The following is a 72,089-nucleotide window of genomic DNA, read 5'->3' as shown; positions in this document are numbered from 1 at the left end:
AATGACCTTTTCCTAACAATACCTAGTCCCCTCAAGGTCCTGGAAACCTTGCTTCCAAAATTTCTTAGAGACTAACACACTGTCCCTACCCCCCTCCCAACTTGAAAGTACATAATGGGCCACTCCTAATAACCCCAGTGCAGCTCCTTCTGCCCATAGGTCCCATCCTCATGCTTTAACAAAACCATCTTTTTGCACCAAAGCCATCTCAAAAATTCTTTCTTGGCGGTTGACTGTGAGCCCTAATAACTTTCCTACATCAATTTTCACTCACAATTTCCTCAAAGGCTTTCTGGATTCCGTCCCCTCCTACATTTGAGGGTCTGTTGATGGCAGTACACTGCCTCCAAGGATGTCTGCCAACTTTTGTCAGACACCAAATGGAAAAGTGGTGCATTTTGTCTGATGTGAATTATGCTGAAAGACAGTTCCTTGGCAGGGACAGAAGAGGTAGAGGCATAGATTCAATCACAGAAGAGAAATGCTCAGGCTGGACAGGAAATGCAATCCCTTTAGGAGTTTTTTAAAAATATATTTATCTATTTATTTGAGAGAAAGAGAGAACACACAAGCAGAGGGAACAGCAACGACAGAGGGAGAAGCAGGCTCCCCACTGAGCAGGGAGCCGATGTGGGCTCCATCCCAGGACCCTGAGATGACCTGAGCCGAAGGCAGACTTTTAACTGACTGAGCCATCCAGGATCCCCCCTTAGTAGGAGTTTAAAAACAAAACAAAAACTAAGAGAAAGGAAAAAAGAGTAAAGAAGAGGTATGTACACAACATACAATGAATGTAACCAAGGATCTGAGCAGAATTGTTGCAGAAGTAAAAGCGAACCCACTGAAATATAATACATGCACCCTACAGGAGGGGGAGAGAATAATGGGAAATACTGAGGAGCAAACATGAGCACAGAGAACAGAAAGATCAGGTTGGACACAGTAGAATTGAGATCTGGTGGTTGAGCCTTTGGCTCAGGGCATGATCCTGGAGTTCAAGGATGGAGTCCCACATCACCCTAGCATATGACCCACTGAGAAGCAGGGAGCCTGCTTCTCCCTCTGCCTCTGTCTCTGCCTCTCTCTGTGTGTCTCTCATGAATAAATAAATAAAATATTTTTTAAAAAGAAGAAGAAGAAGAAGAAGAAGAAGAAGAAGAAGAAGAAGAAGAAGAAGAAGAAGAAGAAGAAGAATTGGAATCTGGCAAGAGAAAGCAGAGCAAGAAAGTGTGAGCCTGAGGCAGTATTTGGAAACTGCAAAACTTGACAATGACCCCAAGCCATGCTTGGGCAGAAGAAGAAGCCTCAGAGGGCTCACAATCAAGGATATCATATCCAGAACCATAAGAAGAAAGGAGCTGGGTGCCAACTGTGAATCAGACCAGTTTGCAGAGGGTGAAAAAGAGAGAGAGAGAGCACTTTCCAAGTAACAACCTTCCTTTGGAAGACCTCCCACTTCCACTTCCACTCCCCCAAACCCAAATGGGGACTGGCTTCCCAGTGAAAAGAATGGAAACCAGGTGTACCTGGCTGGCTCAGTCAGTAGAGCAGGTGACTCTCCATCTCTCACCTGTTGCTCATCTCAGAGCTGTGAGTTCAAGCCCCATATTGGGCTTAGATTACTTTAAAATAAAATCTTAAAAAAAAAAAAAAGAGTGGAAACCAGGAGATGAAATCCTGGTAGGCCAAAACAGCTAAACTGGAAGGAATCAGGGGTAAATTTGCTGTGGAGTGGTAAAGTCAGCTATGGAGTTGATGATACCCTCCACAAGTGATTTCCTCTTGTGAATTCTGGTACTACAGTTAGGTAAGATATTTGCATCATGGGAAAGGGGGTGAGGTAGGTACTTAGAGTTAAGAGCACCTTCTCCGGTCTTTTTGGCACCTTTCCTTGAGTCTGAAAGGCATTTCTGATCAGGTTTTCTTGTGTTCTTATGTTTAGAGAGGTGCCTCTCAGGATGGAAAGGGCCTTCCTACAGTTGCTGGTCTGAAGCCATTGCCAAGTCAGGCACACCTTAAGAAAACTGAGAACAGGTCCAGGTCCCTGCTCTGCTGTGTCGGGAATACTTGGACCCAAGCTCGAGCTTGTAAATAAACCCTCGTGTGTTTGCTTCGGTGTCAGCTCCTTGGTGGTTCCTCAGATTCGCAATCTTGGGCACAACATTTGGGGGCTCTTCCGGGATCCGAGAAACCCCCAGGACCCCATCCGGAGGGTTTCACGCATGGTTAAGGCTGGGATCTTCAGGGACAAACCGGACGGCCACCCTGACCAGATGCCCAACATCCTGGCCTGGCAGGACATGATCGAGAATTCCCCTCCTTGGCTAAAACCCTTTTTACCCCCCAAAGCGCACAACTCGGCTGAAGGTAAGGAGAGACCCGGGGTCGACCGCCAGACTCTAGGGGCAGGTCTCCAGGCTGCCGTGTGCAAGCCTACCAATCTGGCCAAGGTCTAGGATGTGAGACAGGGTAAGGATGAGAGTCCAGCAGCCTTCTTAGAGCGAGTCATAGAGGCTTTTAGGCAGTACACCCCTATGAACCCAGAAGCCCCGGAAACAAAGGCCGCAATTATCATGGCTTTTGTTAACCAGGCCGCTCCAGACATTAAAAAGAAATTGCAAAGACTAGAGAGGCTGGGAGAGAAGAGCTTGCAGGACTTAGTGATAGTGGCAGAACGAGTCTATAATAATAGAGAAAGTCCGGAAGAACAACAAACGAAACTAAGTGACCGGCAGACCCGAAACCTGGCCAAGATCCTGCTGGCCACAACCATGAATGATCCACAGGAAAGACAGAGGCACCTCAAGAAGCTGGCTTCAGGGACAGGTAAGGAGGATGGCCCTGGTCCCCCTTGGGAGCGCCCTAAGCTGAACAAAAACCAATGTGCTTATTGAGAAGAAGAGGGCCACTGGGTAAAAAGCTGCCCTAACAAAAGATCTAAGGCCCCTGCCAAGATCTTGAAAATGGAGGACCTGGACGATTAGGGGAGTCGGGGTTCGGCACCCCTCCCCGAGCCCAGGGTAACTCTTAAAGTGGAGGGGCAACCTGTTGAATTCCTAGTGGACACTGGGGCACAACATTCAGTTTTATTACAACCCCAGGGGAAATTGGCAAACAAGACTTCATGGGTGCAAGGGGCCACGGGCACCAAACAGTACTCATGGACTACCCGAAGAACTGTGGATCTCGGCATGGGCCAGGTATCCCACTCCTTCATGGTCATCCCTGAGTGTCCCTACCCATTGTTAGGTCGGGATTTGCTCACCAAATGGGGGCACAAATTAGCTTCCATCGCGAAGGGGCAAAAATCCTAAACAAGGAAGGGCACCGATTCAGGTGCTTCTCTTGAGTTCAGAAGACAAATATTGTCTCCACCAAATGCCCTCAGCCCCAATGACTGACATTGACCATTGACTGCAGGAATTTCCCCAAGTGTGGGCAGAACCTGGGGGAATTGGGCTGGGCTGGCACTGACCGGCCATAACTAAAGCCGGGGGCCAACCATGTCAGGGTCCACCAATACCCCATGCCTCTCGTTTCCCTAACGCAGACTGGGAACCCCCTCTGCATGACTGTCAAGAAATTTTGGCACAGGTCCATGGAATCAGAGCTGATCTCCAGGACCAGCCACTGCAGAATGCGGATGCCACCTGGTACACGGATGGCAGCAGTTTCATGAGAAGGAATCGGATGCAGGGGCAGCTGTAACCATGGAAACGGAGACCCGATCTGGGGGCACCGACCCTGCCTGACAGCCCCAACTATACTGATGCTGATTTACACTGGATCAAACGCTTGCCCATGACCCAGCGCTTGCTTGGCTGGTGGAGGGCCGCAGACTCCAGCATCATCCTGCCAGAGGAACTAGGACGGCGAGTCCTATCCAGAATGCATCGGAGTACTCACATGGGAACAAGGAAGATGGAAGACCTCACACGACATGCAAAGATCACTATTAAAGACTCTGGAGCAAAGATGGAGCAGATTGTGGCGAGCTGCCACCCATGCCAGTTAACTAATGCCACCGCCCATGGATCTAACCCAGGCACCCGGCTCCTGGAGGGGGCCTACTGGGAAGTGGACTTCACTGAGGTAAAACCTGGAAAATACGGATACAGGTATTTACTAGTGTTTGTAGATACTTTTTCAGGATGGACAGAGGCATTTCCCACCAAACATGAAACAGCACAGACCGTGACCAAGAAACTGCTGGAAGACATCTTACCGAGGTATGGTTTTCCTGTTAAGATTGGGTCAGACAACGGCCCAGGATTCGTCTCTAAGGTAACATGGGGAGAGGCACTAGTACTTGGGGCAGATTGGAAATTACGTTGTGCACATAGGCCCCAGAGCCCAGGACAGGTAGAGAGGATGAACAGAACATTAAAGGAGACCTTAACTAAATTAGCCCTGGAGACTGGCGGGGACTGGGTGACTCCTCCCCTTCGCCCTATATAGGGTGAGGAACTCCCCATATAAGATGGGACTAACTCCCTACGAGATCATGTTCGGTCTTCCTCCACCTATTATCCCCAATTTAAAACCTGAGGTGCTTGCTGAATTTGATGATCACCAACTTCTTTTCTCCCTCCAAATGTTACAATGAACCCATGAGCAGGTGTGGCCTAAGCTGAGGGCCCTCTACGAGACTGGGCCACCCCCGGACCCCCATCGATATCGGCCAGGTGACTGGGTGTACGTGCGGAGATAGCAACACCAGACCCTTCAACCTAGTTGGAAGGGACCCTACATCATGATCCTGACCACTCCCACCGCTCTCAAGGTCGACGGGATTACTCCCTGGGTCCACTACACCCACGTGCGGCCAGCTGACCCACACGCTGTTCTCAAGGACTTTGTTCCAGAATGGAAAAGCCAACTGGACAAAGACAATCCCCTAAAGCTAAGACTGCGCCGTTCTCACTTATTTCCCACCTCCAAGACTCCCTAGTCTGAGATTGTCTTTCAAAATAGAAGGGGATTAGACTTAGTCTTCTTACAACAAAGGGTGTGTGTGTGGGGGGGGGTTATGTGCTGCCTTAACATAGGATGTTCCTTCTTCGCTGGAATGTAAATGAGAGCGAGAACAGCAACAAGGTTGGTTAGAATCCTGGTTTAATCATTCCCCCTGGCTCACTCTGAGAGCAACCTGGACCCATGATTGGGTCCTTCCTTAGGTTCCTCTGAGGGGGAAATGTGGAGGCCGAGAAAATTAAGGCCATTCCACTTTAAGTTCAGCGTTATCACAAGTACAGCCATTCCAGGCCCCTGTGAATAAGAGCTGAACTTTACCTTATTTCAGTTACAGGAAGAAAACAGCTTATAGCTTAACATCCTAGAAAGCCCCATATTAGAATAAAAACAGAGCCCAAGTCAAGGGCAGGAAGCCCCTATTAGAATGAGAACAGAGCTTAAAACTAGGCTGAAACCCACCTCGGGATCCAGGTCCCTGCTCTGCTGTGTCGGGTATACTTGGACCCAAGCTCGAGCTTGTAAATAAACCTTCCTGTGTTTGCATCGGTGTCAGCTCCTTGGTGGTTCCTCAGATTCTCGATCTTGGGTACAACACTATACTTCTTATGTATTGTAACACATCATTGCTGGGAGAATTAACTACTATCTATGTGACTCTACTTGGAGAAAATAGCTGGAATCTTGCTCCTGGTTTATATTGGACTCTTGCCTATGGACTTTGTCCTTTTGCTGATTTTAGTCTGTATCTTGTGCTGTAATAAACCATAATCACAAGCATAAAAAAAAAAAAGAAAACTGAGAACAAACAACAAGAAGGAAAATAATCACGCTCAACTACAGAGCCAAACACAGTAAAATAGTCATAAGATCCTTGGGAAGAATGGGGACTGCAGGCCCAGAAGGACTAGTCCCATCTCTCACCCACATTGGGCAGGCAGCTCCTTGGGCTTGGGCTGGCACTGACGCCTTTGAGGGCACAAATTCACCCAGAAGCACCTAGGGGCAGTTCCCCCTCGGGATCACTGGACAGACCCTTCCGGATCGCCCCAGGCACACTCACAAGGCTGACCTGAGGAAGGTATACCACTGCTACTGTTCTCATCCTGCTTGATCAATCTGGCTTGGCCCATCCTTCCACCTACCCTTCCTTCCTTCCTTCCTTCCTTCCTTCCTTCCTTCCTTCCTTCCTTTCTTCCTTCCTTCCTTCCACTCATCCATCCTTCCATCTTCAGGACTCACTAGAGGACACGGGTTGCAGCTCCCCCACTGGAGCTGCAGCCACAGCCCGTGCCTAAGCCTGTCCACTGCTCCCTCGAGAGGGCGCTCCCCACCCATTTCCGCACATCGCTTATCAGCACTGGTGGTCTGTGCAAAGCTGGCAGCACCTGTTGCCCACGCTTGCGCAGGTGGAGGGCCGGCCTCAACTCCCAAGTTGCTGGGGTCCTGGAGCATCGTGGGCTGTGAGGAGGCTGGGAGCCGAGGGAGGAGGGGGTAAGGTGGCCAGGGAGGTGGGATGAGCCGGCCTTGCTGTCCTTGATTCCGTCAGACTTCTGGGTCTCACGCGGGGCTGCCACTCCAGCGGTGGTGGCCAGATTTGATGACCAGATGCAGACACTGCAGAATGCATTGTGGACCTAAATCCAAATGGAATGGATAGAAATGAGGTCCGATTTGGGCCAGGTGGGATGGGGCGATAAAGCCTTGTCACCTGAAAATCCATTGACCCTGAGGCCTAGACATGGGTGGAGGAGGCCCATGCCCCAGCCCCACACATCAGAGTTTCTGTCTCTCCTAATGCCTTTCAGGAAACTGTTGAAGCCCCCACCCCCACCTCTCGCTAGTCCTGCAACCCCACTACCTCCACCATGAAAGACACCCTCTTCCTTAGTGTACTGCACCTTCCTCCTTGGACAGGGTCCATCATGCTTCCCAGAAACCTTCCAGGACCCAGGGCACTTTCCTCAGTGGCTGTCCTGCTGACAGACTCTTGACCCCCAAGTGGTAGGGACCACCAGCCTCCCCTTGACAAAGCTGACAAGTCCTGTGGTGCTCCTCTCTGCTCTGTATCTGTGGACTCAGGGGAGGGCTTGGTCGAATTACTGCTGGTCTTGGCGTCTAGTCTCCTGATGACTTTCTTGTGCTCTAGTCATGTCTTTTTTCAAGACCAGTGCCCTAGGAAGCAGGAAAGCACAGCTTGGCCCTACATGAAGGCTGAGGTCCTCAGAGGGGGTGGGATTTGCCTTCCCAGTGGGTTCTGGACTCTGCAAGTGGCCTACCTAGCATGGTCATATTCATTTGGCAAGTCTTTCATGGCTTTCTGTCTTTACAGGGATTTTTCCTTGCAAGTCATTACACATGCTGTTTTGTTTTCTTTTTTTTAAAAAATAAATTTATTTTTTATTGGTGTTCAATTCACCAACATACAGAATAACACCCAGTGCTCATCCCGTCAAATGCCCCCCTCAGTACCCGTCACCCAGTCACCCCTACCGCCCGCCCTCCTCCCCTTCCACCACCCCTAGTTCATTTCCCAGAGTTAGGAGTCTTTATGTTCTGTCTCCCTTTCTGATATTTCCCACACATTTCTTCTCCCTTCCCTTATATTCCCTTTCACTATTATTTATATTCCCCAAATGAATGAGAACATATAATGTTTGTCCTTCTCCGATTGACTTACTTCACTCAGCATAATACCCTCCAGTTCCATCCACGTTGAAGCAAATGGTGGGTATTTGTCATTTCTAATGGCTGAGTAATATTCCATTGTATACATAAACCACATCTTCTTTATCCATTCATCTTTCGATGGACACACTGTTTTGTTTTCATTTGACTTTTTTGTTCTTACATATGCTTTCCTTCTCCATGTGTGTTTTCCCTGATAGAGCTCATAGGCCTTTTATTTTGATTGATTGATGGGGGCACATGGCAGTGAAAGAGCATTGATGAATTCAGATCCCTTCCAATGTCCCTTTCCCTCCTACCTAGTATTTACATATTCATTTGGCAGGTCTTGATTTGTCCATATTTTTTTTAAAGATTTTTATTTATTTATTCATGAGACACACACACAGAGAGAGGCAGAGACACAGGCAGAGGGAGAAGCAGGTTCCATGCAGGGAGCCCAATGTGGGACTTGATCCCGGAACTCCAGGATCACGCCCTGGGCCAAAGGCAGGTGCCAAACCTCTGAGCCACCCAGGGATCCACTATTTGTCCATATTTTAGTGGAGTTTCTTTCTCTGTAGGAAATATTAATCCGTTTAAAAAATATTTTATTTGAAAAGAGGTAGAATGAGTACACATCACTTGTCAATGCCAGGATTAGTAACTTGTCTCTGCCTCCATGTGAAGGGGACTACTGGAAGTTCTACATTTAGAACTTTCCCAATATCTGCCTAATGCACTTCTTCTCTTGACTTAAAGTTTTACATTTTAACTATAATAAACTATACCTATGAGTATAGTAACTTTTTCTGAGTTCTATGAGTCCTTCTAGTGATCTATTGAATCTAAGGATGGTTCTGGGGACATAGGCAGAGGGAGAAGCAGGTTCCTTGCAGGGAGCCTGATGTGGGGCTTGATCCCAGAACCCTGGGATCACAATTTGAGCCAAAGGCAGACACTCAAACACTGAGTTACCCAGGCTCCTATGTTTCTTCCTACAAGTTTTATAGTTTCAGTGTTTAACTCGGTGATCCATTTTGAATTGATCTTCATAGAAGATGTGAGAATCAGGTCAAGGTTCATTTTTAAATTTCTGCTCTTTAATATTTTCTTCCTTCTGCTTGTTTTGTGTGTGTTCTTGATATGGGAGCTTATTAGATTATTAATTTGGGATTCTTTTTCTTTTCTAATGTATTCCTTTAGATTTTTAAAATTTTATTTAAATTCAATTTGCCCACATAGAGTATAACACCCAGTGCTCATCTCATCATGTCCCCTTCTTTTTTTTTTGTTTCTTGTTTTTTTTTGTTTTTGTTATCATGTCCCTTTCTTAATGCTCATGCAATGTCAAAAAGTGCTAAAGCATTGCACTGCTTTAGCTGTGTCCCATGAATTTTGATATTTTATATTTTCATCCAACTTAATGCAATTTTCTAATTTCCCTTAAGGTTTCCTCTCTGACCCACAGTTTATTTAGAAAAGTGTTATTGAGGGACATCTGGGTGGCTCAGCATTTGAGTGTCTGTCTGCCTTTGGTTCAGGGCGTGATCCCAGAGTACCGGGATCTAGTCCCACATTGGGCTCCCTGCATGGAACCTGCTTCTCCCTCTGCCTGTGTCTCTGCCTCTCTCTCCCTCTACCTGTGTCTCTCATGAATAAATAAATAAATCTTTTTTTTTAAATAAATAAATCTTTAAAAAAAAGTGTTGTTTAGTTTCTAAGTATTTGGAGATTTTCCTGTTTTATCAATTTCTCGTTTGATTCCACTGCAGTCAGAGAATATCTTCCACATGATTTCAATTCTTTAAAATATTTTGAGGGGGCAGCCCCGGTGGCTCAGTGGTTTAGCGCCGCCTTCAGCCCAGGGCATGATCCTGGAGACCTGGAGTCCCACGTTGGGCTTGCTGCCTGGAGCCTGCTTCTCCCTCTGCCTCTCTCTCTTTTAACTCTCTCTCTAACTCTGTGTGTGTGTGTGTGTGTGTGTGTGTCTCTGTGTGTGTCTCTCATGATTAAATAAATAAAATCTTTTTAAAAATAAAATAAAATATTTTGAGATTTATTTTATGGCCCTGCATTTGGTATATCTCATTATATGCTCCATGAATATTTGGAAAGAATGTGTTTTCTGCTGCAGTTGTGTCAAATGTTCTATAAAAGTCAATTAGATCCTGTTGGTTGCTGAGTTCTATATTCTCTAAAGATGATAAACTTGGAGAGGTATGGACCTGGAAACAGATTGGCTGAAAATTTGTGCACAAACTGGTTGTTCTCTCCTTTTACTTTTCCTTTCTTATATAATCAGGTACACTGCACAGAGGGTTTGATCTCTAATCAATAAACAGACCCAGGAAGGATGTGCAACTGCACAAATGAAGACTGTATTGAGGCACAGGGAGTCTGAGTGAAAAACCATACTCAGAACTGTGGGCCTCTCAGGACCTTCCCTATCCTAGTCCCAAATACCAGTAACTCAGGAGACTGGACTTATTTTCTGCTCTAAACTAAAAAGCAGAGAAGAGAACTCTCTGGCAGTCTTCCAGTGAAAAGGCTGGCTCTAATGTCTGGCAGTTGAGAAATTTTACTTCTTCACTGGAGGCAAGAATTAACACACATTTCAGGAAAGTATCCCATGTAAAAGGAAGAAAACAATTCAAGCTTTTTTGAAAAGAAATTTGATTTGGACATAAAAGACAAAAATGGACAAGAAAACTTTGAACAACTTTAATCACTCTGAGAGATCGAAAATTATATTGCATCCACAAATAAGAACAGAAAGCTGTGAAGAAGGAAAAATTAAGCATAACTCAGAATAGTCCTTCCAGCAAATACAAATTCCAGGAATAAAAAACCTGAAATACAGAAGAGTGCCAAAAGCCAAAAAATATAAGAAAAATTCTCAGATCTGGAGCCTACAGACTAAAAATCTCACCTATATCTAGCATAAAAAATGTTTAAATATCCATGCCATGAAGTCATGAAATTTCAGTACATTAGGGATATAAATAGCATTAAGTATTTGAATGGGAGACATAAGATTACACACAAAGGAACAAAAAACAATTGGTATTAGATTTGACAACATAAGCTACCAGAAAACTTGAAAGAGATGTTTCCAAATTTTGAATACCAGTAAAGTGTGAGAGTAGAATAAAGACATTTTCAAACATTAAAGAACTAAGAAACTTAACACATGCATCTAAAGGAAGATATTGGAAATAGGAGTTTAATGAAAAATTAACTTAATTCCGGGGAACAGTAATCCAATTCAGGAAAACAATGAAAGTAAGTTTCAGGACAACTGTAGGATCCAATTGGAGGCCCAGATGGGTGGACTGAGAGATTTTTAAATCTTTATTTAAATTAAATTTGCCAACATAGAGTATAACACCCAGTGCTCATCTCATCATGTCGCCTTTTTTTTTTAAGGTTTAATTTATTCATGAGAGAGAGAGAGAGAGAGAGAGAGAGAGAGGCAGGCAGAGACACAGGCAGAGGGAGAAGCAGGCTCCATGCAGGGAGCCCAATGTGGGACTTGAACCCCGGTCCCCAGGATCAGGCCCTGCGCTAAACCGCTGAGCCACCTGGGCTGCCCTCAGGTCCCCTTCTTTTTTTTTTTTTTAATTTTTATTTATTTATGATAGTCACAGAGAGAGAGAGAGAGGCAGAGACACAGCAGAGGGAGAAGCAGGCTCCATGCACGGAGCCTGACGTGAGATCGATCCCGTCCCCAGGATCCGCGCCTGGCAAAGGCAGCTCAAAAACCACTGAGCCACCCAGGGATCCCCGGTCCCCTTCTTTAATGCTCAACATCCCATTACCCATCCCCCACAAAAATAACACCCTCCCTTCTTAATCTTTTTTTTTCCCAATTAGGAGTCTCGAATGGTTTTGTCTTCCTCTAATTTTCAACCGCTCAGTTCCTCCGCTTCCCTATACTTTTCTTTCACTATTTCTATATTCCACCTATGAGTAAATCCATATGAATAATTTCTTTCTTTCTATCCGATTGACTTATTTCACTCAGCATAATACCCCACTTCCATCCATGTCAATGTAAATGATAGTTATTCATCTTTCTGACGCTGAGTAATATTCTATTGTATAGGGGATAGAGATCTCAAAAAAAAAAAAAAAGATAGAGATCTCCCTTATAAATGCTTCTTGCAAAAAGTTAACTTCTACTCCGTTTCAGAACTTCTCCTGTATTTGCAGTTTCTTAAAAATAATCAGCCTAAAATAATCCTTATGCTAAAGAGACATACTCTGAGCGGCAAATTCTGCCCCCCTAGGCCTAGTAACATAGTGTTCCTGGAAAGCAAGAACCAGAAGTACAGACCTATCAAAAACCATGCCAGAAAGAACACACAGTAAGGCTACAGAAGAGAAAAATTTTTTTACCGCTACCCATTTTAGGTTTGCAGCTGGGGCTCTGTAAACAAAAGGACAGATTAACTGGAGACAAACAATTTATTAACATGTGTGCACAAGTCATATGGGAGAAAACAAGAGTAACTCAAAAGTGGTGGCTTAGCATTCAAGAAATAATAGGTTTGTAGAGAAATGACAGGATAAAGAAAAGCAGTTTAGGCTCCCAAGGGTGGCAATCTGTGAAAGGAAACTAATGGAGTAAGGTTTATTTGCAGATTACTTTGGTGCCATCTATGGGCTAAGAGTCTGGAGTTGTCTTCAATAAAGGAGAATTTATACCCTGCCTTTAGGCAGAAATGGGGGAGGGCAGGGAGCTTTCCCAGACTTTCATGCTTATACACTGACTTCAGTTCAAAATAATTTTTATGTCAAAAACGTCTATGTTGAGGTGACATACTCTAGTTTCCTTCACAGCCACCTCCCATACCCACAATCTGAGGGCACTTCACAGTTATAAAAGAACAGGCCCTTGGGATCCCTGGGTGGCGCAGCGGTTTGGCGCCTGCCTTTGGCCCACGGCGCGATCCTGGAGACCCAGGATCGAATCCCACATCGGGCTCCCGGTGCATGGAGCCTGTTTCTCCCTCTGCCTGTGTCTCTGCCTCTCTCTCTCTCTGTGTGTGACTATCATAAATAAATAAAAATTAAAAAAAAAAAAAGAACAGGCCCCACATGGAGTCACTTACCCCCAGAGAGCAGACCAAGATCAACAATTTTAATTAATTAGCAATTGCAGTTTCAACCACAGAAATGGAACCTTTGAACCGTCCATCTGAAATTTCCCAGTCAGCTCTAAAAGGTAATCCGCAAAATAAGACTCCTGCCTCTTCCCTTCCCTCAAAAAGAAGAGTTGGCCGGAAACAACACTTTTCTTTTGCTAATCGTTTCCTTGCCCTACCACCCTGCCTGTAAAACCCTCCACTCTGTAAAACTCCTGGGAAGGTCTATTTATTAGTAGGCATGCTGCCCAACTCGCGAATAGTTAAATAAAGCCAATTAGATCTTCCGATTTACTCCGTTGACTTTCGTGTTTGTTTTTTTTTTAATGCCACAAACCACAGAGACATCAGAGACCCCTAAACCTGGCATCACAGGCATCATCACGCCCAGTGTTCTCGGTGGCGTCTTCTCAGTTCTGCATCCAAAGAATGGCACAGACGCGGGCAACAGCTCCAAGCAGGAAAAACCACAGCCCAGTCTGCGATCCCACACTCAGGGGCTTGGGGCACCACGCCAAGCCCCTCAGAAAACGCCACGTGAACCACGACCAGGGGGACTGGGTATCAGTCAGGGTCATCACTTCAAGCCTGAATAAAGTTCTAGACAGCCTGCAAGCTCCAATCTCTCTCACGGCGCCCCTTACCCTCTCCCCTACCCCAGTCTCCAGCGGTTGCGGCTCCACAGCTTCCCTCACCTCAGCGGACCCCAGGCTTCCCCCCTTTCGTCCCGCCCCCACCCGCGCCTGCGCACTCGGGACAGGGTAGGAGGAGGAAGGGGGCGAAGGAGGGAGGAAAGGGGCGGGGCCAAGAACCAAAAGAGGGAAGCCAGAATACACGGCTTTTGTGATTTTGGACTACGGTTCCAACAAGGGAGCAGGCTCGGATTATCCTCGGTAGCACCGACCACTCGCAGACACGCTTACAGGCCTGAGGAACCCTGGCCCTGCCGGAACTCGGCTTCTCCACGGGTCAGCCAGCCGAGGACCCTGCCCGTTTCTCCCCCACCACCCCCTTCCTGAGGAACCCAGACACTTGCTCCCGCCCCCTTTGCGCCTGCGCACTCGGGCCGCGGCAGGCCCTCAGGAAGCCCGCAGACTTGAGGGCTGGGCGGTCCTCACAGCCCGTCGCGGCCCGAGTGTGGGGGTCGCTGCTTGTGGCCGCTGCTTTTCTGAAGGGAACGAGTGCGGGAGGGCTGGATTCTGCGGTCCGGACCGGGGGCGGGTGGAGCCTGGGACCTCGCGCTACTTCGCGATTCCTCCCGGCTGAGGGCTGGCAGCTCGAGACCCGAAGCGGGTGAGTTTAAACTCGTGGGCTCTAACAGCGCGGGGCCCGGCTTGTGGGCGCCGCCTATTCGGCAACGCGAGACCCTGCGGTCCTACGCACCTTGGTCTTCTCCTTAACCACCCAGGTCCGCCCGTAGAGGGCAGTCGGAGGCGGAGCCCCAGGATAAAGGTCCCCTGCAAAACGCTGGAGCTAGATTCACGCATGGCTGGTCTCTGAGGGCCTGAGGACCCGCTAGACGCAAGAAGACGCCGTGGGCCGTCCCGCGGGGTGAGCAGTAACGGTGTCCGAACTACGGGGTCCCCAGAGCTGCGAACCCGGACCCGGGGGACTGCAGACCTCTCCCCGTTTGCCTTCGTTTCCACTTGTGCACACCTGTGATGGCTAGCGAGGGTCAGGGAGCGTGGAGGGTGGTGGGTTCTAACCGATCAAGAAAAGCCTGAGGTCCCGGTGCATGGAGCCTGCTTCTCCCTCTGCCTGTGTCTCTGCCTCTCTCTCTCGCGCTCTCTCTCTCTCTATCATAAATAAATAATAAAAAAAAAAAAGAAAAAAAGAAAAGCCTGAGGGTGTAATGAACACTCTTTGCTTCCCCAGCCCTGCCAGTCTCCAGAGAAGGCCTTTGAAGCGAAGCGAATCGCTGCTGCGCCTCGCAAAGCCAGGTTCTGTGTGAGTGTGTGTTGCTTCTTTGTTTCCGTGAAATGCATTTGATTTTCAGAACACTGGGCTTTTTGCTTTTCTTCCCTTGGAATGTGCTGCCTAAGAATGATCTATTCATTGGTTTGGGCCTTAAGATTTCCCTACCTAGTTAATGGCCGGGGACCTAATTAATAGGTAACACTCTCTAGTGTCCATTTAATGCAATTCTGCAGTTACTTAACCGTATGGTATATATTTAATTGCTTTTTGAGCAGTTTTTCTTAAGGATTCTGATGATGGAGATAACCCTATTTTGGGGGGGGGGGTCAACGTTCATGCTTTGTTTTCGACTGTGGTTTGTTAAGGAGCAGTTTAAGGGTTTGTTTAGATATCTTCAGTGATTCCAGAGTAGGGGTGGGGATTTTTTTCCAGGGGACTCTGTGATTGGTAATTTTTGGTACCAGCCAGATGTGGTTAGCGGTTTGGTAGCATGAGTTTTTTGGGTTTTTTTTTAAAATTTTTATTTATTTATGATAGTCACACACAGAGAGAGAGGCAGAGACACAGGCAGAGGGAGAAGCAGGCTCCATGCACCGGGAGTCCGACGTGGGATTCGATCCCGGGTCTCCAGGATCGCGCCCTGGGCCAAAGGCAGGCGCCAAACCGCTGTGCCACCCAGGGATCCCTTAAATTAATTTTAAATGTCAGAATTGAAATGTGGATATTTCCCCCCATTTTTGGATGTCTGTTTCACATTAATGATTTAAAATAACTAATAAAAAATAAAATAAAATAAAATAACTAATCATATATTGTTTTGTAAACTGATTTTTTTCTTTCAATGTATCTTGAATACTTTCTATTCCTTAACTGTTTTCTGGAACTAGTGTTTAGAATTTTTTTTTTTTTAAGATTTTATTTATTCAGAGAGAGAGAGAGAGAGAGAGAGAGGCAGAGACACAGGCAGAGGGAGAAGCAGGCTCCATGCAGGGAGCCTGATGCAGGACTCGATCCCAGGTCTCCAGGACCACATCCCGGGCTGCAGGCAGCGCCAAACCGCTGCGCCACCGGGGCTGCCCGGAACTAGTGTTTAATGATAACTTTAGGATTCCATTTTATGGATGTTTTATAAATCATTTAAGAAGTGTGCTGTTAGGTAGTAATGTTCAAATTATGTGAGCAATTTCTTTGACAGGCTTTCTGTGTGCTATTACTTACCCAACTTTTCACTTTATGGTCATGTAGGATTTCAGAGAGAGGAACACTTAGGAATATGACATTGACTTTTACCAGGTGGTTTACAGGTGACACTCTGAAGTGTTTGGCTGAATTTCTGAAGGATTTTTACAGTATAAAATAGACCTCTCTGCTCTTTTATGCCAAAAGTTTCATCCTCCTGATCCTTCATTTGGGTGAGAGTTTGAGAAATAAATTAATGATAATTTCCTAGAAAACTAAGATTACAAAAACCAAAGTTATTTTAATCTCAGTAAAGAGTGACTAACACTAAAAATTCAGAAGTAGTAATATCAGCATGTTAAATGTATGGAGTTTAAATATCAAAAGAAATAGCTAAGAAAGATAGGCCTCTAGATTTGGAAGCTAGGAGAAAGGATAGCAAGGATGGAATTTTGGAGGTTTTTTTTTTTTTTTTGTGGTATAATACTCCTTGTAGAGCTGTTTTAAATTTGTCCAGGTGTAAGTGATACAGACTTTTAGAGAACAAAATAAAGATCACCTGGGATATCATCAAGTAGAGGCAACACAAAATTTTATTCTACCTCCATTCACAGACTACATATACACGTATGTTTATGTGTGTGGTTTTCCTGTCAAATATACAATCACAGTACAAAACTATTTCCTTACCTACCTTCTCCTAGCAATTTCCATGACATTAAGTAAGAATTTTACCTTCCATTTTTAGTGTTTTTTTATTCTAAAAAAGTATTTTTTTCAAGTTTATTTATTTTTTTAGTAATCTCCTCACTCAACGCAGGGCTTGAACTCATGACCTGGAGATTAAGAGTCACATGCCAGCCACTGCGCCAGCCAGGCACCCCTATTTTTAGTTGGTTTTTCGTGCCTTTGTTGAAGGCCAATGATTTAACCTGCTAAAGGATATTTAGGTTCTTTCTAGCTTTTTTTCCCCCATCATAAACACTTTTCACACATTGTTTCATTCTTTCTATATCATACCATGAGTGTCCATTTCCCTATAACTTTAGTAATGAGAAGTATCATTAATTTTTCAAATCTGCCAATCCAATTCCTTTAATATGCATTTCCTTAGTTACTAGTGAGTTTTAACTAATGAGTTATTTCTACTTTCCAGAGAATTAACCATGCTTAGGTTTCACAAATTCACTTTTCCCCAGCCTGGGTACTAAGAGAGATGGGTTGATAAATGAAATTGTGCAGGTAGTATTGATGATTCTGAACAGGCAAACGATGACTGATGAGCTCTGAGTTCACCCTTCCTCCAGGTAGGGATCCCAGTGTTCAGGTATAGTTTTGTCATAATAAAGACTGCTAGCATGTTCTATGCAAGTAGTTCTCAAATTGTGACATTGTGACATTAGGACCAGCAACACCAAGTATCACTTGGGAACTTTTTAGAACTGCAAATTCTCAAGCCCAGCCCCAAACCTCTACTAAATGCCAAACTCTAGGAGTGAGGCTCTGCAAACTGTGTTTTACTAAGCCCTCCAGGTGATTCTGATGCACACAAAGCTTGATCACCAAACTTTGTTGCCTGTTGTGATTTTATAAAATCTGAAGGGAATTTAAAAATCCTTATTTCCAGGTCACACTCTGTACTGATTAAATAAAAATGTTTGGGGGATAGGAGCCAGGCATCAGTATATTTTACAGATCTGCAGGCAATTTGAGTGTCTAGCAAAGTTTGGGAAATTCTTGTCCATAGTATTTTTTATTTTCAGGTTTAGGGAGGCCAGCCACATTCCTGAGTCTTAGAAGTTCTGGGTCAGATGATGTAACAACCACCTCTCGGATGGAAAGATGGGAATGGAGGGGGATGGATCTGCTCCGGACAGACCTGGACAGCCCATGCTCGGGTCCATATCAGCCACCGTAGGGTAGGGGATTAACTGGAAACCCACCTGCTAAAGTGCCTAGACATGAGCTTCCATGCAAGTCTCTGTCTGTCCTTGTGCAATGGATTTTCCTGTGCTTTTGAGGAGGACTTATATTTTTCTAAACTACTTTCTACCCCTCATAACTTGTCTATGTGTTGGAGTGGGGAGGAGCGTAGGAAGGGAGAGTTAGTGTAACGTTTTAAAATTTGGGAGCTCCAAAAAATTAAAAATTAAAAAATTAAAAATTAAAAGTAAAATTTGGGAGCTCTGAGGCAATTTTGTTCTTATGGCTTCACCTTCCTCTTGCAGTTCTAGCTTCTATGGATTCTGCTTCTTCAGTAAATGAACTTTGAGGAAAACTGATCAGTTCTAATCTAAAATCATGGCTCATGTAAGTTGTTTCTGTTTGAAGTACTGTAATTTTTTTCAGATTATGTGAAAATTCTCAGTAGATATCCTGAAACTTCCTAACAAGAGCCCCATCCAACAGCTTCTCCCATTCTAGTATGGGATGGAACCAGGCAGCCCAGTCCCCGCCCCCCCCACCACGTGCCTGTCTCTTCTCCACCCATGTTTCTGTGCCTGTTGACCAAATTATTTAGTGTATTGACTGCGTGTTCAGTCTTTGTTTAGAGCAGTGATAAAATAGAAATAAAGGCCCTAGAGGGAATTGTTTGATCTGAGATTCTTAGTAGTAGAGAACACTAGAGTAGCAATGTACAAAAGATTATAATGTGAGCTACCTATGTAATTTAAAATTTCCTAGTAGTTGCATTTTTAAAATATAGAATTAGTGCCTTAAATGCAGTAGGCAGCATGTCAGTCTCATAAAAAGTACAGAATAATATGCAAGGCACTTAACATAATCTGGAACTTTTTTGTAGTCAGATTTTAAAAAGTAAAAAATAACACATGCAGTTAATTTTAATGTTTTATTTACCTCAGTATAGCCATATACACACACTTGCACATATATGTAGCCCAAATGTTAGCATTTCAGAGTGTGATCAACATGGAAATTACTGAGGTATCTTACATTGTTTTCTTTCTAAAGTTTTTTATATCTGGTATGTATTTTTTAATTACATCGCATCTAAGTTTGGACTAGCCACAATTTAAGTACTCAGTAATCACATGTGTCTAAGCCAACATATCGGACATTGCAGCTTCAGAGATTTTATGTAACCTAAATTCTAAATATAACTTAATATATTTAAAAATATAGAAATATCTAAATAAAATCATTTATTTATTCATGAGAGATCAGAGAGAGGCAGATGCAGAAGCAGGTGCCCTGTGGGGAGCCCAATGCAGGACTCAATCCCAGGACCCCGGGATAACGACCTGAGCCAAAGGCAGACGCTCAACCACTGAAGCACCCAGATACCCCCAAACTCCAGTTTTTAAAAATAGAGATTTTTATGGCTTATTTGGAGGAAAATAAATCCATCTTTTTTTTTTTTTTTTTCCTAATCGTTGAAGGAAAAGAGGTTAGAAAGAAGCACATTTATTGAGAAATTTTTTAGGCCCATTGCAAGCAGTGTTCTAATGAACACTATTTCAGTTAATTGTGGAAATTCTGATTAACTATGTAACTATATCTAGAAATAAGTAAAATTAGGTATGCCGTGGTACATAGGAAGTTTTTTCTTTAGTAGTAGTTGGCAAACTACAGCTTGTGAGCCATATTTGTCCCTTGGCCTGTTTTTATACAGCCTTTGAGTAATTTATGCTTTGGAAGAATTGTTTAAAAAAAGAAGGGAAAGGGGAAGGATATGAAACAGACCGTATGTGGCATGCAAAGCTTAAATATTGGCCCTTTAGAGAAATAAATAATTTTAGAAATAATACATGGGTTTGTCATTTCAGCATTTGGTGATGTTCAGAGATGTGGCTGTAGACTTTTCTCAAGAAGAATGGGAATGTCTGAACTCATATCAGAGGAATTTGTACAGAGATGTGATATTAGAGAACTATAGCAACTTGGTGTCTGTGGGTAAGCTTATCTGTGTCATATAATTTGGAAATTCACAGGACTGAATTTCACTACTGTCTTTCTAGAAACTAGCTGAATATCTGCTTTGTTGTTGAGAGTAGGCATCTTGAGCTATTAAGCAGTTAAATAGCACCTTTAACTTCTCCCATAATCCAGTGACCTTATGTCTTTCTGTGCCTTTTCTATAATTGCTCCCCTTTAATGACAGCTGGATATAAATCCTCAGACACTCACAGCAAAACCATTGTCAAAGAAATCTAGTTTCTTATTGCTAGAGATGGTCTATTATCTGTTAATTCACCTGCAATGTGAGTAGGAAGACTAGAGGTGTCCGCCTCCCCCCATGTATCTATTTAAAAAGCTTATACAATGAATGTATATGTAGCTGAGTTGAATCAACAGTTTGTTAAAAATCGGGGGGGGGGGTGGACACATTCAATTTACCACAGTAGACATACTACCTTTTAATTATTTTCCTTTTAGCAAAATAGCAAAAATACTTAATAAAAAGTACCTAATAAGTATAGAGTTTATTATGTACTAAGCACTCATTCAAGCACTTTACATTTATTAAATCAAATCTCACAACAGTTCAGTGGGTAGACATAATACCTCCTTTTCACAACTGAGAAAACTAAGGCCATAGAGACCTAGGTGGCAGAGGTGGGATTTGAAACCAGTGTTCTCAAATCATTACTTCCTCAAAAAAACTCTAAAATTCATTACTTCCTCCCAAGAGACAGACTCTGTATGAGTTTAAATTACAATAAGATAATGTTCCTACTTTTCCATTCTTGTTATGCCTTGTGATTGTGAAGTAACACTAATATGAATGTTTTTCAGTCCTGTTACTTATCTTTGTTCTGCAGGCTCCATCAAGCTCATTCTTTCTTTATTATGTACCATTATGTTTTTTCAAGCAGGATGCTCCATTTCTAAGCCAGATGTGATTACCCTACTAGAGCAAGGGAAAGAACCCTGGATGGTTGTGAGGGATGAGAGAAGAAGGAGCCTAGGTGAGTAAGTGCCAATTAGGCAGATATGTGGTTATGGCATGGCACAGCCTGCTGGTTGGGAAGGAAACACACCCCATAGATGTTGCTAATGAAGAGAAGACCTGAAACCTGGGAAGAAAACATAGATCTCAGCAGGAGCCAGCAAAGAAATTTTATCTGTACTTCCACTTACCACTTGTTTCTTCACTCTCAAATTTCCCTGTCATTTCAGTGGAGGAAAACTTTCTTCCATAATGACAGCTATTTTACTTGTATTGGATCTAATTCATTTCTGGTTCATGTTCAGTATATATATTTCTTCATTGCTCTCTTCTCATGAAGTTTACATTGTAGTAGAGAAGTCATACAATACACAAACAAATGGATTACCAAATACCATGAAGTGATTAACTTCCGAAGAAATGTAAGTAGAGTAAAAATATGGAGAGTTAGGGCAGCCCAGGTGGCTCAGCGGTTTAGCGCCACCTTCAGCCCGGGGTGTGATCCTGGAGACCTGGGATCGAGTCCCATGTTGGGCTCCCTGCATGGAGCCTGCTTCTCCCTCTACCTGTGTCTCTGTGTCTCTCATAAATAAATAAAATATTTTTTAAAAATATGGAGAATTATGGATGAATGGGGTAACTTTAGACAGGGTGATCAGAGGAACCAGTGGTAAGAGGTTTCATCTGGTCAAAGATGGAACCATTTGAATATCTATACACATAACTGCACACACACATTATAACATAAAATATGCTTAATTCCATAAATTCTTAGTGATACTAATAGCAAATTGTTCACCATTGGAAACTACTAGGGATTTAAGTTATTTGGGAAATATAAAGGGGAAGTATTCTCCTTTTTTTTTTTAAAGAACTGTACCAATATTAGATAGAGAGATGGTTTTCTTTTGTTTTGTTTTGGTTAAAGATTTTATTTATATGAGAGACATAGATAGTGACCAAGATAGCACAAGCAGGGAGAAGAGGGAAAAGCAGGCTTCCTGCCGGGTAGGAAGCCTGATGTGGGGGCTCCATCCCAGGACCCTGGGACCATGACCTGAGCCAAAGGCAGACACTCAACCGACTGAACCACCCAGATGCCCCTAGAGGTTTTCTTAATAAAAGTATTCAGTGAATAAATGAAAGATGACAGAATTAGAATATTACCATTTTGGAACCCATAATAAACAATTGGATCTGGGCATTAAACAACAGTACTGATAACATCACAGAAATAGAAACAATCAGACATCATTCTTCTAATGAGAGGATACAGTATCACCTATGAAGTGACTCTGAATAAAATTGGTCCAAAGACTGATGAGGTTTCTAAAGCCAACTACAATTTATGAGAAGAAGATGGAGGAACATGTTCTATTGCACCTTGGGAATTAGCAAAATTAAGAAATGGGCAATGCTATAGGGTCAAAAAACAGTTTCTTCAACAAATAACTTATAAGGGAAATCTAAAGAAAGCAGGAAAACCTAGAAATTAAAAGACTTGTAAAATACCCATCAACCAGTTGTACTCTATGTACTTTTTTTGGGATCAATTTGCTATTTTTAAATTATTTAAAATCTTACATTTGAGACATAAATGTAAAATGTGAACACTGATTTTTGATAATCTTAGAGAATTACTGTACATTTTTTTTAAGTTTGGATAAAAAAAATTAGTATATGGGATTTGCTTTAAATAATGTGAGAAGAGTAAATTGGGTTGTGCATAGGCCTTGATTGGGCACAAGTTGGTGATTGTTGAAGCTGGGTCATAGATGCATGGATATTCATTATCTAATTTTGTGTATTTTAGAGATACTCTGAAGTAAAGTTTTATTTTAAAGTTATTGAGAGATCAAAAGAAAATGAGAGGTGAGAGGGTGATGAAAATAAGTATATCCAAGTCTTTGGAGGAATTCTGTCATAAAATCAGACACATGAGATACAGGAAATGTCTTTTAAGATGTGATCTATTAGAATATATTTATATGTTGAAGAGGATGATTTCAAAGAGAGGAAAATTGATGGTATAGTGATATAGGATAATTTTGTAAGGAATGGCCTTCAGTAGATGGGAAGGAGTAGGAGCCAATTTATGGAGAAAACCCATGCATATGACAAGGATATGGACACAGGTTGGTTGAATACTGTGAAGGGGAGAATACATATATTTCTTTTAATTGCTTCTGATTTCTTGTTGAAATAAACAGTAAGATTATGAGCAGAATGTGAGGATTATTTAGTGTTTTCCTGGAACATGGATTATTCAGTATTTGATCTGTATTGATTCTCAGGAGTACAACTCTGTGGTCATAGGGTTTTAATATTTCCAGATTTCTTACTACATTAACTCTGGTGTTAATGTGATTAAAACTGCCTCTGTCATAAATCTATCCCATATCATCTTGTATCAACAAAAGAAAAAAGGTGGTTAAAGACATCTTGCCTTAGGAAACGAATCAATTTTATGACCAGGTAATATGCTCCTCATTGTCTTTTTAATTAAAGCTGATACTCTGCAAATGGAAATAATGTTTCTCCTTTTATATTGGTCTAATATTTTGCTTTCACACTAGCATTGTTTATCAAAGTTCTTGATTCAGTAGAATACAAACTAGTGTTTGGTTTATTAATTTTAAATGGTTAAACATTTTATAAATATTTTAAAAGTTGTGACATTAACATTTTTTTACTATAGGCTAATCTTTTGATATTTAGTTCAGCCTTTTGTTTCATTATAGGACTAGCTGATTGTTTCTTGATTAGATCACACAAATAATGCGAAGCCTGTTATTTCTAGTTTCAGTTTGTCTAAAGTAGAGCAGGAACCTAAAGTATTCAACTTTGTTTTTATAGAAATGATTGTCTTAGTTGCTTGCAGGGATAAAAACTGGCATAAACAAGTTTGGGAACAAATATGGCTGATGCTTTGTTTCCAGAAAGCATAAGATTACAGCTCAGGGTTCATGCTGTAGTCTTAGTGAGAATGTTCAACATGCAAAAGTTTTTTTTTTTTTTTTTTTTTTAAGATTTTATTTGATTATTTGAAGGAGGGAATGAGAAAGAGAGCGCAAGCAGGGGAGAGAGGGAGAGGGAGAAACAGTTTCCCCACAGAGCAGGTGGCCCTGATGTGGGACTTGATCTCAGGAACCTGAGGTCATGTTCTGAGCCAAAGGCAGATGCTTAACTGACTGAGCCACCCAGGTGCCCCGTCAACATGCCAAGGTCTTAATCTGGCATATCTTTTAAGGGATGGGGCATTATGACAGTTGCAGGTTCATTATATCCACATTAGGAATGCTTTGTTTTTTAATGAAAACCTTTAAGTTTTATAGGATGAGTTTTTTTATTTTTTAAAGATTTTATTTTTAAGTAATCTCTATACCCAATGTGGGGCTCAAACTTACAACCCTGAGGTTAAGAGTCACATGTTCCATGAACTGAGCCAGACAGGTGCTCTATAGGATGAGTTTTATAACTTGTTCTACTTTGTGGGATGTGTGTGTGTGTGTGTGTATGTATGAATATGGACGTTTTATCTTAATTTTTTGTATTTTTTGCGTTGTCTGCTCATCACCTTTATTACTGGTGATAATTTGTATGAGTGTTTATGCTATCAACACTTTCTCATTTTTCTTACAAGTGTTTCAACCTTATTTTTATTTTGACTATGACTTTCCTTTTTTGTGTTTTTTTTTAATGACTTTTTAGTTTACAAGTAAATCCTTTGAGAGCGCCGAATCCTAACCACTAGACCACCAGGGAACAAGTAAATCCTTTGAAATTACCATCTTCTATAACCTTTGTCATACCTTTATAGCTGCCTACTTATTTACTACCATTTACTATACTTTACTATAATTTAGCTAATTATAGGTCATTTGATATATCATTTCTATCTTATTTATCTTAAACCTTAAATTGACTTTTTTCCTAAAGGTCCTTACAAAGTTGCCAGTTTTTTATTGCTTTCTTGGGTTGGGAAATGGAGACAGAGAGAAAAGGGAAGAGAGAGGAAAAAAGAGAAAGTGGAAGGAAGGAGGGAAATAATGGGAGAAGGAGAAAGGAAGACACACAGATTTCATAGTGACATTTTCTATAATATACATTTATCTCTCTGCTCATATATTTTAATGTTTTTAGTATATACTTTCTATAAAATTAAAAAATTGTTTTTAGAGAGAGAGCAAATGCCTGTGAGTATGGTGGGGAGGTCCAGAGGGAGAGAATCCCTTTTTTTTTTTTTTAAGGATTTAATTTATTTATTCATAAGAGACACACAGAGAGAGGCAGAGACATAGGCAGAGGGAGAAGCAGGCTCCCTGTAGGACCCCAATGTGGGACTTGATCCCAGGATCTGGGATCATGCCCTGAGCCAAAGGCAGACACTCAACCACTGAGCCACCCATGTGTCCTGGAGAGAGAGAATCTCAAGCAAGCTCCATGTTCAGTGCAGAGCCCAATGCAGGGCTCAATCTCATGACCCTGAGCTTATGACCTAAGCTGAAATCAAGAGTTGAATGCTTAACTAACTGAACCACTCAGATACTCTAGTATATCCTTTTCTAAACAAATTTATTGGAACATAAATATATACCAAAAAACCTGAAGCCATAAGTAAACAGCTTACTGAATTTTCACAAAATAATCACATCCATCTGACTAGCACAGAAATAGAGGTTTGCTAGATTATTAGAAACTCCCTCCTAACTCTTCCTAGTCTTTCCTCCCTACCAAAATTAACCACTATCCTGACTTAACAACTCTATATTTACTTTTTTTTGAACTTTATAAAAATGGAACCACACAGTATATCTTCATTTATGTTTGCCTTTGTTTACTCACCATTATGTTTATGAGATTGATCTGTGCTGTTGCATGTACTTGTAGATTATTCATTGTCATTGCTATACAGTATTATATCATGTTAATATGTTTTAATTTTCATAGCAATTCAGATGAACATTTGGATTCTTTCCAGTTTGAACATATTCAAAATGATTTTCCTATATTATAGCCTCTTAAATTAGCATTTTATTTTTGAGAAGTAGTGAAGTCTTATTGCAAAACTTTTGAGAAAATATACATTTCTTTGCTCAGATTTTTATTAGCTTGTTACTATGGCATAAACTTGTTCTTATGCCTGAAAAATCACTAAAATACTCTCTAGGTAGAACCTAAATGGCATTCGCTTTGAGGACGTCAGGGAGAATATAGGAGAGAGTGTGAAGGAACAAAACAGGTTGAGTCTTTGTAATGTAGATGGGTATAGCTATATAAACTGAAATAGAGATAATATGTAGAACCTCTCATTACCTTGTGAAAACAGGGAGAGTTTACTCATGACTATGCAAAGTAGAAAATGAACTGTAGTGGAGATATCTAAGTGAAAGTAGACAATGGGAAAGATGATCAGATGTAAAGAAATCACCATTTTTCCCTTATATATTTGACTGAGATAGCTTAGAGGTGTTTTTGTTTCCCATCTCTATAGGAAATGATAAAAAAATACATAATCAGTGTAATAAGGTATAAGATTAGTGGCAAAAGAACATATGCAATAACTGTTAGCTAATTTTGAGAATTTAATAATTAGTAATTACTGTATGCTATGGGTTTGTTACTCAGTGATAAATGAAAGGTTGTTTCTGCCCTTGGAAAGGTTTGAGGTAAGAAAATACAATTTTTTAAATGGTAAAATTTATTAATATGTATGTAACAACAAAATTGAAAGTGTTAAGACACAAGGAACAAATTACTGGGCTAGGAAGTAAAGGATGTAAATTAGGTGAAGTCAACATGGATCTGATTTTTAACATGGCACCTAAAATATGAAAGGAACCCAACTATGTAGAGATTGCAAGTTGGCTGTTCTAGGAGATTTAATATCCAGTTAAAAGGTCAAAGAAGTGGAGAAATGATGACATATTCAAGGAACTGAAAGGAGACAAATGGGTAGGAATATAGGAAACAAAGGAGACAATGACTTGAGATGATATGGTAAACAAAGGTCATTTTATTCATGGTAAGGTGTTTGTACATTATTCTAATTAAAAGGAGTAATCCTTAAAAAATCTAAGTAAAAATTCTCAAACTTTGGTCTGCCTCCAAATACATGATTACTTTAGAGATTTTTTAGCTCATTTACTTCAACTGAGCTTTATTTTCTATTGTTTTTTTTTCTATTATAAAGCTTTTGCTTGTTTACTTTTTCAAGAATAAGAAATAGCATGTATTTATCTTGTTTTCTTTCAGATTTAGAGTCCAGATATGACACTAAAATGTTATTTCAAGAAAAGGATCTTTATGAAATGAATTTATCTCCATGGGAGATCATGAATCTCCATGGAATTAGAAGTTGTGGCCTTGAAGACTCCTTTATCAGAAGAGATTATAAGTATAAGAAGTTTGAGGGACAAGAAGGTCCTCAAGAGGGCTATTTCAGGCAAGTGAAAAAACTGCCCACTTATAGAAAACTCCCATCTCTTACTCTGTATCAGAGAATTCATAATAGAGAGAAACCCTATGAATGTGGGGACTGTGGGAAGGCCTTTAGAGTACGCCAACAACTTACTTTCCATCAGAGGATCCACACTGGTGAAAAACCCTATGAATGCAAAGAATGTGGAAAAGCCTTTAGACAGTGTGCCCACCTTAGTCGACATCAGAGAATTCATACTTCTGACAAACTCCTTGAATGTAAAAAGTGTGGAAAGATCTTTACATGTGGTGCAGATCTTCGAGTACATCAGAGAACGCATATTGGTGAGAAGCCCTATGAATGTAAGGAATGTGGGAAGGCCTTCAGAGTACGAGGACAACTTAATCTCCATCAAAGGATTCATACTGGTGAGAAACCCTATGAATGTAAAGAATGTGGGAAGACCTTTAGACAGTATGCACACCTTACACGACATCAGAGACTTAATATTGCTGAGAAGTGCTATGAATGTAAGGACTGTGGGCAGACTTTCTTGTGTAGTACAGGCCTTAGAGTACATCACAAGCTTCATACTGGTGAAAAGCCCTATGAATGTAAGGAATGTGGAAAGGCCTTCAGAGTGCGGCAACAGCTCACTCTCCATCAGAGAATTCATACTGGTGAGAAACCCTATGATTGTAAAGAATGTGGGAAGACCTTTAGTCGTGGCTATCACCTGACTCTTCATCAAAGAATTCACACTGGTGAGAAACCTTATGAATGTAAGGAATGTCAGAAGTTCTTTCGTCGTTACTCAGAACTTATTTCACATCAGGGTATTCATATTGGAGAGAAACCCTATGATTGTAAGGAATGTGGGAAGACCTTTAGACTGTTCTCACAACTTACTCAACATCAGAGTATTCATTTTGGTGAGAAACCTTATAAATGTAAGGAATGTGAGAAGACTTTTAGACTGCTGTCACAACTTACTCAGCATCAGAGTATTCATACTGGTGAGAAACCCTATGACTGTAAGGAATGTGGAAAAGCCTTTAGACTTCATTCATCACTTATTCAACATCAGAGGATTCATTCTGGTGAAAAGCCATACAAATGTAAGGAATGTAAAAAGGCTTTTAGACAACATTCCCATCTTACCTACCATCAGCGAATTCATAATGTTACTAAATAATTATGGAAAGCCTTCCACTTTGAATTTTGTGTTAAAGGACATTAGAAAATAAATTGTAGGGGAAGTTTTTAAATCAAGGAATCCCTTTTGTTTCATGCTTAAAACTAAGCTAAATAAGAGATCTTATTTGAAGGAAAGGATATATTAATTTCATGAATTTATAGAGACCTTTACTCAGCATTAAAAACCATGTTAAACTTAAGGAAATTTGTTCGAGAAAGAAACTCTTAAAGGAGTGAACATAGAAGAGCTTTTGATCTTATCTATTTTATCAATTCTATTCTTCCCATCTGTATAATATACCTATGGAGGTTGCGAGGGCACTGCCTCATTTCAAAAATTGATAATTGAAAAGAAAGTCATTTAGCCTCCATTTCTTCTTGAACTGTGTTTTAGGGCAACTAGAAGTTGATGAGCTGAAGTTTTTTATTACAGGGTTTTGCAGCCCATAATGAAATAATGGATCTAGGCACAATTCTCAGTAGAGGTTAAGATCAGTAGGTGCCCACTGATTGATTTTAATCTCATTAAAAATAGGATAAAACACTTTGTGCCGCTGTAATGAGTTACAATAAGACATACGCATCTTGCCAAAAAATATTGAACCTGAATCTCAGGATCAAGATCTAACTCCCACTCTAAAGAAAATTCGGGAAACAGAAGAACATGACACATGAAGAAGCAATTAAACTAATCTAAAATGTGGGTAATTCTGCAAGAGGAATGACCTGGCTTCTCAAACAATAAAAGGGCATTGAAAAAAGGGAGGTGGAACTCTAAGATACTGAGAGTCTGGAGAAATGTAGACCAATCAAATGCAATGCATTAGATCACAAGCTGAATAAACGTAAAAAGGACATTTTTATGACAATTGGGGAAATGGGAATATTGATGGCATTAGATAATATTAAAAATTATGTTTTTTGTTAGGTGTGATAATAGCATTGTGGTTATGTAAAAATGTTAGAGGTTAAGTTTATACACAAGATGATATGATGTCTGGAACTTTTTAAAAATGATACAAAAGAAAAGTAAGGATGGATAACTTGTTTGTCAAAGTGATAGTAAGATGAGTGTTGGGTACATGTTTTTTGTTTTTTTTTTATTTTTTTTATTTATTTATGATAGAGAGAGAGAGAGAGAGAGGCAGAGACACAGGCAGAGGGAGAAGTAGGCTCCATGCACCGGGAGCCTGACGTGGGATTCGATCCCGGGTCTCCAGGATCGCGCCCTGGGCCAAAGGCAGACGCCAAACCGCTGCGCCACCCAGGGATCCCTGTTTATTTTGTTTTTGTTATTTTCTCTACTTTTATATATTTTAGTTTTTCCATAATATTATTTTAAAGATAAAATTAGCTATGGAATTATAACCTTTGAAGTAAATGACTTTTTAAAATGATTACATATCAAAATTTGTGGATGTTGTCAAGGCTCTGCACACTGGGATAACAAATATGCTCTACCATATTTGGGAAATAAAAATCGAGTGTCTGTTTTATCTATATCCCCTCTTGCTACCTCTGTTATCATGCCTATCCCACAGTACTTCCTATGTTAGTTAAAGAATGAGTTTTAAAAGTAATTATTACAACCAAATGTGGAAATTAATGGAGTAGACCTTCATTGTCTAATAAGATAGTTGCCAGCACTATATTGAGTGCTCAAAATTGAACACTTGTTAGTTCGAGGTTAGTTTGAATTAAAAGGGTGGCAAATGTAAAATACACATGAAGTTTTGAAGATTTAGTTTTTTAAAAACAATGTAATATATTGTTTCTCACATCATTTCTCTTCTATAATATTCAGTGATTTGCATTATTACATAATACAGAAGCCAATTTAATTGTCTTTCTGCTCTAAAGTAGCATGTTTGCATACTGAGGTCTTGGTTCTACCCTGAGTCATGTTCCCTGCCACCCCGCCGCCTTCATGAAAGGTAGCCTGTGTTTACAGCTGAGTAGTTTTCTCAGGCTGTTTTTAGCCTGTACATGTTTTGGGATCCCAAGGCCCTTTCACTTCATACTGTTTCTTTCCCATTAATTTCAAGCTTGCAATGCTCCAAGCTGTACAGTTGTCTTAAAAACTTTTCAGTGAATTTTATTAGGGTTCACTCAGGCGAATTCTCTGTATTGGGCTTCCCATGAGGCTGCTATGGAAAAGTGACTTTGAAATTCTTGGATGTCCTGCTGTTTCACAGAATGGGTAAGTTAGATTCATCATTATTCTGAGGCTATATTTTCAGGACAGCACCATATATTTGATTTTTTTTTTTTCCCTCTCAGGCTCAATTATAACTTTGAAAAACCTTTTGCTATCTGGAAACACTGCCACGGAACTATTTCCTTGAGATTCTACTTGAAATATGCACCAATTGATACAATAAGTAAAATATGATTTTTCTTTTTTCTTCTGCTTATCTTCATGAATTTCCAAATATTGATCAAGCCTTACATCACTGGAACAAACTCCCATTTGTTTGTAGTGCGTACTTTGTATGTAGTACCTATTGCTGGATTTGCTGATTGCTATGGTGTGCTAATATTTTGTTGAGGATTTTTTTTAAAGGATTTTTCCAATCTATGTTCATGAGGAATACTGGCCTGTAGTTTTCTTTTATTCTACTGTCTTTGCTTCATTTTGCTAGCATGGTGATGGTGGCCTCATAAAATGGGTTTCGAAGGATTGCCTCTTCTCAATATTTGGAAGAGGTAGTGTAGAATCGTTAATTATTATTTAAACGTCTGGTAGAATTTCCAGTGAAACCATTGGGGCCTTGAAATGGACTGAATGAGTCTGTTCAAAATTCATGTGTTGACGTCCTAACCCTCAATGTGTTGACAGGTAGTGGGACCTTTTGGAGGTTATTAAGTATTGATGATGGACCCCTCCTGATTGAGATTAGTCACCTTATAAAAGGGATCCCAGAGAACTCTCTTAAACTTTTCTGCCAAGTGAGGATACAAGAAAGTGGCAGTCTTTATTCCGGGAGATGGTTCTCACCAAAACCATGCTGGCCCACTGATGTTAGACTTCAGCCTCAAAGATTGTTAAGAAATGCGTTTATAAACCACCTAGTCTATTGTACTGCATTATAGCAGCCCAAAATGAGCAAGACAGAAATTGGTACCGGAAGTAGGTGCTAATTGAAGAATAGGTAAGGGCTGTAAGAGTTTTTAGAGGCATTCAAAAAAAAGGGACATTAATGGTGATTCTGGTGATGCTCAGAAAAGAGCTGAAAACAAAACTTCAATCTTTAGAGAATACATTATTGACAGAATGTTGGTAGAAATATGGATGGTAAAGGCAGTACTGGTGAGATTTTGGATGGAAGTGAAGCACACATTATTGGAAACTGGAGGAAAGGCAGTTGTTTTTAGAAAGTGACAACTTGGCAAAATTGTATTCCATCTAGTGTTTTGTGGGAAGTAGAACTTGTGAGTAATGAAATTGGAGGTGTGGCTTGGCTCCTGGCTGATTACAGTAAAATGCAAGAAGAGAGAAATAACTGAACAATGGAATTTTTGAAACATATGGAAAATTCTTAGCTGAGTAGTTAAATGGTGTTAAATGCTATTAAAGCGAGGGCCTTGATTGGGAAAGAATGGGATGCTATACAATGGCATGGGGACAGGTGGAAGACTCTGGTGTAGCTAGGACCTGGAGCTCCTAAATTCTGAGTCTTCCCTGCCTGTGGAAGCATCCTCATCAGCAGAAGTGGCCTTTCCACCCCTAGTGGCAGTGGCTTCCCAATCAACAGTGGCATCAGCCTTTATATTTCCATCTGATAGAATTAATTGTGCATTGCCTAAAGAAAGTGTAATCACTTCCCTTGAGTTAGTGGCCATGCTAGGCAATGCTACTTCTCGGAAATCCCCACAATTCACCCCCTTTTATTTGCAGGCCTATGACTAGACTCAAGTCCCGGCAGGCTCCTCCAAGTGCAGTGTGAAGTGTGACCCATGAGGAGAGGGGTGGTACAGTCCAGAAGAACTACTTGAGTTCTCTAACTTATACAGACAAATACAGTGGAAGAAACATGATTGGAAATTTGGGCAATGAAATCTGGGGAAGAGATAAATGGATAGACTTGTCTGAATCAGGGCAGAAAAATTGAAGATACCTGTGTTGCATGTGAATGAGTGACTTCAACAAAGGAGGATTGAAATAATTAAGTAGATGGGATGGCCTCTTCTGTGGCTAACAGCTTTTCCCTCCAGCCACCCCTGTCATTGTCCAATGGGCTCTTGAACAAAGTAGTCATTGTGGCGGGGTTGGAGATTATGCATGTGATCAGCAATATGGACTTCCACTCACCAAGGCTCACGCAGCTATGGCCATTGCTTAGTGTTCCATATGCCAACAACAGAGACAAACACTGAGCCCCCCAGTATAGCACCATCCCCTGGAGTGTTCAGCTCCCTGGAAGCAGATTGATTACATAGGACCATCATGGAAGAGGCAGCATTTTGAGCTTACTAGAATAGAAACTTATTCTGGATGTGGATTTACTTTCCCTACATGCAAAGCTTCTGATAAAACTATCCATGGATTCACAGAATGCCTTATTCATGATATTCCTCACAGCATTACTTCTGATCAGGGAACTCACTTTACAGCAAAATAAGTGCAGCAGTGGGTCCATGCTGAACAAATTCACCAGTCATATGTTTCCCATCATACTGAAGCAGTTGGCTTGATAGAAGGATGGAACAACACTTTGAAGATTCAATTATAGCACCATCTGGGTGTCAAAACTGTGCTGGCTCCATAAATGTATCTCCTCTGAATCAGCATCTGATAAATGGTTGTTTCTCCAATATCCAGGATTCATGGACATGGAGGTCAAGGAGTTGTGTGAGATAATAGAAAATATGTATATTGGCTTTTGCCTCTGGTTCCTGGCACAGAGCTTTTTCTTCCTTTTTTTTTTTTTTTTTTAAATCTTATTTATTTGACAGAGAGCACTAGCAGGGGGAGGGGTAGGCAGAGGAAGAGGGAGAAGGAGGCTCCCTGCTGGGATCAAGCCTGATGTAATCAGATCTTGACCTGAGCCAAAGGCAGACACTTAACTGACTTAGCCACCCAGGCATCCAATGGCACAGAGCTTCTAAAACTATTGTAATTTCCTAAGTAATAGCATTAGGAGCATCTCTTGTTCCAATATTTGGTCTTTGACCTGGTTGCTGACACAGGGCTCTTAAAAACTTGTGATTCCCTATCACCCAGAGGCAACTCTGGGTGAGCTACTGGATGGCTTCCAGATGAGGACTGGTCCCTGAAAAGACCAAGCCATGATTAGAAGTTTGGAATTTTCAGCCCTCTTTCCCTTCTCTTGGGAAGCAGAGAGGGCTGGAAATGGGGCTAATGACCCATTGTACCTAAATGATGAAGTCTCCTCCATAAAAATCCCCAATCTATAGGGTTCAGAAGACTCCTAGGTTGCAAACATACCCCTACCAAAAGTGTGATTGCACCCCCACTCCACAGGGACAGAAATTCTTGTGCTCAGGGTACTCTAAGACTTTACCCTATGTATCTCTTCATCTGGCTGTTACTTCTATCCTTTATCATATCCTTTAATAAACTGGTACATGTGTTCCCCTGATTTCTGTGTGCTGCTCTAGCAAAATAATTGAAACTGAGCAGAGGGTTATAGGAACCTTCAATTTGTATCCAAGTCAGAAGTTGTGGGTAACTTGGACACCTACTACTTGCAATTGGCATCTGAAGGGGGGGGGGGACCACTATTGTGGGACTGAAGCTTTAGCCTGTGGTATATATATTTTTAAGATTTCATTTATTTATTCATGAGAGAGACAGAGGCAGAGATATAAGCAGAAGGATAAGCAGGCTCCAGGCAGGGACCCCAATGTGGGACTCGATCCTGGGACTCATGGATCATGCCCCAGGCTGAAGGCAGGTGCCAAACCACTGAGCCATCTAGGACACCACCTAGGCAGGTGTCCCTAGCCTGTGGTATCTGACACTATATCCAGGCAGATAATGTTAGAATTGAGTTGAATTCTCCATCCAGTTGGTGCTTGGAAAATTACTTGGGGAAATGGCCCACACATTTGGTGATCTGAAGTGTCAGAAGTAAGTATTTTGTATGAGTAGTAAAGGAAATAAAAAGAGAAGAAACACGCAGTAGGGGAAAACTGTAGGTTTTCCTTTATAGGTGGAGATGGGAATAGTACCACTCACTCTTACCCCCTAGTGATCCACTAGCAAAATTTTTGCTTTCTGTTCCCAGGCCTTAGCGCCCTGCTGGCCTAGAGGTCTTAGTTCCAGAATGAGAGGTGCTTCCATCAAGAGGCACAACAATAGTTCCAGGAACTGCAAGTTAAGACTGCCACCCAGCCACTTTGGCTTCCTCATACCTCTGAATCCACAGGCAAAGAAGAGAGTTCCAGTGTTGGCTGGGGCCATTAATCCTGACTACTGATGAGAAATCGGACTACTCCTCCACAATGGAGGTGAGGAAGAGTATGTCTGGAATACAGAAGATCTCTTAGGGCATCTGTTAATATTACCATGGTGCTGTGATTATGGTCAGTGACAAACAATGACCTGTTCCAGTCAGGACTATGAATGACCCAGACCCTTGAGGAAGGAAAGTTTATGTCACTACTAGGTATAGAACCATAATCATGTAACCAGTTACAGAAATGAGCAGTGTTAATTGTCTCACGTATTCCTTGTATTGTTATGAATGTGTGTGTGCTTAGCCTTATATTCTTTCCTTTCTTATTCCCTGATCAAGTAGCTTTACATCCTAGTATTCAAGCATTGACTTTATATCATAGTATTTATCATTAATTTTTCATCATAGTATTTAAGTTACTGGGTATCTTGGAAAAGAGTAAAGTACATAGAATCCATGTTTTACATAGAAAACATGGATTTGTTCAGGTATGTACCTGGGTCAGGAAGAAATGTTTAAAAGCCATTCAGTATAAACACACTAATTCTTTTAAAAGTATTTTTATTTTTTCTACAAATGTAAGAGAAAGTTGTAATGTACTATGACCCTCAATTCCACTTCTAAATATACATCCAAAAGAAATGAACATATTTGTCTACAAATGATATGGGCAAGGATATTAATAGAAGCTTTGTTTATATTAACCTAAAAGTGGTCCCAACAAAAATGCCCTATCAATAGAAGGATGCATCAGAAAGTGACTACCTAACAATATGAAAGAAGAAAGTACTGGTGTATATAACAACATAGGTGAATCTTGAAGGTATTATATTGAGTGAAATAAATCAGTCACAAAAGAGTATATACTATAGGATTCCATTTATGTGAAGTAAAACTAATTAGTAAGTAAAACTAATTGGTCATGATAGACGTCAGAATTATTGGTCACCTAGGGGGTATAGACTGGGAAGGCCTGATTGAACTTTGAGTGACAGAAATATTCTACATTTCAATCTGGGTGGCAGTCACTGTGGTGCACATATAGGTAAAAAATAAGCTGTATACATCAGTGTACTTTATGTACTGTTTTGTTTGTGTTTTATTGATGCCATTGCTCAGGCCTTGACCGTGTACTCCCGCAGCTGGTACAGCTGCTGTTTCTTGGTCTTCAGGTTCTCCTGATGGTCATTCGGCACATGGCATGTGTCTTCTTGAGCTGCAGATGCAGGAGCTTATACTTCTTACCCTTGTAGAATTTCCTGAAGTTTTCTATGTGAGTCTGATTGATAACTGTGAGAGCACAGGGGATGGATATGGATACAACTCAGATCTTGCAGAGCTTGGAAACCTTGTCACCTGTCACTTTGCTGCCTCACAGCTGGGACAGCTCCCACCTTCAGGTCTTCCAGCTCTTTAAGCACCTCCTCCTTAAAGGTCTTAAAGAAGTTCTTAATCTTGGCCATGTCTGCATGATCTGCTGCTGCTGCTGCTGCTGCTGCTGAAGGAAAGAGGCCAAGGCTCTTTATGCTCTTTATGGTATGTGTATTACAGCTCACTTTAAATAATCAAGGAGAAGAAGAATGAAACAGTTTGATAATAGCCTCTTAATGTCTCCTTTAAGTGTAACCTAATGTGAAGTGTCATGGGCACCTGGTCCTTCAGCAATGTCTGCTATTCAGTGTTTTTTTTTTTAAGAATTTATTTATTCATTCATGAGAGACACATAGAGAGGCAGAGACATAGAGGGAGAAGCAGGCTCCCTGTGGGGAGCCTGATGTGGGACTTGATCCCAGGACCCCGGGATTATGACCTGTGCCAAAGGCAGACCTTAACCACTGACCCACCCAGGTGCCCCTCTTCCTTCCTTCCTCCCTCCCTCCCTCCCTCCCTCCCTCCCTCCCTCCCTCCCTCCCTTCCTTCCTTCCTTCCTTCCTTCCTTCCTTCCTTCCTTCCTTCCTTCCTTCTTCCTTCCTTCCTTCTTTTTCTTTCTTTCTTTTTTTTTTTTTTTTAAAGTAATCTCTATGGCTTGATCTCAGACCTGGAGATCACAGATCTACCAACTGAGCCATCCAGGTGCCCCACAATGGTTCTTAATCTCATTGCAAGATATGATGGATTAGGGCTTTGACCAGCAAAAAGAGGGGAAAAAAAAGGACAAGTATTTATTTTGTCTAGTTACAGTGACCATGATTTCATACCCTGGATACTAAATGACAATGGTGAGCCCTGAGAGCACTGGGAGTTGTAATCTTGGCTAGGAGAAGGGCTGCATGTGGGTATCATGTAGTTTAGACACTGCCAGGTATGGTCTGTGCAGTTTTCTCACTTTAGATGCGGAAGAGCAGGCAGTTTCTCAGAGCCTTGAAGGAGCTTTTATATGGATAATATGGCTCTTCCTAAGGTCCAGAAAAGGAAATCTGAACAGCCTAGTCACAAGTGCAGCTCAGCATCCCAGAATGTAAGACTTCTGGAAATCCTGTTAAAGTGCTGACTTTTGCTTTAGTGCAGTAGAGCCTCTGCTACAGTCCATCTGTTTTACATCCTGGGGTTTGAAGGAAGTTTAGAGGTGTCTAAATTCCTGCTAAACTTCCCAGTATATATATGAGGGTGAGGGGTTGGTTTGGGGACAAAAATGGAGGAAAAAAAAAACTTGACATTTTATGAACTCCGTGGCAAATCTGGTCTTGTTTTTTTCCCCCCATAGAGATATGGCTTCCATGGATTCTAGGCTTCTCTAGTAATAAACTCCAAGAAGCACACTCTGGTTTTTACAATTCTAAAACTATGGCACAAATTGGTTTTTCAATTTTGAATTCTGGTTATGTGAAGATTTTAATTTTTTACCCTGAAACTTCTTTATATCCTAGAACTGCTCCAGTTCCTCCCATTTTTGGAGGGATGCAGTCCAGGTCCCTCCTATGTGCCCCAGTTTTCTTAAATTATTGTGTACTAGAAAAATCAGCATCTCTTCTATGCATAGTTTTTGGTCTGGAGCAGAGACAGAACAAAAATGAAGTCTCGGCAGAGAGATATTTGACTCTCTTGTCAGATCTTCAATTTGATGATAAGGAAAGGATGATCTCATGTGACTACACATGGAAAAATTGGCCTCAGTTTAAGTATGTAGTGAAATCTCAGGTTTTCATAATGGGTGTGGAAATGATTGCAACCTGCGTACAGGTGGAAAAAGGGGTCTCTCCTGGGGACTCTGAGAGGTGAGAACCTATAGCAGTGTTCATTTTGCACCTGAAGAAGATATACAAGTTTCAGGAGACATGTTTGTGACTGATTAACCTATAATAGTATTCTCTGGCTCAGGAATGAAAAAACTGGGGAGAAATGGGAAATGGAGTAGCAAGTAAGAAGATATGGTAGGATGCTTCTAAAATGGCTCCCAGGAATCACTGCCTCCAATATTCATCCCTTTTTGTAACTTCCTTTTCTTTAGTGTGGGTTAGATTTAGTGGCTTGCTTCTAATGAATAGAACAGGGCAAGAGTGATGAGATTTCACTTTTAAGACTAGGTTATAAAAGTCTGTAACTTCAGTCTTGCTCACACACTTTTTTTGTGCTGTCTTGCTCTGAGAAAGTCAACTGCCAACCTGTGAACTAAGGATAATCTCAGACCCACAGCCAATGAGGAACCAAGGCTGACATTCCAATAGCTATGAAAACTGAATTCTATCAATGAGGAGTGAGCCTTGAAGCAGATCCTTCCCCATTTGAGCCTTAAGATGACTGTGGCCTCAGCTGACACCTTGATTGCAGTCTGAGAGATCCTGAATATGAGGCCCAAGTCCAACCGCAAACAGATTTCTGACCTAAACTGATTTGTTGTTATTTGAAGCCATTAAGTTTTGGGACATTTTATTTCATAGCAATAGGTAACAGAGAAGATCATCCAGATAATCACAAGAATAACCAGAGGGCAAATGTCCTGGGGCCATTTTGGAACTCTGCTTACTACGCCATACACATCACACACCTTTGTGTACAAAGGCGATCATCAGTTTCAACTTCTTTTTTTTTTTTAAGATTTTATTTATTTATTTGACAGAGAGAGAGAGAGAGAGAGAGAGAGAGAGGCAGAGACACAGGCAGAGGGAGAAGCAGGTTCCATGCAGGGACCCTGACTTGGGATTCGATCCCAGGTCCCCAGGATCATGCCCTGGGCTGAAGGCGGCACTATCGCACTGAGCCACCCGGGCTGCTCAAGGGGAGTAATTAACTGAGGCTCAAAAGCTTTTCAATTTTTCTCGCTCTATTATTTATTTATTTTTTAAAAAGATTTTATTTATTCATGAGAGACAGAGAGAGAGAGGCAGAGACAGAAGCATGAGCCTTGCAAGGAGCCCAATGTGGGACTCTATCCCGGATCTCAAGATCATACCCTGAGCTGAAGGTAGATGCTCAACCACTGATCCACCCAGGCATCCCTACACTCTATTATTTATTGAATAATTTCTTCCACATCATTGTTTCCTGTTGCCTGCCTCTAAAAAATAAATAAATAAATAATAAATAAATAAATAGATATAGATATATGTATGTGTTATATATATATAAAGCATATTTATAAGTATGTGTGCTATATGTAGATATAGTATGTGCAGAGACAGAAAAATGACATAGAATATCATGCTATTCTAATTATTGTTGCTGTTTTAATGTCCTTTATTTTTTTAAAGATTTTATTTATTTATTTGAGAGAGGAAGCATGACAAGGAGTTGGGGGAAGGGTCGAGGGAGTGGGAGAAGCAGGTTCCCCACTGAGCAAGGAGCCCACCATGGGGATCGATTCCAGGATCATGACCTGAACTGAGGACAGACACCTAACCAACTGAGCCACCCAGGTACTTCTTTAATGTCCTTTAATAATATGTTAGTACTGTTATCTTTCTTTTTTTTTTTTAGTTTACTTTTATTTGAGAGAGAGTGAGTGTGAGAGAGAGAGTGCATGAACAGGGGGGAGGGATAGAGGGAGAAGCAGACTCCCCGCCAAGCAGGGAACTCAATGTGGGACTCGATCCCAGGACCCTGGGATCATGCCCTGAGCTGAAGGCAGATTCTTAACTAACTGAGCCACTTGGGTGCCTCTATTGTTTTCTTTCTAAGCATTTTTCCCTGTGCTTTTTATAAATAACTTTTTGTAAATATTGAGAAAATATACAGAATCACAATGAAAAAAATTATGGTAAACTTGTATTTTCCTATGTACCAAAGAAAATCTGTTAAACTGCAAGTGTTGTTATTTATCCTATTCAGACAAGAGTACTTAAAGGAGAAAATAAAAATTGAAATCTTTACAGTATTAGGTTTTTTATGCATTAAAAGTAGTTTAACTCTTGGGACACCTGGGTGGCTCAGTGGTTGGGCATCTGCCTTCGGCTCAGGTCATGACCCTGGAATCATGATCCCAAGATATGGGATCAAGTCCCACATCAGGCTCCTTGTGGGGAGCCTGCTTCTCCCTCTGCCTGTGTCTCTGCCTCTCTCTCTGTGTGTCTCTCATGAATCAATAAACAAAATCTTTAAAAAAAATAAAAGTTTACCTCTTTTTTTAAAAAAAAGATTTTATTTATTGATTCATGAGACACAGAGGCAGAGACACAAGCAGAGGGAGAAGCAGGCTCCATGCAGAGAGCCCAACGTGGGACTTAATCCCTATTCCCCAGGATCAGGCCCTGGGCTGAAGGTGACCCTAAACTGCTGAGCCACCTCAGCTGCCCAGTAGTTTACCTCTTTAATAAGCAGGCATTCTTTTGTGTTTTTGTTAAGTATTTACACTTTTAGATAAAGAGTTTACATTTTCCTTGCCTACTTCAAATCATAGGCACATTATTCATTTTGTTGACTTTGTGATTGGAAATGTTTTGTACATTATGTAATTGATCATTACTGGTATAAAAGAAGGCTACTGATTTTTGTATGAAGATTGCAACCTTGATGAAAGCTTGTAATATTTTATTTATTTTTATTTTTTAAATTATTTTTTATTGGAGTTCAATTTGCCAACATATAGCATATCACCCAGTGCTCAACCCATCAAGTGCCCCTCTCAGTGCCTGTCACCCAGTCACCCCAAACCCTGCTCACCTCCCTTTCCACTACCCCTTGTTCGTTTCCCAGAGTTAGGTGTCTCTCATGTTCTGTCTCCCTCTCTGATATTTCCCACTCATTTTCTCTCCTTTCTCCTTTATTCCCTTTCACTATTTTTTATATTCCCCAAATGAATGAGACCATATAATGTTTGTCCTCCTCCGATTGACTTATTTCATTCAGCATAATATCCTCCAGTCCCATCCACACTGAAGCAAATGGTGGGTATTTGTCGATTCTAATGGCTGAGTAATATTCCATTGTATACATAAACCACATCTTCTTTATCCATTCATCTTTCGTTGGACACTGAGGCTCCCTCCACATTTTGGCTATTGTGTACATTGCTGTTATTGCTGCTATTGTGGTGCAGGTGTCCCAGTGTTTCACTGCATCTGTATCTTTGGGGTAAATCCCCAGCAGTGCAATTGCTGGGTCATAGGTCAGTTCTATTTTTAACTCTTTAGGAACCTCCACAAAATTTTCCAGAGTGGCTGTACCAGTTCACATTTCCACCAACAGTGCAAGATGGTTCCCCTTTCTCCAAATCCTCTCCAACATTTGTTGTTTCCTGTCTTGTTAATTTTCACCATTCTCACTGGTGTGAGGTGGTATCACATTGTGGTTTTGATTTGTATTTCCCTGATGGCAAGTGATGCAGAGCATTTTCTCATGTACTTGTTGGCCATGCCTATGTCTTCCTCTGTGAAATTTCTGTTCATGTCTTTTGCCCATTTCATGATTGGATTGTTTCTTTGCTGTTGAGTTTAATTAAGTTCTTTATAGATCTTGGATACTAGCCCTTTATCTGATATGTCATTCGCAAATATCTTCTCCCATTCCGTAGGTTGTCTTTTAGTTTTGTTGACTGTTTCTTTTGCTGTGCAGAAGCTTTTTATCTTGATGAAGTCCCAATAATTCATTTTTGCTTTTGTTTCCCTTGCCTTCATGGATGTATCTTGCAAGAAGTTGCTGTGGCCAAGTTCAAAAAGGGTGTTGCCTGTGTTCTCCTCTAGGATTTGGATGGATTCTTGTCTCACATTTAGATCTTTCGTCCATTTTGAGTTTATCTTTGTGTATGGTGTAAGAGAATGGTCTAGTTTCATTCTTCGGCATGTGGCTGTCCAATTTTCCCAGCACCATTTATTGAAGAGACTGTCCTTTTTCCAGTAGATAGTCTTTACTGCTTTGTTGAATATTAGTTGACCATAGAGTTGAGGGCCCATTTCTAGATTCTCTATTCTGTTCCATTGATCTATGTGTCTGTTTTTGTGCCAGTACCACACTGTCTTGATGACCACAGCTTTGTAGTACAACCTGAAATCTGGCATTGTGATGCCCCCAGCTCTGGTTTTCTTTTTTAATATTCCCCTGGCTATTCAGGGTCTTTTCTGATTCCATACAAATCTTTTTATTTTTTTATTTTTTGATTCCACACAAATCTTAAGATGATTTGTTCCAACTCCCTGAAGGAAGTCCATAGTATTTTGATAGGGATGGCATTAAATGTGTAAATTGCCCTGGGTAGCATTGACATTTTCACAATATTAATTCTTCCAATCCATGAGCATGGAATATTTTTCCATCTCTTTGTGTCTTCCTCAATTTCTTTCAGAAGTGTTCTGTAGTTTTTAGGGTATAGATCCTTTACCTCTTTGGTTAGGTTTATTCCTAGGTTCCTTATGCTTTTGGGTGCAGTTGTAAATGGGATTGACTCCTTAATTTCTCTTTCTTCAGTCTCATTGTTAGTGTATAGAAATGCCACTGATTTCTGGGCATTGATTTTGTATCCTGCCACATTGCCGAATTGCTATATGAGTTCTAGCAATCTTGGGGTAGAGTCTTTTGGGTTTTCTAGGTACAGTATTATGTCACCTGCATAGAGGGAGAGTTTGACTTCTTCTTTGCCAATTTGAATGCCTTTTATTTCTTTTTGTTGCCTGATTGCTGAGGCTAGGACTTCTAGTACTATGTTGAATAGCAGTGGTGAGAGTGGACATCCCTGTCATGTTCCTGATCTTAGGGGAGAGGGTCCCAGTGTTTCCCCATTGAGAATGATATTTGCTGTGGGCTTTTCGTAGATGGCTTTTAAGATGCTGAGGAATGTTCCCTCTATCCCTACACTCTGAAGAGTTTTGATCAGGAATGGATGCTGTATTTTGTCAAATGTTTTCTCTGCATCTATTGAGAGGGTCATATGGTTCTTGTTTTTTTCTTTTGTTGATATGATCTATCACATTGATTGCTTTATGAGTGTTGAACCAGCCTTGCGTCCTGGGGATTAATCCCACTTGGTCATGATGAATAATCTTCTTAATGTACTATTGGATCCTATTGGCTAGTATCTTGTTGAGAATTTTTACATCTGTGTTCATTAGGGATATTGGTCTATAATTCTCCTTTTTGATGGGGTCTTTGGCTTTGGAATTAGGGTGATGCTGGCCTCATAGAATGATTTTGGAAGTATTCCATCTCTTTCTAGCTTTTGGAACAGCTTTAGTAGAATAGTACTGTTTCTTCTTTAAATGTTTGATAGAATTCCCCTGGGAAGCCATCTGGCCCTGGACTTTTGTGTCTTGGGAGGTTTTTGATGACTGCTTCAATTTCCTCCCTGGTTATCGGCCTGTTCAGGTTTTCTGTTTCTTCCTGTTCCAGTTTTGGTAGTTTGTGGTTTTCCATAAATGTGTCCATTTCTTCTAGATTACCTAATTTATTGGCATATAGCTGCTCATAATATGTTTTAAAAATCGTTTGTATTTCCTTGGTATTTGTTGTGATCTCTTCTTTTTCATTCGTGATTTTTTATTTTTAAATGAGGTATCAGCATATACGTATCTGAATGGCTAACATAAAAAATAGTGACAGGGATGCCTGGATGGCTCAGCAGCTGAGCGTCTGCTTTCAGCCCAGGGCATGATCCTGGAGTCCCAGGATGGAGTCCCACAGTGGGCTCCCTGCATGGAGCCTGGAGCCTGCTTCTCCCTATGCCTCTCTCTCTGTGTTTCTCATGAATAAATAAATAAAATCTTTTTTCAAAATGGTGACAAATGCTGCAGAGGATGTATAGAAACTGGATCAGGGCAACCCTGGTGGCCCAGCGGTTTGGTGCCGCCTTCGGCCTGGGGTGTGATTCTGGACACCCGGGATCGAGTCCCACATCAGGCTCCCTGCATGGAGCCTGCTTCTTCCTCTGCCTGTGTCTCTGCCTCTCTCTCTCTCTCTCTCTCTCTCTCTCTCTCTCTCTCTCTCCCCCTCTGTCATAAGTAAATAAAATCTTAAAAAAAAAAAGAAAGAAACTGGATCACATTGCGGTAGGATTATAAAATGATACAACCATTCTGAAAAAACAATTTAGCAGTTTCTTAAAAACTAAACATTCAAATACCATAAGACACAGCCATTGTAAACCTGGGCATTTACCCCTAAAGACATGAAAACTCATTTCACTACAAAATTTTGTACAAGAATATTTATAGCAGTATTATTTGTAATAACCTAAAATGGTTAACAGCCTAGATGCCTTTAAACAGGTGATAATTAGGGACGCTTGGGTGGCTCAGCGGTTAAGCGTCTGCCTTTGGTTCAGGGCCTGATCCTGGGGTCCTGGACCGAGTCCCACATCAGGCTCCCTGCATGGAGTCTGCTTTTCCCTCTGCCTATGTCTCTGCCCCCCCCCTCTCTCTCTCTGTCTCTCATGAATAAAAAATAAAATAAAAAAAACAGGTGATGGTTAGACAAACTGTGGTTCTATACCATGGAATACTACTTAGCAAAAAAATTAATGAGTGGCTGATACATTCAACAACATGGATGAGTCTCCAGAGAAGTCAGTTAAGTGAAAAAAATCAATCCCAAAAATGTAGATATTGTATGATTACATTTGGTTAAAAGGGTGATAGTTATTAAGGCAGGTTATGAGCACTGGATGTTATATGTAACTGATTAATCACTAAATTCTACTCCTGAAACTAGTATTACATTGTATATTAACTAATTGGAGTTTAAATAAAAACTTGAAAAAAATAACATTCTGAAATTTCAAAATTATGGAAGCACAGAACAGATTAGTAGCTAGCAGGGGTTAAGAAGGGAGTGGGGCTGGAGGAAAGAAAGAACATGTGTCTAGAGGCACCTGAGTGGCTCAGCCTTCAGTGTCTGACTCTTGGTTTCAGATCAGTTCATGATCTCAGGGTGGTGGGATTGAGCCCTACATTGAGCTCTGTGCTTATAAATGTGAAAGGTGAAACAATAATTCTTCTAGAAGAAAAATAGAATACCTTCATGTCCTTAAGGTAGGCAAAAGTTTTAAAATTAAATAGAATGAAGCATCAACTATAAATAAAATATTAATAAATTGAACTTCACTTAAATTAAAAGCATCTGTCCTTCAAAGACTTCATTATCAGAGTGAAAAGGCAAGCCATAGCCTGGAAAAGATATCTACGATACACATATTCTGCAAAGATCTTATATCTTAGTATGTACAAAAACCTACAAATAAATAGAAAAAAAACTACAAACTGATTTTAGTAAAGTAGTCAAAGTTAAACAGGCAGTTCAACAGAGATGTTACCCAGTTATCCAAGTGACTGGCATGTGAAAGGATGCTAACATGAGCATTCATTAGGGAAATACAAATTAAAAATCACTTGGAGATACCACTACCCACCTACTAGTATTGTAAAAATTAAAAAGACTGGCAATACCAAGTACTTAAAAGTATATGGAGCAACTGGAACCCTTTACATTCATTACTGATACAAGTGCAAATTGACACAATGACTTTGGAAAATGATTTGGTAGTATCTTCACAGATAAATATAAACTTATTTTATGATCTCTTGGATTCCTAATAGAAATGAATACTATGTCTACCAAAATATGTAAGATTTATCATAGATTTATTCATAAGAAAAAACTGGAAACCCACACAAATATCTATCAATATAGAAAAATGTAGCAAGATTTAGAGTACTGCAGCCAGCAGACCTGTCACCTGTTTTGGTATGGTCAATGACCTAACAAAGGTTTACATTTTAGTTTTTTAATTTTTAATTTTTTAAAGATTTATTTATTCATGAGAGACACAGAGAGGCAGAGACGTAGGCAGAGGGAGAAGCAGGTTTCCTGCAGGGACCCTGATACAGGACTTGATCCCACTACCCTGGGATCACGACCTGAGCTAAAGGCAGACACTCAACCACTGAGCCACCCAGGTGCCCCAGGTTTTACATTTTTAAGTGGTTGAAAAAATAAAAAGCAGGAGTAGTATTTAGCAATATGTAAAAATTATATGAAATTTAAATGTCAGTGTCCATAAATAAAGTTTTATTGGAATACAGCCACACTGTCTATGGCTGCTTTCATGCTAGAATAGCAAAGTTGAGGACATGTGACAGAGAACATCTGGCACACAAAACCTAAAATATTTACTAAGTGGCTGAAGAAATTTTTCTTATATCAATAATAAGGACTCATCTCAGAGTCCTAATGTTGACAAAAACATGCCAGACACGTATCATTACACTGACTGCACTCAAATGAAGTTCAAGAATACATAAAAGTAATCTATGGTGCTAGAAGTCCAAATAACGGTCACTTCTAAGTGAAGTCAGTGTTTACAGGGGAACATTCTGGCATCCTGGAAATAAATGTTCTCCATCTTGATCTGTGTGTGGTGATTGCCTGTGTATGCAAAAATCATGGAGATGTATATATTTCTTCATGTAAATTATTCCTCTAAAAAAAAAGAGTAAGGCTGAATTTGCATTTTTCATCTCTCTTCATTTCAATATAAACCTAATTTTTTTCAAATTATTTGCTAGATGAAATTATTTGTTTCTCCCTCTCTAAATCTTGAAAGAAAATTTTTGTTTTGTTTTGGTTTTTTTTTTAATATTTTATTTATTTATTCATAGACACAGAGAGAGGCAGAGACACAGGCAGAGGGAAAAGCAGGCTCCATGCAGGGAGCCCGACGTGGGACTCGATCCCGGGTCTCCAGGATCACACCCCAGGCTGCAGGCGGCGCCAAACCGCTGCGCCACCGGGGCTGCCCTTGTTTTGGTTTTTTTGAAAGAAAATTGATGATCCGGGCTGCTCTGTCCAATTTAGGTAGCCACATATAGCTGTTTAAATGGGAATTTATTAAAAATAAACAAAATTTAAAACTCATTTCTCAAAGTAGCCAGATTTAAGAGGCTCAAGAGCCACACGCAGCTAGTGGCTACTGTTGTGGAGAGTGCAGATACAGAACATGGAATCAAGGGGCACTTAGGTGGCTCAGTGGTTGAGCATCAGCCTTTGGCTCAGGGCCTGATCCCCGGGTCCTGGGATAGAGTTCTGCATCCGGCTCCTACAGAGAGCCTGCTTCTCCCTCTGCGTGTGTCTTTCATGAATGAATGAATGAATACATACATACATACATACATACATACATACATCTCGAAAAAAAAGAACATGGAATCCAGTTTTACAGAAAGTTCTATTGGACAGCGGTGCTCCAAAATGTTACATAAATGTTACCCTCATTTACAGGTGAGGAAATAGAAGCCTAGAAATACCGCTATTACACGGTGCTGCATACACTTCTTTTCCCGCATTCACTGCTCCAGGTGAACTCTCAGTATGTCATTAATTTAACAAATCCGTAATTATATAGGAATCTATTCTAAATTCATAGCCACGCAAACAGAGAAAAAAGCATTTTCTTTGTTATAAGTTCTAAGATACTTAGTTGCAGACCGCCTGATTAATCCGGCATCTCCCTTATAGTCACACCGTCCGTAGACACTCTCACATAAGCCCGAATGGATCACACGCTTATCCATGAACATCCCCCTCATAGTCTCAAACACAACCTGACTCACACCACACTCTCCCATAGTCCTCGCGTCCCCTGCAGGGGACACTTGGGTACAAACACGCGTCCTTGAAGTAAGCGTCAAACGCCGATGCCTCTTGGGGCAGAAACCTGGTAGTCACAAGTACTGGGTCTGAGCCAGGGCTCCTGTCTGAGAAACCCGCACCCTACCCCCTGGCCTTCTGCAGCTTTCTCAGCCCTGGACTACATTTCTCTGAAGGTATCACTTCAAGACCCAACTTGGTAACCCAACTAGGTGACCTCCTTGGGATTTTCTGGGGGGAGTCACTTGAGTAAAACGAAATAAGTCGGCTCACACTTTCGTGAGCCGCTCCCGATTTCGGCCAGGCCGCAGAATGTTGGCCACTGCCTCTTGCATTCTGTGGGATGGAGCTGGTGGGGCTGGGTGCACACTTTTGGACTACATTTCCCGGAGGCCACCGCGTCCCCGCGCCATTTCGTACACTTATTCCGTTACGTCTCGACGCAAGGATCCAGTCTGCAGCGGCCAGGTGAGTGGACCGCCCCACTGGGACCTGCACGCTGCGTTTGGTTTGTGGAGCGCCCAGAAGGAAGTGCCCATGTGGCGCTGGGAATACCGGTATGCCCGCTGGAGCTCGGTGCTGACAGGAGTCGGGACGATCCCGGCTCCGGACTGCGTTTCTCCTGAGTCGTAGCGCTCCTTACGGTTAATTCCTTACGGAAGTCGGCCTTGCCGTGGCGGGGTGGCTGTGCCCTTCTCCGCCGGCAATATCGGCTACCGTCACTTCGGTTCCGAGTGGCAGGGGCGTGGCGCCATTCGTCTGGTTCCCCCGCGTCGGCGGAGTGCAGTGCAGTTGGCACCCCTCTCCTCTGGCAAACTCGGCACCGTGACTTTGGTTCCGGGAGGACGGGGTCGGAAATAGGTCATCCCGAACGTTCTACCGCGTGGGATGGGTGTGTGTCCGCTTCTCTGGCGGCGCGATGGGCCCATCTGCCGTCTTCCAGTGCTTTTGGCGGCTGGGATCCTTGGCACCTGTGTACCCCGCTGTGTGACAGGGACACAGTCCGTTGAGAATCGCGCGGGTCCAGCTGCTGTAATTCCTTCATTTTACTGTGCAGAGAACGAGCCTATTTGTGAAGCTGCCCTTATAAATGAGGATTTACACCTGCAAGTGCCCTAAGAAGGGAGAAGACCACCATAATAGGATGCCCCATTCTACTTTGAGGGCCCTGTGGGGAAAACCATCTAGCTTGAAGTTGTTGTGGGAGATGATCCTCAGTTGTTTTGTCGGCTCTGAAAAGGGCTTGATAGCCTATGATTATTTTCTCCGTTCTTTTTTTCCAACAGAGCCCAGCAGGAAAGGCAACAGGATGTCTAAAAAGCTTGCCTAAAATAAGTTGTCATTTTCTTTCTTCCCTCAAGTTTCTGACTTTTCGAGATGTTGCTGCCTCCTGAAACATCTTGAGAAACCAGCCAGGTGCCTGGTCCTTGACCCAGCTGTCCCTGTAAATGATGGCACCGCAGGGATGAGCTCACTAAGCTAACTACATTCTCTAACCACGCTACACCTCTCCGTTCCACCCAATGACAAAGCAGCCCTTTCTGGACTGATTTTTGATGAGAGAGAACTATACCCTCTGGAGGATATTTGAAGATCTTTTTAAAAATGATTTTATTTATTCATGAGAGACACAGAGAGGCAGAGACACAGGCGGAGAAAGAAGCAGGCTCTCTACAGGTAGCCCGATGGGGGACTGGATCCCAGGACCCTGGAATCATGAGCTGAGCCAAAGGCAGATGCTCATCTATTGAGCCACCCAGACACTCCAGATTTGAAGATTTTTAATTTAACTTTATTATGGAAGTTTTCAAACATAGAAGAAAATAATATGAACCCCAATGTGCTCAACACCCAGCTATAATTTAAAACATTTGCAAATATCCTTATATCTATCCTTCCTCCTTTTTTCCCCGTAGCATTTCAAGAATTATATAATTTTATCCATATGTATGCATATATAGCCAAAAAGAACATCATTTTTAGATAATTACCATGATGTTATCCCGACTTTAAAACCTAACAGTAATTCCATAATATTAGATACGCAGTACTTATTCAGGTTTCCCCAGTTCTTTCAAAGATAGGTTTTTACAATTGGTTTGTTCAAATCATGGTCCAGATAAGGTCTACACAGTGCACAGTGCTTTAATCTACAACAGTTTCCGTTCCATTTTTTGCTTTTGTTTTGCTTTAACTGGTATCACTGATTTGTAAAACAAAACAAAACAAAAAACTAGTTATTTACAGAATATTCTCCGTTCCACTTTTTGGCTAATTGCTTCCTTGTGGTGCCATATAATTTGTTCCCAATGCCCCATATTTCTGTAGATGAGTGGTTAGCTCTAGAGGCTTGATCAAAGTCAGATCTTATTTTGTATAAATCACATTTTCAAGCAAAAGTAATTCATAGTTGGTACTGTGTACTTCTATTCATCATGTCCTGAGGCTTTTAAAGTCTGATGTCCCACTTCTGGTGATGCCATATTGATCAGTATTCAAGTGCTGTCCACTTAATCCTTTTATAAAGTCCCCCCCATCCTGGGTGGCTCAGTGGTAGAGCGTCTGCCTTTGTCTCAGGTGGTGATCCTGGACTCTGGGATCAAGTTCCACATCAGGCTCCTGCAGGCAGCCTGCTTCTCCCTCTGCCTGTGTCTCTGCCTCTCTCTGTGTGTCTCATGAATAAGTAAATAAAATCTTAAAAATAAATAAAGTCCCCCTTCCTTTTTTACCTATGAATAGAGGAAGGTATGGCATCCTCACCCCTCTGCCCAGCAAGGGGATTAAACTCTTAAGATACTACAATGTTTTGTGGCCCTTGAGGCCACACAGTACATAAACACATAGATACAGTATATCTATGGTATTAAAATTTCATAGTTGGATGGTGATAGGGAAAAACGTGGTGTCAAAAAAGACTCTTTGGGAGCTAATAATGAAAAAAAAGGTTAAGAAACACCTAAAGGTTATAATATCAATTTATGGTTGATGGTGAAATCTATAATTTCATTAAGGGTTACACATAGTGACCTATTTTTTTTAAAAGGAAACGGGTTTATTGGATGCACCACAAGGGGGCAGTGGGCAAGACAGTAAAGTAGAAGCTGTGTGCCTACATACAGTGATTTAAAAAATTATCTCACTTCCTTCTGCATTTTTTAGTTCAAGTTCTATAAATAAGAACTTTTCTACATCAGCTGTTTCGGTTATCTGAAAATTCAGTTCACCTAGGAAGACAAAAGTCGATTTGATTCTTTCCCTTTATGGGTTAGTTTTCAGAGAAATGAGTTGGTGTCTTCCAACCTTCTAAGGAGTCTCAAAAGTGAGTCCATATGTAACTCATGGGTTTTTGAGATACATTTAATATGTTTCAAACCATTGTAATCCTTTTTATTTTTTATCTCCAACTGCCCTCTGTTTAACCAGTGGGAGTCCTTTCTGGTCAGCTCCTGTCTTTTGACACAATTGTATAAGAACGGATAGATAGCTTATTTGCTTTCTGGCACAAGTTGTCCCAAGTTCACCTTGTACATTTTCTGTGCCAGACCTGAAGTGAGCCATTTCTCTATGGAGTTCCAGTTCCTCTTATGGGGCTTGGCATATAGAGACAACATTGGATATTAGGAGTATTCATTGCCTATGGATATATAACAGACATAATAATTATTAATTCAGAATTCATAGAAGTTAATAAATTTCTATACAGTTGTCCCAGTACTGTCCTATATAACTGTCTTTCCTCTGATCTGAGATCTATTCCAGAATCATATCTAGGATCACACATTTATTCAGTTATCACAACTCTTTAGTCTTCTTTAATCTGAAACAATTCCTGGGCCTTTTTTGGATCCTTCATTATCTTGACATTTATGAAGAGTACAGGCCAGTTATTTTGCAGGTTGTCTTCAATTTGCATGTCTTCGATGTTTCCTCCTAATTGGATTCAGGTTATGATTTTTTAAAAAAGGATTTTATTTATTTGAGAGAGAGAGCACAAGTGAGGGGCAGAGGCAGAGAGAGAGAAGAAACAGACTCCCCACTGAGCAGGGAATCCAACATAGGGCTCCATCCCAGGACCTGAGATCATGACCTGAGCTGAAGGCAGATGCTTAACTGACTGAGCCGCCCATGTACCCGAGGTTACAAGTTTTTGGCAAGTAAAGTGCTTCGGTTCATTCCCCAGTACCTTCAGTTCCATTGCGTTTTGTACTGCCTACGTTTGATAGTACTTTCTGTAAGAAAGTTAGTTCATAAGGCTTTTTTAAAAGATTTTATTTATTCATGAGAGACACGTAGAGAGAGGCAGAGACCTAGGCAGAGGGAGAAGCAGGCTCCTCACAGGGAGCCTGATGTGGGACTCGATCCAAGAACTCCAGGATCACAACTTGAGCCAAAGGTTCAACCACTGAGCCACCCAGGCGTCCGGTTCATAAGGCTCTTCTTAATCATCATTGGAATTAGAGGTCTTCTCAATTTAGTTTCAGTTTAGGTTTCTTTTATATAAATGAAGTTGAACACTTTTCAGATGTTTAATGGTCCATTGAGCTTTTCTTTTTTTATGAATTGTCTTTGTTTTGTTCTTTTTTTTTTTTTAGGTGTTTTAAATTTTTTTTATTTTTTATTTTTTTTATTCATGATAGGCACACAGTGAGAGAGAGAGAGAGGCAGAGACACAGGCAGAGGGAGAAGCAGGCTCCATGCACCGGGAGCCCGATGTGGGATTCGATCCCGGGTCTCCAGGATCGCGCCCTGGGCCAAAGGCGCCAAACCGCTGCGCCACCCAGGGATCCCGGTTTTGTTCTTATTAATAATGATTTTTAATCTTTCTCTTGGTTTTTAAAGTAAACTCTTTTGGTCATAGGAAGAGTCACTCTTTTTTATTTAAGTTGCAGATATCTTCTCCCAATTTGTTATTTGTGTTTGTATTCTTTTCTTGATGCGATTTTTAAATATAGTAAAATGTATTCATTTGATTGTAAGAAATAGAAAGGCTTTTCTCCTCTCAACTTAAAAAGAACTCAACCATTTTTTTTTCTTTTAACATGCCTGTGGCCTGAATGTTTGACCCTTCCAAAAAATTTGTATGTTGAAATCTTTGTGCCGAAAATGACAGTATTTCGAGGTGGAGCCTTTGGGAGGTAATGAGATCATAAGGGTAGATTCCTCATAAATGAGATCAGTGCCCTTATAAAAGAAGCCCAGTGAGGGTACAATAAGATTGTGACCAGGAAGAGGACCCTCATTTGGTAAACCTGACTCCCTGATCTTGGACTACAAGCCTCCAGAGCTGTAAGAAATAAATTTCTATTCTTTATAAGCTGACTGGTCTGTGGTATTTTGTTATAGCAGTCCAAATGAATTAAGACTGGCATTTTTATGATTTTTACTTTTTCATATTTAGATCTTTTATCCATTTGGAGTTAATCCTGGTATGTGGTATAAAATGTGGATCCAGTTTTACTTTTTTCAATAACATTGATTAAATAATCTCTTTCCCTAGAGATCAGAGGTTTTACTATTCCATTAAACTGTGTCTATTCAGGTGCCAGTAGTCAGTATTTTAGTGATAGAGACTTTATAGTATTTTTTAAATCTCTGTTTTCTTCATTTTCTAGGCATTTCCTAGCTATTTTTGCTTTTTAAATTTCCTGCTTAATGAATTTAAATTTCATTTGTGTATCACTGTACTTGTTAGTATTTTTATTGGCATCATATTTAATTTATATTTTGATTTATATATCAAATATCCATGTTTGGAGAATTAACCTCTTTATAATATATCATTTTAGACCATGTATTCTCAATCAGGGTGATACTGCCTCCCAGGGGATGAAAACTGGTGTTGGACAGGGGTGGAGTGAGAAAATCTTAGATACTGGAATTGTTTGTGGCTCTCCAAAACACAATTTAGCCAACAACATCTTATTCCTCATTATTTACTCTCTCATTGACATTTCTTGGGTATCACATGAACAGCACCTACATTAAGGTCATAGAAGATATATGTATGCAATATAAATGATACCAAAAAAAAATCACTACTCCAAAAACTGTGGCAAATAGGTGGCTGTAAATGGAGAACTTTCAACTGATTGCTCAATCTTGAAGTTGTTATTACAAGAAGTGGCCTTGCATGGGCCCATTGGCTGCCTTGTGGATGTTATTTATATTTGATCATGCTTTTATGTTTGACTTGGGATTTGAGGATCAAATAAAAATGTTTTATTATTCTATAGAGTTATTCAACACCTCATAAAAGACAAATTTGGACTTAGCTAAGGAATGATATTTTTTTTTTTTTTCAAAGGATCAGTGCAGTGAGGGAAGGAAGGCTTGTAACTGGGAGAACATTCCAACCCCAAGATCTGCAGGCGCCTAAAAGGTCAGGCAGAAAAGAATTTTCTTTTATACAGAGGGTAAACAAGGCCAAAAAGAACGGAATGTGGCGGCCTGGGATGAGTGGGTGTTCAGCTGTGTAGATTTTGTCCTCTGCAGTCAGCTGGGAAGGGGCTTGAGTCATTGTTAAAAGGGTTGTTTGCATTCTGCACTGGCTCAGAATATAGCATAGGCCAGCCTTCAAGAGCCTGGGAGAAGGAGAGAAGTCTGACTAAAGTTTGGTCAAGTGAAGTTATCAAGCATTTTGTCCAGTTAGGTCAGGGGGGTCCAGCAGCTCGCCAATCATTTATGAAACAAGGAATGGCCACTTGGAGCTCTGCCTGGCCTTGTCCGGTTAAAAAGAGGAGGGGGGTAATCCTCCAGTCTTATCTACGCTATATGGGGAAAGGAGATTCGTTTCATTTGGCTATTTCCCAAAGATTGAGAGGGTATCTCTCATCATGGCTATTTTTCAGGATTATAGATTTTGGGCAAAATTTAACATTGTGAAACCCATCAATTATGTCCAGTGCTGAGAAATGAAAATGTTGACAATATGGGAATGAAGATCAAGCAACTATTTAAAAGTTTCGTCTGTCTAGTAGAAGTTAAGTTCACTAACTAAAAGTAATTCTTAAGAAATTAATTTTTCCTTTTTCTGGAAGAGAATGGTTTTGAATGATATGTTAAAGATTTGATTACATTGTTTATATTATATACTTACATAAATATGTATGTCACAGTATATCTGTCCTATTAAAATTTCATGGTGGAGGGAGACAGGAAAAAAGGTGTCTAGAATGGCTCTTCAGAGAGACAATGGAAAAAAAGTGTTAAATGCTGTTCTAACCATTTGTTCAAATCTATTTTTATGTCTTTCAGGAGTATTTCAAGTTTTTCTTCTTGCAGCTTTTATGCATTTCTTGTCAAGCTTGGGCTTAGGTATTTCATCCTTTTTATGGCTTTTCTTTATTATAGTTTCTATGTGGTTATTGTTTTATATATAAAGGTCATTTCTTCTATATAATAAATAATAAATAATAATAAATAATATAATGCTAATTTTATATCCTGTTAATTTACTAAGCTCTTTCATTATTTGTTGTACTTTTTTTTTCTTTCATTGTATCTCATGGGGTTTTTAGGCATGCTGTCTGTTATATCTCTTAGAGGGGGTTTTGCCTATCCTTTTCCTATTCTTGTTGCTCTTGTTGATTTCTCTTGCCTTTTTATTTGGCTAAGATAGCTAATACAATGATAAATGATAGTGAGAGCAGTGGGTATTCTTGTCTTGTTTCTACTATTAACCTGAAAATAGAGTGCTGCAATAAGAGGCAAACGAGCATTTCTTAGGATTAAAAAAATTCAATTCAGGGAACAGAGATTCAGGTAGAAACCAAAGTGTCCCACTTGTAAAGTGAAAGCAAGGATTTTTTTTTTTTTTACATGAGTTAAGAAGAGGGAGGAAAAAAGGCTAAACTACTCTTGGTTATACACTAATCAATACTGATTATATCTTCAGAAAGTCCACAACCATCAGTCTTATGATCAGGACCTATTCTCCAAACAGAGAGGCATAAGGCAGATTCTCTGGAGTGGTCCTTCTTGCTTCATTTTAAAATGGCTCCACTCATGTCAATTTTCCCTACTATCATTAAAATAGTCATCAATTCCTATTTCTTACTGTGTCCTTATCGTGGGTGGTGAATTTTGTGAAATTTTTTGGCATTTGTGAAGATAGTATGATTCTCTTCCATAGAACAAATAACATCGTGGATTCTATTAGTTGACATTTGAATGTCAAACCATCTTTTTATTACAGAGAAAGTCCCACATAATCATGATTGTTTTTTAACATGCTGGCAGGGTTTTTTTTTGCTGGTATGTCAAAATTTGCAGTAGTATTTGTGATACAATAATATATTTGATTTTTATTATTTTATTTTGTTTTATTTATTTTATTTATTTTTAAGATTTTATTTTATTTACTCATGAGAAACACAGAGAGAGAGAGAGGCAGAGACACAGGCAGAGGAAGAAGCAGGCTCCATGCAAGGAGCCTGACGTGGGACTCTATCCCGGGTCTCCAGGATCACGCCCTGGACCAAAGGCAGGCGCTAAACCGCTGAGCCACCCGGGCTGCCCTATATTTGGTTTTTATCCCTAGTTCTTGACTCAGAGCTCCTAACACTCTTGGAATTTTCTGAGTGATAGGAGTGTCTTTTGTTTTTCATAACAAGCCCCTTTTTATCACACTTGAATTTATGCTAATGAAGTGTCTGGGGTGGGGCCCCTAGTCTCAGAAGGGATTGGAGTCACCAGAAAGACTAAGTGATTAAAGGACTGGAACTTTCCAACCCATCCACTGACCTCTAGGAAAAGGGTGGGTGGCACTGGAGGTAAATGGCCATAAAAACTCTTGCACTTGGAGATACCATGAGCTTCTGGGTTGATAAACACATTGAGCTATTGTGAGGGTGGCACTCCCAGGGAATGGAAAGCTTCAAGCATGCCCCTGTCCAAGCCAATACCTTGTCCTATGCATCTTTTCCATTTGTCTGTTCCAGAGTACTGTCCTTTATGACAAATTATAAATGTAAGTAGATTACCTTCTTGAGTTTTGTGAGCCATCCTGGCAAAGTATAAAACCTAGGATGGGGTTGTGGGAGTCCCCAATTTATAGCTGATTGGTCAGAAGTACTGATAGCCAGGGATTTCAGATTGGCTTCTGGATTTAGGAGCAGCCTTGTGGGATTGTACCCCACAATCCCTATCCTAAAGATGTGAGGTGCCCTGGAAAACTAGCACCCTCTGACTTCCTGTTGAGCATGAGGATTAAGGAGAAGCCTGAACTGAATTCCTACTGTCTCGGGTGTATTCCATTGGATATGTGGGTAGGCTAAGATTTTTCTAAACTCCCTCAAAGAGATGAAATAAAGCTGGTTCCATGGTGCTTATTTTGTGGGCTCTGAGGCAAGCCTGACCTGATCTCATGGCTTCTTTTTCCCTCTCCAGCCCTGCCTTCTCTGGACTCTGCATATCTCCAGGAGAAGAACCCAGAAAACTGATCAGTCCTGACAGTACAGTTCTAAAAAACATGCCCCATGTGAGTTGCTATTTCATTTTTCCTTCTTGAAGTGCAATCAGTTGTTGTGTGAACACCACATTTTATTTATCCCAAAATTTTCTGCCTGCCTTAGTTGCCTAAGGGAATCATTGCTCCCCAATTTTTTCCATTCAGTGACTGACTGATCTTAGCAAAGAGCTCCATTCTTCTCTAAATGCTTTTCCCCTCACCAGACAGTGTTTAGGTGTTTTTTCAGTTCATTCTACATATTTTACATGCAAAGTCTTCTGCCAGGAGTCCTAAGGAAGCAGAAATGTCTCCCCTTAAGAGCAGTATTAGTATAATGGTTTGGTGAGGTAGTTATATGGAACACATGGCAAACTGATCTCTACAAACCTAGGTTTCCCACTTGGAAGTGAAAGCATTTCTGCTGGATCTTCCAAGTCTCAGTGTGTGACGACATGTTCTGCGAGGCTTTTAAGAATGGATGGGGGGAAAAACAAAGAATGGATGGGGTGGGTGTGTCTGGGTGGCTCAGTGGTTGAGCATCTGCCTTCGGCTCAGTGTGATCCTGGGGTCCTGGGGATCCAGTCTTGTGTCCAGCTCCCTGTGAGGAGCCTGCTTCTCCCTCTGCCTATGTCTCTGCCTCTGTCTGTGTCTCTCATGAATAAATAAATAAAATCTTGGGGAAAAAAAAAAGAATGGGTGGGGAACTTAGTTCTGAGAAGAAGAGATCTTGCCTCTTATATAGTTTCCTGTCGATGCTGTAACAAATTACTACAAGCTTAGTGACTTAAAACAACACAAATTTATTATCTATACTTCTGGAGGTCAAAGTGAAATTGGTTTTACAGGCTAAATCAAGGTGTTGGTAGGTCTGTGTTCTTCTGGAGATTCTGGAGGAGAATCTATTTCCTTGCATTTTTCCAGCTGCCAGAGGCTGCCCACATTCCTTGGCGCATGGCTTCCTTCCATTTTCAGAGCCAGTAATCATCATTCTGACTTCTGCTGTCATTATTGCATCTCCTTCTCTGACCCTTCTGCCTGCATCTATCACTTAAAATACTCTTATGATTACATTGGGCCCAACCAGATATCCCAGGATAATCTTCCCATCTAAAGATCCTTAATCACATCTACATTTGTAATATAAGGTTACATACTCAAAAGTTCCAGGGATTCAGATATGGACATATTTGGGGAGGCTGTTAGTCTATTCAGCACAACCCTCTTGCCCAGGAACCAATGAGGATGAGCAGCAGGTTTACCTTGAAGTTGGTAAGAATGTGTCAGTGATGCCTATAGCACCTGGATTGGCATCCATCTGCTTGCATCAAAGGAAGTAGAAATAAAATCTTCCAGACGCCTATTCTCTTGAAAATTATAGATTCTTAGGGCTCAAAGAGAATTTAATTAGAGAATTTAGAGAATTAATTGAAAGAATTAGAGAATTTAATTGAAAATTAGAAATTGAAATACTCAAAACAGGAAGATCATTGCATCCATAAAGTGGAAATGTCAATTATATTCTATGACATAATATTGTGACTTAAAGAATTTGAATCTTCAAAAATTCTTTTTTAAAAAAGATTTTATTTATTTATTTAATGCTTATTTAGAGAGAACATGTGCACATGCAAGTGGGGGGGGGGAGGGGCAGAAGGAGAGAGAGAGAATCCCAAGCAGACTCCCTGACCACATAGGGCTTGATCCCAGGACTCTGGGATTATGACCTGAGCCAAAGTCAGATGCTTAATTGACTAAGCCACCAAGGCACCCGCCAAATTCTATGTTTTAGATGGAGATTTATTAAAAATCTGGAAACATTTCATTAAATTTGTTTACTTTAAGGGGAGAAAAGAAGGAAAGAACTCATATTTATTGAGAATTTATTATTTTTTGAGAATTTGAAAGCTTAATATGCTGTGTAGCTCCATTTATTATTTCATTTAATCTGCATTCATTAATTAGATAACTTCATCTGTATTGTATTCTTGGACTTTTCTGGATAATAGAATTATCCTATTATACACAGTAAGTTTTGTTTTCCTATGCAACAGTAGGACTGATCAAGGATCATGTTGACACTATAGTTGAGGCACCTAGTTTCCTTTAATGTTACAAGGTACTCAGCCACAGCCTATTTATTGTGTTATCCCTTTCCTTCAAGCCCTTCTCTTTCTTTCCTCATTTTACCTCAAAGTCATTGTCATATTTTTACCGATAATAAATGGATTTGTTGTTTCAGTGGCTGGTGACTTTCAGGGATGTGGCCATCGACTTCTCGCAGGAAGAGTGGGAATGCCTTAACTCCACTCAGAGGGACTTGTACAGGGATGTGATGTTGGAGAACTACAGCAACGTGATTTCACTAGGTAAGATCATCTTCTTCAATATGCAAAACTTGTCTCCCATATTTTCTGCCTCCTTCATTATCATTTTCTGATTTCTCTTCCCTAAGGAAAGGTTTGAGTTTTTTGGAGATAGAAGGGTAACCGAACTCCAGTAGTCCACTGCTTGGGGTGCACCAAATTGAGCACAACCCAAGGAAACATTGAAAGCAAAGAACTTTTTATTACTTGTTTCATGTAAGGAAACCAGGATATCACTCTGAAAGCACCATCTCCCTGTGGGGTTAGTACAGGAAGTTTTTGTGCAGTGTATCAGGGGGCGAGGGCAGGGGGCTCATATAGGCACTCTGGTTCAGTTGCACACATCTGGCTTTTCAGCGTGCCAGTGTGTACCTTGTATGTTCAAAAAATGGTGGAAAACTCTACCCATAGGACAAGGTCTTAGTATTATAATAAGCTGAAAATACCTTCAGGTCAGCTCAAGTGGGCTTCTGTACAGGTCCTCAGCTCCCTTCTGGCTCATACTGACTCCCACATAAGGGGCTATTGGGCTGGACACACTTAGCAAAGGTCTACCAGGTGAAACACCTATGTAGGGGTCTTCTCAGCTGGAACTGTTGGTTCTGCAAAACAAGACACATTCCTTCCCTGCTTTTGTCCCTTCTCTTCCTCCCTTCTGCTGATAGCTTTAAGCCCTCTTATTTGAATAACTTCCCCCTTGTATCCTAGCTAACAGGAGTAGACAGCTCCACTGTGTACCTTCCTTACTTCTCATCTTCAGACCTCCACATTTTCTTCTATCATTTCCTTCAATGTCTTTATGTGATGACCAATGGACTGGATTTGAATCTGGGATTCCCATACCATGACCATATCCCATTTCTTTTCTTTTAAGCTGGATGTTCGATCCCTAAACCAGATGTGTTTTCTTTATTGGAGCAAGGGAAGGACCCCTGGATGGTGATGAGAGCCATGACAAGAAGAAGGAGTTCAGGTGAATAAAGAGTTAGTCACATAGGAGCAGCTCTTGCTAATAATAACAACTGATCTGTGAGGTGGCACCACTTTGAGATGTTTATGTGAAGCTCTCTTCAAAGGCCTGTGGAAAGAAGTCTAAGATCTCAGCAGGAAGGTTATATCAATGTGAGTTTCCAAAAGGAATTTCCCTTCCAACTCACATTTACCACTCTTCCTCCCTCATATTCCCTTTTTGTTTTAATGAGGAAGCTACCTTTGGTTTCTTCCAGAGATATCCTCATATTTATTTTTTTTAATAGAGTTGGTATCGCCATCAACTTCGTTGAGAGCTTGCTATGTTCTTAGATTAGGAAAATCAGGGACGATCTCTCAGAGGAGGTAATATTGAATGTGGGCTTGAATGAAATTAGCCATGCAAAAAAAAAAAAAGAGAAAAAAGTGTGTGTTTAGACAGATGGAACAGAAGTGCAGAGCCCCTGAGGAGATGCTGAACTTCACTTATTTGAGGATCAGCAAGAAGGACAGTGTGGCTAGAATAAGAAAAGTAAAAGTAGAAATTAATGATGAAGTCAGAGGAATAGGCAGAGAACAGATCACATAAGGCCATTTAGGCAAGGAATGAGATTTTATTACAAGCATGATAAGGAGCTGTTGGAGGGTTTTGTGCATATGAGTAAAGGGATGTTTGTTTAAAGATCACTCTGGGTGCTTATAGAGAATGAGGGTAAGAATGAAAGCAGGAAGACCAGTTAGAGGTCTTGTTCAGGAGTCCACATTAGAGATAAGAGTGGCTTAGAATGGGGTTTAATATATGAAAGTGATGAAAATGGGTTATATTCTGGTTATATTTGATGGTACAATTAATAGGATTTGCTGAAGGATTGGAAGTAAAGGCATCAGAGTTTGGAAGCCTGCAGAAGAAAGTCAAGAGTTATGCGTCTGAGATGGCCATTAGATATTCTTAATAGAAAAGTTAGATAAGCATTTAAAAGCTTGAGGGATGGTAGGACTGAGGAATAAATATAAGGTTAATCTCTGGATTATGGGATTAGATTAGATTATGGAGGGAATTGGTCTAGATGGAAGGCAAGGTGAAGTCCAGGGGCTAAACCATAAGGCATTCCAGCATTTAGTTGGGAAAAGGATAGTGATCCAGCAAAGGAAATTAAGGAGTAACTTAAGTAACCTGTGGTCTGTGATGCAATCTGGAATACAGAGGACTGGAAGCCAAGTGGCAAACATAAAGAGGAAGTGGTTAACTGTGAAAGATGCTGCTATGAGGTCAAGTAAGATGAAGGATGAGACCTGATTATTGGATTTGGCAAGACAAAGGGCACTAGAGACCCAGACAGAGTAGGTTTAGAAATGAGAGGAATAACAACCTGATTGTAGAGGATTAAAAAGAGAACAGAGAAGAAATAAGACAACAATAAAAACTATTGTGGGAAAGTGATTTAACTCACCAGGAAGTGTTGAGGGCCATTTGAGGAATTCTCAAAAGTATAAATAGAGGACTAAGAAGTATGATTCAAGTTTGTATATGGAGTGCTAATTCAACTGCATAAAAGTAAAGGAAAAAAGCCTGGAAGGAAATATGGCAAAAATGTTAGTTACGAGGGTGGGAGAGAAGGTGGGGGGAGTATTGACAGGAAATCCAGACATCTCTTTTGAAAAGTTTTACCAGGAAGGAGTACAGTAAATGAATAGGAGCTGCAGGGTAAATCAGAGAATCAAAGAGGTTGTTTTGTTTTGATTTCAAAGGAGAGCCTTTAAGATGGAGATAAATATTGGAGACATGTACAAGAGTAAGTGATCTGGAAATATGGATGGTAGTGATCACAAAGGATGGTTACTCGAAATTGAGATTTTGGAAGTATTTCCATAATTGGAAATGACAAGGTCTATTATGTATGTCTACTGTGAGGGAGGGTAGATGGAGTGAGGTAAAGGAAAACAGTGCTTCAGGGGAAGCAGTGTGCTCAAGGTAGCAATCAGAGCAAGAGGTGAAGAGAACACATAGAAGGGAGGGAGGCTGAGGTTACAGAGTATTTGCAGAACGTATACTGTGAATTCCTGAAGGCCTCCTGGTTAGAGTACAAGAGAACACTGCATCACAATAAAAGATGTCTAGACCTAAATGGGATGAGAGTCCTAGTGATGAACAAGAATGCAGGAACCTGGGGCTTTCCAGGAATATTGGGATACCTAGAAATGTCAAGAATTACAGGATTGGTCCTAGAGTAGTTTCTTTGGGAAAGATGAGTACTTATGCCTATTATAACCTAAGGGTAGTGGCATTGTTGGACTAAGAGTGTAAAGAAGTCAAGACTTTCCGGGAGAAGCCAGCATTAATAGCAGAATATGGAGGTCTTACCAACATCCAAGAGGGGCCTCTCTTATAGGCTGTAGTGGGTGGAATGGCTGTCTTAATATAAGAGAGAATTACAGGTGCAACATTGCTGGAATCTGGGATTAGGGACGGCTTTTCAGGAATCGCAAAGGAACGTAAAGTTTCAGGTGAACCCTGAAAGGATATAAAGCAGGTAGGGAGGCTGAGGGTAGACAGAAGAGCATTCCTGGCAAAGGCAACAACGAATTGAGGGCAATAGGAGAATGGAGCTTGGTGCAATATGAGGTATCCTAAGAAGGCCCTTATATTTGGAGCCTCATAAGGAAATGGTGCCAGGTGTGAGTTTGGAGAGTCTGGCAGGGTCTAGACCAGGCTGAACCTCCTAGGGGTTATAAAAATGACTTGGTGAGGGTGCTTGGGTGACTCAGTCGGTTAAATGTCTGACTCTTGATTTTGGCTCAGGTCATGATCTCAGGGTCCTAAGATAGAGCCTTGTCAGTGGGCTCTGCATTCAGTGGGGAGTCTGCTTGAGGATTCTTTCCCTCTTCCTCTGCCCTCCTCCCACTTGTGTGCTCTCTCTCTCTCTCTCTCTCAAATAATAAATAAATAAATAAATAAATAAATAAATAAATAAATAAATAAATAAAATGACTTGGTGGGTTATTTATTTTTTTTAATTTTTATTAAAAATTAAAAATTTTTTATTTTTATTAATTTTAATTTTTTATGATAGAGAGAGAGAGAGAGAGAGAGAGAGAGAGAGGCAGAGACACAGGCAGAGGGAGAAGCAGGCTCCATGCACCGGGAGCCCGACGTGGGATTCGATCCCGGGTCTCCAGGATCGTGCCCTGGGCCAAAGGCAGGCGCCAAACCGCTGCGCCACCCAGGGATCCCGACTTGGTGGGTTATGAGCAGCATTTATTTTTATCATTTTGTTTTGTTTCTTAAATAAAATAACACAGAAGAGAAAAAATTTTTAAATATCAGAACGCATCCCATGTAACAAAGATAATTCCCTGACCTATTGGCTTTATGTATGTGTGTGTTTGATCATAATATAGCATGTATTTCTTATCTTTGAATTTTGTCTCCAAAGCATTTGCAAACTAATGAAGAATCTTAAATAGGACAGTGAAATAGGACAATTTACATATTTAATGTATCACTTTTGACTGCCAGATGGAAATTAGAAGAAAGAGTCTCAGGACATGACTGAGTAGGTTATTGTTCTGCTTCACACAAGAGGTGCTCTGGCTTTCTCTGAGTGTTGATAGTAGATAGGGATTGAGATAAGGCAACAGATTCAAGAGGAATTTCAGAGATTAATTCAGCAGGAGATGAGGGGCAAGGGGCACGGCCAAAATGAAAGAGACCTCCTAAAATGATTTCTGTTTTTCAGGATATTTTGTCTTCCTTAGCCATCACCTCTTTTGCAGTTTTCTCATTTTTTTCTTCCATTAATTTAATGACAACAAAAAGAACTATTTAATCATGTTATTATAACATGGAGAACAGTTGGGTCTAAACTGGATTCATTTGATCCCTTACACTGTTCCTCTAATCAACATACTCCAGTTGGGTTCTTTCCTAGGGTTTTGTAAACCATATTGTGCTTCTCTGACAAAAACAAAGTAAAAGCCAAATACTCTTATCCCAATACATTTTGTTGACATGAGTTGATGTTAACTGAGCTATGTGGAGTTTTTTGTTTTTATTTTTGTTTACAATTTCATTCTGCTTTTCAGCGAAAGCATGTTTTCCTTAGATTTCTGCATCATTTCTCTTTAAAAAATTTTAGAAGGGGAAGGGCAGAGGGGGAGAGAGAGAGAATCTTAAGCAGGCTCCATGCCCAGTGCAGAGCCCAGTGTGGGGGTGGATCTCATGACCCTGAGATCATGACCTGAGCCGAAATCAAGAGTTAGATGTTTAACCACCTGAGCCACCCATGCTCCTCTCTGACTCATTTCTAAAGACTGTTTAAACTCGATCTTACTGATTTATGTTGATTTTCTTTCTTAATATCATCCTCTATTACTTTCTACAGCCTAGGTACAGTGTCATCAGAGACTATGCCTCACACTCCAGGCATATTAGATAGTATTCTTTTACACTTAAAAGTTATACCTAGGGGGATCCCTGGGTGGTTCAGCGGTTTGGCGTCTGCCTTTGGCCCAGGGCGTGATCCTGGAGTCCAGGGATTGAGTCCCACATCGGGCTCCCGGCATCGGGAGCCTGCTTCTCCCTGCTCCTGTGTCTCTTCCTCTCTCTCTCTCTCTCTCTCTCTCTCTCTCTCTCTATGTCTATGTCTATCATAAATAAATGAATCTTTAAAAAAAAAGTTATACCTATAAATTTTTGTTCAGAACAACATAAAAGTTTCTTTTTAAAATTTATTTATTTATTCATGAAAGACACACAGAGAAAGGCAGAGACACAGGCAGAGGGAGAAGCATGGTCCCTCTGGGGAGTGTACTGTGAGACTCAAACCCAGGACTCCAGGACCATGCCCTGAGCCGAGGGCAGACACTCAACCACTAGGCATCCTAGGCATCCTAAAAGTTTCTTTATTGTGTGAGCTTGTCACTATTTCTAGAATATTATAAAGATGCTTTTCTGGGAAATATGAGAACATTTGGCCTTAAGTGGAATGTATTGGAAAGGAAGACTTGAAAAAATATATAAGGGAAAAAGAAAATACTGTATATGGTTTCTATGTTCTGGGGAATAGCCAAATAGGCATATTTTTTCTAAACTTGTAAAGCTTGGAGAGTAGGAGGATCAACATAAATAAATGAAATATAATTCTAGACTTGTAAAAATTGAAACAAGAATGAGGAATAAGGTACAGATATAGAGATTAAGAGAAAGCATGGACCCAATTAGAGTTTTCAGGGGTAGTCTTTCTGAGCAGCTGCCGTTTACATTAAAACATTTCAGACATAAAGGAATTGGCCATGCAGAGAGCATTTCTGGCAGATGGAACAGCATATAAGAGTCTGAAATGGGAAAGAATTTGATATGTTCCAGGAACTTAAATAAAGCCAGTAGGGTTTGAGCATTGTTTCTGAGGATAAAAATGGCTCAATATGAGGTCAGAAATGTAATCAAGGAATGGATCATGCAGGGGCTTTTAGGCCATGAACAAGAATTTGGATTTTATTTGGAAGTACAAGGAGTAAACCATTGAAATGTTTTAAGCTGTATTTTCAATTTTTTTCTATACCAGCAGCATCTGGAGAGATAGATAAATGAAGGAAAATTTGCATTTTTAAAGTTGCTGACAAATAGTGAATGTCAATAATGTGCAAATAATGATCCTAGGCACTAGAAATAAAGCAGAGAATGAAGCAAAGTCATTGCTTTGATTAAGTATGGGGGAGACAGACAACGCACCAGCTTTAAAAATAGTATATCCATTAGTGAATAAATGAAATATAGGTGCAATTCTATACTGGGTGTGTTGATAATGTGACATTTGAGCAGAAAACTGAAGTGAGAGAAGAGAGCAAGCCATGCAGATATCTGGGGAAAGAGCATTCCAAAAGGTAAACATGGAGGCATATGCCTAGCATTTTTGAACAGCAAGGAACTATTGTGGTGAGAACAAAATGAATAATTAGGAGTGGTAAGAGATGAATCAAAGTAGGGCAAACTCCCATAGACTACACTCAAGTGTGCCATAATAAGTAAGAACTTTGGATATTATTCTAAGATGATAAAATAAGATCTGGGAAGATTTTTACAGGGGAGTAATATGATATGAATTTTATTTTATTTTTAAGATTTTATTTACTTATGCATGAGAGATACACACACACACACACACACACAGAGAGAGAGAGAGAGAGAGAGAGAGAGAGAGGCAAAGACATAAACAGAAGGAGAAGCAGGCTCCATGCAGGAAGCCTGATGTGAGGCTCAATCCCAGGACTCCAGGATCACGCCCCGGGCCGAAGGCAGGCGCTAAACCACTGAGCCACCCAGGGATCCCCTGTGATAAGAATTTTAAAAGAATTCTTCTGCCTGCTGTGTGAAGAACAAATTGTATGGGCATAGTTCAAAGAACAGACCAGTTAAGAGGCTATTACTCTGAGAGACAGGTGGCTTGGCCTAGGGTGATAGTAGCGGATGTGGTCAGATACTCAATAAACTTTAATAGGAGAGGTAATAGGACTTGTTGATAGACTGGATATCTACATTTGATCAAATATTTCCATGGGAGAGTTTTTGCTATTAAAATCTTCCATGGTTGGATTCTAATCCACCTCCAAAGTCTGAGAACACACTTAGACTATTTTTCTAATTAACTTCCTCCCTATAAACTCCCTTTATTCCGTGTTTTCTCCTAGTGTCTTTTATTTTAATTGCACAAAATATTTCAGCACTGCTTGAGCCATTCTGTTCTTATAAGAATTTTATCTACCATTTTTACTTTAGAAGGCTTAAAAGTTTCATTTCTCCTTGTAAACCAAAACAGCAGGAATTTGCTTTCTTGTTATCTTCCAGACTTGGAATCCAGTTGTAAGATCATAAAGTCATCCCCAGAAAAGGGAGCTTATGAAATGGAATCACTGCAAGGGGAGAATATGAGGAAATCTTTCAGTCATAACTTTGATTGCAATGGTCTTAGAGATACTACGAAGGGCAAAGGAATGTTTGAGGGTCAACAGAGAAGTCAGGAAGGACTTCACATGCACATGAAAATTACCTGTGGCGAAAAGGCCACTCAAAGCCATTCTATGTCACCTACTCTTTATCAGATACATCCTACCAAGGAAAAATTATACAAATGTAAGGAATGTGAACAAGTGTTCAACTACCTGTCATGCCTTACTCAACATGAGAAAAGCCATAATAAAGAAAAACACTCTGAAGTTAAGAAAAGTAGGAAGACCTTCAGCCAAAAGCCAGCCTATATTCAGCATCAGAGGATTCAGAATGGTGAAAAGCCTTATGAGTGTATGGAATGCGGGAAGGCCTTCAGTCGTAGTTCTGATCTGATTCAACATCAGAAAATTCATACTAATGAAAAACCTTATCAGTGTAAGGCATGTGGGAAGGCTTTTATTCGTGGTTCACAGCTCACTGAACATCAGAGAGTTCATACAGGAGAGAAACCATATGAATGTAAGAAATGTGGAAAAGCCTTTAGTTATTGTTCACAGTATACTCTCCATCAGAGAATTCATAGTGGTGAAAAACCCTATAAATGTAAGGAATGTGGGAAGTCCTTTATTCTTGGCTCTCAACTTACTTACCATCAGAGAATTCATAGTGGTGAGAAACCTTATGAGTGTAAGGAATGTGGAAAGGCCTTTATTCTTGGTTCACACCTTACTTATCATCAAAGAGTTCATACTGGTGAAAAGCCTTACAGATGTAAAGAATGTGGAAAGGCCTTTTTATGTGCCTCCCAACTTAATGAACATCAGAGAATCCATACAGGTGAGAAGCCCTATGAATGTAAAGAATGTGGGAAGGCCTTTTTTCGTGGCTCACAACTAACTTACCATCTGAGAGTTCATACAGGTGAGAGACCCTATAAATGCAAAGAATGTGGGAAAGCCTTTATTTCTAATTCTAATCTTACTCAACATCAGAGAATTCATACAGGTGAAAAACCCTACAAATGTAAAGAATGTGAGAAGGCCTTTATTTGTGGCAAACAACTTAGTGAACATCAGAGAATTCATACAGGTGAGAAACCCTTTGAATGTAAGGAGTGTGGAAAGGCTTTTATTCGTGGTGCATATCTTACCCAACATGAGAAAATTCATGGTGAGAAGCATTATGAATGTAAGGAATGTGGGAAGACCTTTTTTCGTGCCACACAACTTACATATCACCAGAGAATTCATACAGGTGAGAAACCCTACAAATGTAAGGAATGTGACAAGGCTTTTATTTATGGCTCACAACTTAGTGAACACCAAAGAATTCATAGAGGTGAAAAACCCTATGAATGTAAGCAATGTGGGAAGGCCTTTGTTCGTGGCTCACATCTTACTGAACATCTAAGAACTCATTCCGGTGAGAAACCCTATGAATGTAAGGAATGTGGGAAGGCCTTTAGTCGTGGCTCAGAACTTACTCTACATCAAAGGATCCATACCGGTGAGAAACCTTATGGATGTGTTCAATGTGGTAAAGACTTTAGACGTCATTCACAACTTACTCAACATATGAGGCTTCATAATTGAAAAAGCCTTGATTTTGATTTAATAGAAGGCTTCAACACTTCTGAAATGTTAGAGAACCCATATTATGTTCATAGTGAATGTAGTGATAGATCCTTTTGCTTGTGCTAAAAATCAGCTCATTTTTAGAAAATCTGTAATAATGAATGCAGAAATAACTTTTGGAACCCATTAAACATTTTTAAGAATCTATATAGCTTTGGAATGTAATGCTGAAGTATATTCCTTATTGAGCACCATCTCTATTTCACCATTTCCTGTGAAATTGGAGAAATTAATCTGTGTGCCTCAGTTTCTTTGTGTAAAATAATGGAATAATAGCACATTGATTAAATTAAAAATGATTAAATGTATGCAACTCTCTTTGGACAGTATCTGATACTCATCTGTTATTTTTTTCATCTGTTATTATCATCATTATTATATGCTATTGGAGAAGTCAAGTGGTAAGAGTATTTTTGAGTACAGTAAGATGTAAGCATTCTATTATCATCTATCTCCTTTCTAAAAATTTTGTTTCATTTTAGATTTTATTTATTAGAGAGAGAGAGAGAGCACAAGCACACAAGTGAGCAGGCAGGGGCGGGGGGAGCAGGAGAGTGCAGAGCTGAGTGGGGAGCTGGAGGCAGGGTTCAATCCCAGGACCTCAGGGTCATGACCCAAGCCAAAGGCAAATGCTTAACCAACTGAGCCACCCAGATGCCCCCCTTTTTGTTTTGTTTTTACCATCCATCCCTTTATGAATACCAGATAATTTATTCTATGACAGAAACTTTAGAATATAAAAAAGGCAGGAAGCTCTCCATTTTAGAGCTCATAAATTCTGCTGCACAAGATAATTCATACTGCAAACAAACTATAGAAGAAATCCCTTTAAGATTATAAAGCTTTTTTATAAAATCAGGGAGAGGTGATTTTTCAACAGCAAATTCCAAAAGCAGAAGTTGTTATTTCACATTTTCTAATTACAACTTTAAGGGAAAAATAATTTAACAACAAAATGATAGCCAGGTAGCTCCATTAAAAGAGAAAAAAACTAAAAAAAGAAAAATATATATGCAATTATTAGTCTTAAATGAGAAATCAAAATTTACCAACTATGGCTTTTTTCTCATTATCTGTACCTAATCTATTCTTGATAATTTGTTGAATAGTGAATTTTCAGATGCCCAAATTTCAGAGTCTACACTGCATTATTTTATTTTATTTTTTAAAGTAATTTTATTTTATTTATTTTATTTTATTTTATTTTATTTTATTTATGATAGTCACACACAGAGAGAGAGAGAGAGGAAGAGACAGGCAGACGGAGAAGCAGGCTCCATGCACTGGGAGCCTGACATGGGATTCGATCCCGGGTCTCCAGGATCGCGCCCTGGGCCAAAGGCAGGCGCTAAACCGCTGCGCCACCCAGGGATCCCTACACTGCATTATTTTAAATGGGAAAAATAATAAAGTTTCCAGCCCACTCAAATGTCCTGATTAGTTTTCCCAGATGTAATTTAAATTCAGCTTAAACCACCTACTTGATTTCTCTCAGAGATTTCAGAATAATATAAAACTTGTAAAACCCAGTAAACTTGTGTAAATAATTAGCAGATATGATTGTGCATGCAATGATTTTAAATATAAAGTATGAATTATGTTTTCCTTCTACACTTCAAGAAACAGAAACTATGATATAAATAAATTGGGGCAGCCAGGGTGACTCTGCGGTTTAGCATCCGCCTTTGGCCCAGGGTGTGATCCTGGAGACCCAGGATCGAGTCCCCATTCAGGCTCCCTGCATGGAGCCTGCTTTTCCCTCTGCTTGTGTCTCTGCCTTTCTCTCTCTCTCTCTCTCTCTCGAATAAATAAATAATAAATATATATGTCTTAAAAATAAATAAATAATAAATTGTATTAGTACATAATGGACACAATTAGTAAAATAAAATAATAATAAAAGTAAAATAAAAACCATTGCTAGAATAATTGAAACATAAGTTCCCAAAACAATACTTACCTTTTCTACATGTGATGCACTCAGCTGTTTTCTATTAAATTCTCTGTAATAAATCTACAGCCCACTCTGTTGTCTTCACAACTTAATACTATTCATTATCCCCATTCTGAAAGACACTGGTTTTACATTTATATTACAGAATTGTAATCCAGGAGCACCTGGATGGCTCAGTTGTTTGAGTGTCTGACTCTTGATTTTGGCTCAGGTCATGATCTTGGAGTCATGAGATTGAGCCCTGCATAGAGTTCTGTGCTGAGCATGGAGCCTTCCTGAGATTCTCCCCCTCTCTCTCTGTCCCTCCTTTTCTCTCCCCCCAACCCCCAGCTTATGCACTTACACTTTGTCTCAAAAAAATAATTCAAATGCTAATTTTCCATTTTTTAAAGTGAAAAAAAAAAAAAAGATTGAGAACTATTAGAACTCCCTCTGGTGAATCATTAGAGTAACAACTGTGATGCTAGCTAATGCAGCCATGCATTCCCCGCTCATACTGGACAAACTATGGCATCATCACCACACTGAATTTAAAGAAAATGTAAATAATGTAAGTAAAACATTTGCTGCATTGTTGTAAGTCATTGATATACATCTGGCATGTAACATATTTGCATATTAGCAGAAAATACCCCGAACCAGACTCTCCCAAAATATGTTCAAGAAATAATAATCTCCAAATATCACTGGAGAAGAGGGTTCTGTCTCATTGCATACTACAGTGCATAACCAAATTCCCTTACTGGCCAATTCCATTTTGAACAAGACAAATTAAAAGGTTGTGAGAAGACCTCCAATAAAGAAAATATTACCATTGTTTCCCAGTCCTGACCATGAATGCTTTCTCTTCCAACATACTATCTTTGGGTTATGAACACACTTTGAGAAATCCATTGCTGACCAAAAGGAATAATTATAAGATGAAATTTACAGT

The 72,089-nt window shown here is 40.4% G+C and overlaps 1 protein-coding gene and 1 pseudogene across 1 annotated transcript; one reads left to right on the top strand and one right to left on the bottom strand.

Annotated features, from left to right (window-relative positions):
* The first annotated feature begins 13,775 nt into the window (after positions 1-13,775).
* Positions 13,776-70,260, top strand: LOC129500136 (uncharacterized). Its single transcript, XM_055310261.1, has 16 exons — positions 13,776-14,081; positions 14,197-14,339; positions 14,664-14,735; positions 18,113-18,194; positions 19,673-19,799; positions 20,720-20,815; positions 27,052-28,400; positions 30,517-30,614; positions 30,695-30,795; positions 36,009-36,236; positions 47,822-47,921; positions 48,126-48,309; positions 48,504-48,842; positions 59,529-59,655; positions 60,527-60,625; positions 67,466-70,260. The coding sequence occupies exons 4-16, from the start codon at positions 18,186-18,188 to the stop codon at positions 69,157-69,159; spliced, it is 4,551 nt and encodes a 1,516-aa protein (XP_055166236.1). The 5' UTR covers positions 13,776-14,081; positions 14,197-14,339; positions 14,664-14,735; positions 18,113-18,185; the 3' UTR covers positions 69,160-70,260.
* On the bottom strand, positions 35,450-36,326 carry LOC129500363 (60S ribosomal protein L35-like; annotated as a pseudogene).
* Positions 70,261-72,089: the final 1,829 nt, after the last annotated feature.

This window comes from Nyctereutes procyonoides, unplaced genomic scaffold (genome assembly GCF_905146905.1).
Source record: "Nyctereutes procyonoides isolate TBG_1078 unplaced genomic scaffold, NYPRO_anot_genome, whole genome shotgun sequence".
Classification (NCBI taxonomy): Eukaryota; Metazoa; Chordata; class Mammalia; order Carnivora; family Canidae; genus Nyctereutes; species Nyctereutes procyonoides.
Note: the sequence above shows the minus strand (reverse complement) of the source record. Positions and strands in the feature narration are given on the sequence as shown.

Coding starts and splice junctions, on each gene's coding strand:
- LOC129500136 (XM_055310261.1), top strand. Junction 28,401..30,516: donor ACCATCAGCGAATTCATAAT/GTTACTAAATAA, acceptor GAATTTTATTAG/GGTTCACTCAGGCGAATTCT. Junction 30,796..36,008: donor TGCACCAATTGATACAATAA/GTAAAATATGAT, acceptor CTTGGTCTTCAG/GTTCTCCTGATGGTCATTCG.